The following is a 71,853-nucleotide window of genomic DNA, read 5'->3' as shown; positions in this document are numbered from 1 at the left end:
ACACGCCGCACCTAAACCTGGGAAGAGAGGAGGTGGTGTGATACGGAGGGGAAAGCAGCGACTTCTGCCCTAGCTGTCAAGCCCCTCTCATAATTAGAATCCCCCAGGGACCCGCTAGAACTGAGAACGGTACGACCTTGGGCAAGTAGCTTCTTTTCTCTGGACCTTAATTTTCTCACTGACGGGGGGGGGGGGAGCACAGAAATAAATCTCCCGCACGTGCACCTCCTTTCCCCAAAATACCTCTCCAGCTCCGCTGGGAAGGAGGAACTCTGGCCCCCGTGACGTAGCCTTTTTCCAAAAGGGCAGCTCTTGGATTTTCCAGGAGGCACCCAGGAGCGCCCCTCCATGCTGGAAGACGGAAGCATCTCTCTCCCAGCCAAGGCTGGAGGAGCCAGGAAAGCTCTCCTTCACGTTCCAGCTGGAGGAGATCTGAATCACACTCCATCTGCAGACCCTAGTCCCCCACACAGCCAGGACCCCCCTCCTAGCCTGCTGCTCCTTTGGGCAGTCCTGTCCCCACCGCTAGACGTCCCCTGTGTGTGGTGGTGGGGGTCACTAGGAAGCCCCCCCCCCGCCGCCGCACTCCAGAGCAGAGAAGTGGCCACAAGTGCCCCCAGCGAACTTCCCCCTGGAGAGGGAAGCGCCACACTCCCAGGCCTCCGCCCCAGTGAAGAGCCTCAGCCTGACCCGGTGGCACAGATCTCAGGCGAGCAAAGGGAGGCCAGGGGTGGACACGGGGCGCTGTCACCGCCGCACGGGTTGCACAGCCGAGTCTAGAACTGAGGTCTCTGGCTGTCTCTGGTTATAGCTCCCTAGCTTTGGAAGGACCTGGAGGTCCGCAGGGGGAGACATCCTGGGCAGCCCAAGGCAGCGCTCCCCCAGGCCCCTTCCCGCCCGCCCGCTGGGCTGGAGCTGTCTCCAGCTCCCGTCTGGATTTCTGGATTTCCGTCGGTCGGTGCGAACCACCCGCCCAGCCCCTCCCGCCCTGTCCCGTCCAGATCCATCCGCAAACATGCGCTCAGCGGGCAGGAATGCGCCAATGGCTCCCAGATGTGGACGCCGACGCTTAACCCCGTTCCCCCAGCCCCGCCCCCTAAGGGCCTTGCACCCTAAGCCCCGCCAGCAGCCCAGGCCTCTGCCCAAGCGAGGAACCAGCTGAGGAAGAGGCTGATCGCCAGCCCACCTCAAGCCCCACAGGCTCCTCCCAGCCTAGATCCTACCCGACGAGGCCAGAGGGGAAGGTTCACGGGCAGAAAAATGCAAGGGTGCATGCACACGGACACACTGCCTCCCACAAGTACATACACCTGCCAGCTCAGGGATTCGGGTACCCTTGTGCACACGGAGGTCGGTCGGGACACTTGCACACAAATGCATATCTAGCGCACATTCAGGGCACGAATGTGTACACCCCCAAGATGTGTGTATGCACGTGCGACACAAGGAAGCACACACATACAGCCGTGTGTGCACATTCAGGGCATGGAGCAGAGGGTGGGGCATACTTCTGACCGGGCATAGCAGTAGGCCACGTGCAGATAAGGGAAGAAATGCAGGCAGGCACAGACCCACCCCACGGGTCACTCACACAGATTGGCACCCATGCCTACCGCACACAGCCTGCGCCCCTTGGAGGCAGCACCTGCCCAGGGCACCCAATACCACCTGTCCAGGTCCAGCCTACCCAAGCTTGAGTCCAGGAGGCGAAAGTAGGGAGCAGGGATCTTCAATCCCCAGCAGCAGCTGAAGTCCAGCTGTGCTGGCCTCTCCCCAAGCAGGAGAGAAGTCGGGAAGAAGCAGGAGAACAGCAAAGGAAGACCCTGAGCCCACTTGTGCCTAAACTTCAGGAAACACACTCCTGGAGGCCTACCCTTCCCCTGCACACTGGAGATAGGCTGGCAGGGGACCTGAGCCACTGTTTTCCCAAGATAAGGATCCCTTTTCAGACTACACAAAGCCAGAGAGAGAGAGAGAATATGGATAGGTGCAAGGTCCACTGAGGCTCCCAGGTAGTGAAAGGAGATACAAAATAGCCCTAGGAAGGCCCACACTTTTAGCACAACAAGGCCTCCCTCTCACAGCCTGTGGGAAATCCTATGGAAAAATAGTCTCCAGTGGAGTCTGAAGCAGGGCTGGAGAATAGCCTTCTCTCTAAGACCACCTGGATGCAAGTGGGGTGGGAGACTTCCTCTGGAACCTGCATCTTCTCTTCCCCAGCCTCCCAGCTTACCCAAAAAGGTAGAATGCCCCTGGGTTCCATTCCCAGTACCACAATAAATAAATAAATAAATAAATAAATAAATAAATAAATAAAATAAGGCTGAGGGTGTAGCTCTGAGGTAGAATGCCCCTGGATTCAATGCCCCAGTAACACACACACACATACATACACACACACACACACACACGTATGTGCACACTCAGCCAGGCTTGTGGTACATGCCTATAATCCCAGTACTTGGGAGGCTGAGACAGGAAGAACACAGGGTTAAGGACAGTCTCAGGAGTATTGAGACTCTTAGCAATCTAGCAAGACCCAGTTTCCAAATAAACATAAAATAGGGCAGGAGGTTTAGCTCAGAGGTAGGATGCTCCTAGGTTCAATCCTCAGTGCCACACACACACAAAATAATAATAACAAATAAAAATAAGTAAATAAAATAGGGCTGGGGGTATAGCTCAGAAGTAGAATATCCCTGAGTTCAATCCCCAGTGTACACACACACACACACACACACACACACACACACACACACACACACGAGGAGCTCCTCTACAGTTACCTCTGTGGCCCCACCCCATCTGGTTCTCAGTCCCCAAGGGGCAGGGCTCTTGTTTCCAATGTACAGATGAGGAAACAAAATCAAACAGTAAATTGCCTTCCCAAGGTCATACAGCTTGTCCGCGGTAGAGCTGGGACTCAAACTCCCAGTCCTCTCCTCGGCCGTCCTCCCATCATTTGCTCCAAACCCAACATATTCCACTCTACTCCGTAGCTCGCCGCCACTGCTTCCTTTACCCCTTCAACAGAGCTCCTGGGAGAAGCGCCATCTTTGCCTGGCTCTGCAGGTTTACGGGTGGGGCCAGGACTTGCCAGAAGAAATCAGAGAAGGCACTGGGGGCTACACACATAACCCTCCACCCCCACCCCAAGCATGGTGCCCACCTGCCTCGCAGGCATGGCCGGGTGACTCAGCCGCATCCGGGGGAGATGCCAGGGCAGTGACTCACCTACCGAGAAGAGCTGCCTGGCCCTTTGCCAGCCTCAGGACAGAAGCGAATTAGTCACCACGGGGACTGCACTGCCCGACAGGAACGGCCCAGGGATCAGGGACAGGGGCAGGCGGGTACCCTCTGTGGTCACATGCGCCCCCTGGTGAAGACAGACCACAGCATCCTGGGCTAAGCTGCGCCTACCCCTGCCCTGGGGTACACTGGGGGTACGCCTGCCCTACCCACCCCATCTCGCCAGGCCCCGCTCCAGCACCCACAAGACAAGTTTTGTGAGACCCCTGGGCTGCTCTGCCCCCCTGCAGCCTGCCCCCTGCCCATCTCTCACCACCCACTCTCCTGCCTGCCCCACCTCCTCCTGCCACCCAAGTTGTACCCAGGCTGTGAGTCTCCTTTAACATGTCCTGGCAGCACCCCTGCCCCCACAGCCCCTCTCGCCCCCCCACGCACACTCGCACACACTCACACACACTTTTGCCAGTCCTGCCTCTGCCAACAGCTGCTGAAGTTGTTGAACAGGAGGGAAACCGGGAGGGTGGGGTGCAGGGATTGAGTTACCAGAGCTAATGGGGTGGGCTGTCACCCAATCCCTTTTCCAGCGAGCCCCCCCCATCTCCCTCACCCACCCACCTCCCTCCCCGCCTTCTCTGGTTGGCAGCCTCCTTCTCTTTGAGCCCCCTCCACCCAAACTAGGAAATAAAGGTTCACGGGAATATTTGTCATGCTAAGACCAGCCCAGGATATGAAAGAAAGGGAGGCAGAGACGAGACGGACACAAAGAAGGATTGCCGATTGCCCACTCAGCACCCTGGCTGCAACCACTAGGTGTGGATATCTACGCCTATGCTGAGCCAGAAGGGGACAGAGTAACTCTGGGAGTCCCAGAGGGGTTGGTGGGGCCCAAGGGGCGTCAACAGGCTGAACAGCCTCAATCTATCTGCACTATTGATTTCTCACACACTGCAGCAGGCCCGATGGGGGGGGGCATGATAAATCAGCCCCCCAGAGACAGAGAACCAGAGTGGAGAGGGGGGAGGGGCCCGTGCACCATAATTTGTAGCCCCCTGGGAGCTGGTGCACAGCTGGGGAACCAGAAAGGTTGAGCAGCAGCGGAGGTAGGTAGGTAGGGTGGGGACCAGGATGTTGGATTAAGGCCTGTCTGGAGCACCTCCTCCCAGCTGAGTCCGAAGCTAATTTGAAGAAGGAAGATAAGGAGACAGAGGTTCCACCCCTGACTACCTAGACAGGGCCCTGAGCAACTCCAAGGGGCGCTATTCATTCTGTAGTCTGTAGTCTGAGGACCAGATCTCTGCAGCCGTACCACATGGCGGCCTTCAGGGAGACAGAACACAGACTGAATTCTGAGGGACCACAGTTCTCCACGAATTTTCTCCTCAGGTACCCCAACTTTCCTCAAATGTCCACCAAGCGTGCGCCACCATGCCCAGCTAAGGGGGGGGGGCTTCTTTTAGACTAGCAGTCAGAAGTTGGTGCTAGCCAGGCGTGGTGGTGCACAGTTGTAATCCGAGAATTTGAGAGGCTGAGACAGAAGGATCAGGGTTCGGGGACAGCCTCAGCTACTTAGTGAGGCCCTCTGCAACTCAGTGAGACCCTGTTTCAAAATAAAGAATAAAAAATAGGGCAGGGGGTGTAGCTTGGAGGTCAAATGCCCCTGGGTTCCATCCCCAGACCTAAAAAAAAAAAAGGAATAAAATATAGGGCTGGTAGGCAGTATTCAGAAGGAGACCGGAGGATCAACAGTTTTAGGACAGCCTAAGCTACTTAGTGAGACCCTTTGCAACTCGGTGAGACCCTGTTTCAAAAATAAAAAGACTAAAGCTGGGCATGGTGGCGCACGCTCATAATCCCAGCATTTGGGAGGTTGAGACCGGAGGATCGCGGTTCGTGGACAATCTCAGCTACTTAGTGAGGCCCTCTGCAGCTCAGTGAGACCCTGTTTCAAAATAAAGAATAAAAAATAGGGCTGGGGGTGTAGCTCAGAGGTAGGATGCCCCTGGGTTCCATCCCCAGTACTGCAAAAGAAAGTGTTGGTGCTACTCTCCCCACTCCTCAGCCCTGCTCCCTTCCTTTGCTGGGGGGAAACTCATCCTGCAACTCTGGACAAATCCCTGCCCCTCTCGAAAATGAGGCAGCTGGACAGGATGTCCCTTCTGGAAGGTGTCTCCAAGCCCCAAGCTCGCCAGCCTGGGAGTGCGTTGGAAGCCGTCCAGTGCCTCTATTCACACCAGTGGCCACAGGCCACCCAAACAAACCCCAGCCCCGACCTCCTTCCAGCCTGGACACAGCTTTTCTCCATATGGTAAAGACTCATAAACAAACCAGGCTGGGGTTTACCAGAGACCCTGCACAAACAAGCAGAGAGGGAAAGAGGCCACGTGTGTGCCCGGCCTGAGGTCCTCCTTGCTGCAGTAGGGGAAGGAAGTACCAGGAGGCGCGGCGAGGGACAGTGACCAGGGAAGAGCAGCCCGAGGGACCTGGGTCCACACCTCAGAGCAGACAGTGACTGGTTAAGGGTCCTGGGGCAAACCCTATCCCCCGCTAGGCCCCAGTTTCCCCTTCTGTGAGGGAAGGTGGCCTCTAAAGCCCCTTATAGTTGAGTGCAGCTGGACATACAGATCCCTCAAGGGGACCCAGGATGACTCCTCCCAGCCTGGCCCATCTCCCTGGTCTGACCCTTCTCCCTGTGGTGGTCTCTGCCCCTCATGCCTCCTGGCTCTCTCTCTGCTGCCCCCCGCCCTTCCTCACCCCTCCGCCTGCCTGCTTACCCTCACCTTAGCCAGCCCCTCTGCCTGCCCCGTGCTTTTCTGCACGTCCCTCCTGCCAGGGGACAGACCAACTAAAAATAGTCCCCGCAGCCTTTCTCGCCCACAGCTGCCCAAAGAGCAGGAAACAGGGGGGGGGGCAGGGACGCTCGTGCCCTGCCCCCCACTCCCAGCCCAGAACCATGTCCAGCATGCCAGCCCGGGGCTGGTGCCAACTTGGCCATCTCAGGGGCATCCCACACCCCTTCTCTAGGGGGAGGCCTGCCCATAAGTGCCTACAACCATGGAGCTGCCCCTGCACTGTGGGAGGAGAAAGGACACCAGCAGTCCAGAAGGAAACCTTCCCAATTTCTGACAAATCAGTGCCAACCACATTGTGGGCACCCAGAAGGCAGGGCCTGGCTCCACTGGCTGGTTTTTTGGAGGCAGAGGGAATTGGTGTGGGGAAATTGGTGCCAATTTCCTTCATCCTGGCCCAGCTGGAAGGAAGACAAAATAGCGCCCCAGCCTCAATTATGCTAATCCTCTGCTCCCGAAAATATATGGGTGCGGACGTAGGGGTTTCCATAGCCACCCCCAGATACTATGGGGGGAATAAAAAGCAGAGCAGAAGATCTCAGCTATGCTGAGATAGAAGCCTGGAGGGGGAAGAGGCCATGGCTGCCAGGCTGGGTATGCGCTGCCCCCAAGCTGAGTCAGAGGCTGGGAGGGAGAAGCCTGGGTGCTATGCCAGGGGCTCCAGTGCCCTGGCCCCACCCCACCTGGGATTCCTGACGCCTCCCAGCCCTAGGGGAAGGCCCTCCTCGCACAGGCGGCAGGAAATCAGCTTAGTGACTCTCTGGAGGCCTGCAAGGGAGCCCAGTACCAAGAGGCAGGCGGGAAACCCAGGAGTCCTGGCACCTCGCCCGGAGAGTGAGTGAGAGAAATACTTGGGAGAGGAGGAAACCGCCCAGATAGAGGCAGACACATGGCGCCCCCAGCAGCAACTAGAAGTGACCTGTAAGGAGGTGCTGGCCAAAAGGGCTGGGTGGGGAAAATGAATGTGTTTCTAAGGCAAAGGAGAGAAGAAAGTGAGACCTTGGGAAGGGGAGTGGGGGGCCAGCCCAGCTCTCACCTGCTGTCCTCTCCTTGCCAGAGTCAGGGGTAGTGACATTGAAGTCATCAAATTATCAACCAGGTCCTCGGGTGCCCGCTGGTGTTTCCTCTGTCCTAATCTCCAGCCCCCCGCCCATCCATTCCTGGCCGTCCTCTGGCACCCCTTCCCTGGGGCCACGCCAAGCCAGAGTCAGCAGGCCTAAGGTGGTGCTCAGGAGGCGGGGCAGTGCCAGGGGCAGCCCTCACGCCATCCGCCCACTGGCTTCCCGCCCGCCTGCTCTCAGCCGCCGCACATATCTCAGCTGTCGAATCCGATTAGGGCTCCTGCCCAGTGAGCCAGACAAGGAGGCCACTGGGCAGGGGAGAGACAGAGACAAGGACACAAAGCAGGAATGGCAGAAGGAAGGTGGAGATGGGGCTCCGGGGAGAAGCCGTGGAGCCCCAGAGGAAGAGCCAGGTGGAGAGAGCTGTACTTTCTGACCACAAATGCTTTGGGCGACATCTCCAATCTGCATGAGGGGAATTCTGCCGTACCTGGGGCAACAGCTGTGCCTGGCTCCTCTGTCCTCCAGATGGACAAGGATGGGGGAAGAAACCTGAAGACAGAAAGACTGACCTAGATTTAGGAAGAGGATCCCATCCTAGAATCCTCCAGCCATAACTAACAACATTTGCACCAGGCTTTACATTACCTAATGGGCATAAATTATCTTGTGCGTGTGGGGGTCTCTGTGGCAGTGTCCCTGTCAGGCAAGCCCAAGTCGCTACTGATCTTTTTTTTTTTTTTTTTTTTTTTTTTTTTTTTTTTACAAATAAAGAAACTGAGGCTTAGGGAAAGGGAAGACTATTAAATGCAGTTATATGCAGTTATGTGACCTCAAGCTGAGTCTCAAATTCAGGCCTCTGATTCCAGGTCCAATGCTCACTTAGAATCTCCATTTTCCTTCTTGGATCAAGGGCAAAACTAAGCCTGAAGCCACTGTATTAGCTATCCTCTCCTCCAAAACCTACCCTCAGGGGACCTGGAGAGCCATGGAAAAACACAGAGAACACGCCACACCTAGACAGAGTTATCAGCTAGGTACATGCCACCCACCCCACCCACTACATTTGAAGGACCCAGAAGGGTGCCCTCAAAGTGTCTTCTATCACCCCCTCTACCCAGGCTACCACCTCCAGAGGGAAGATACACGCTCACACGTGGTTTCTCCAGAAAGTCATTCACTCCTGCTATAAACCCACCAAACCAGAATGAGATGCCCTAGATCTCCGGAAAGCAGCCCACCACAGGAGAGAAAAATAAACCCCTGTAAACAGTAGGGGCCACCCAGCCCTCTCCCAGAGAGCCTGCAGGAGAGCAGAAGTGGAGGACCTCCCAGTTCTAGGGTAACTCCAGGAGCCTGAGATTCTGAAAGCCAAGGAGCCCATGGAGCTGGCATAGCCGGTCAGCTTCCCCAGTCTGGTCCACACCCACTCCCCTGCCATCCGGGACTGAGCCTGTTATGGTTCAGGCCAAAACCTGGGATCCCCCCCCTCCCACCTTTGATGCATGCAAAAACCTCTCTCTGAAACGTATAGATCACCACATGGTCTACACACACACACACACACACACACACACACACACACACTACATACATACATACACACAAGGCAGGGGGCTTTTTGAAATAGGTGTTGAGGTGTTGGCAGGGATGGGGGCTCTAAGCTGAAAGAACTTTCCCTGGAGGAGCCCATCACCAAAAGGCACACCTCTGCCTCCACTCCCCTCCAGCAAAGCCCTTGGCCACCCAAGTGTGAGATGAACCTGGAGGGGGACATTGGCTCCTCGGCAAGGTGAGTAGGGAGTGGGGGCAGCTCCCGGGCTCCTTGGCCAGGAAGCCCAGAGGAAGAGAGAAATCCCTCAGAGAGGCTCAGCTCCCCTCTTTCTATCACCCCATTACTTGCCAATTCTCCCGGCTGGGTGAGGTGGGGGAAGGGGTATTAGGCAATACTGCAAAGGAGGGTGCAAAGGGTGCAGGGCCTGGGAGACCCCCCTTCCCTCCTTAGAGAATGCAGAATGCCTCCGGGAAAATGTGGGAAGGGCGTTGGAGGGTGCGAGGCTCCAGCTCCCAGACGCCCCACAGTCCCCAGGCTCCTACCTCCGAGCACTCTAGTGAGCAGTGGGGGAGGAGGGATGGGGGAAGCCTGAACTGAAGGGGCTAACGGCAAGATCAGAGGCCGAGGGGCCGGGGCGACCGGAAGCCGACGGAGCATTGGGAAGGGGTGTGAATGATCCTACCTGCTCAGGTGTGTGCTGGCAGGGGGCGACGGGATTCCCTGGAGAACCGGGGAAGCCCTCTCAGCTCGATTCAGGATTCCCCCCTGCTTCTGGGTTAGGCTGCTGCAAGAGGCACGGGTTTCCGTTGGGTCCTAAAGCCCACTCTCTGCATGTCAGGCTCTCTCCTGCCCGCCAGCCCTCTGCTTCCAGCCCTGACTGGGTCACGGGGTGCACAGCTGAGGACTGACCAGGGAGAGGTAACTCACCAGAAGAAAGGAGCCATAGGCTGGAGACAGGAGCAGTCCTGGTCCCAAACACACAGCACATGAATGGTTTTAGCTGAGGAAAGGATGACACAAGGGACAGAAGGAAAGAGATTCCTTCCTGCCTCTCCTCAGCAGATGGATTTGGGCTTTGGTGCTGGTGATGGGGTTTTTCTTCTGCTGGACCATTTAGCTATTGAGAATATGGGGGAAGGAACATTCATCTTGGATGGGGCCTGGCTTCTGTCCTCCTCCTGCCCCACTGTTCCTAAGGGCCTAGGAGGCTATCCCAAGGGGAAACCCTGATCGTCAGTAAGTAAAAAAGGCAGGATGGCTGAGCTGGTGGTGTATGCTTGTAATCCTGGCACTGGGAGGCTGAGATGGGAAATTGCAGATTTGAGGCCAGCCTCAGCAATGAAGGGGGACTCTCAGCAACCTAGCAAGAACCTGTTTCAAAACAAAATTTAAAAAAAATTTTTTGGGGGTGGTACTGGGGTTCGTGGAAGCCCTTCTACCTCCGGGCTACACTCCCAGACCTATTTTTACTTTTTTTTCTTTTTTTTTTTTAATTTGGAAACAGGGTCTCCTAAGCCAGCATGCGTGGCTGGCTTCGAACCTGCACGATCCTCCTGTCTCTGCCTCCCAAGCGCGGGGATTACAAGCGTGCGCCACCACGCCCGGCTAAACAAAATAAATTTTTAAAAAGTAAAAAGGGTTGGGAGTGTAACTCAGTGATAGAACATCCCTGGTTTTAATTCCCAGTACCAATCAATAGATAAATAAATAGGGGGCAGGATGATTTAGATGGTAGTTGGACACTGGCAGTTCTGTGCCTACAGACGGAGGTGTGCGTGTGTGTCTGGGAGTGTGTAAAGTATATATATGTGGGTGAGAGTCTGAGCCAGTGGGGCTGGGGGTAAAGGGAGAAAACCCCAAACAAGTCTTTGGAGTACACCTTTAACCAGAGACGCAATTGTCAGTGGATAAAAAGGATGCTGACCCTCGAGGTCAGCTAGTGTCTCCGCCCCTAACAGGTAGGCCCTAAATCTTTATCAGCAGAATGATCAAGTTAAAGATAGTATTTCTCAGGTATAATTGGTTAAACATAGGGGGCAGAGGGACCTCTCTTAACACAATAGACCAGCTTCAGGGTGGCTGACTCTGTGTAGGCTAGCCAGCTTTCTCTGTAGCTTAAAAGGGAGGCTTCAGGTCTGGTAGGCCAGGTGGGCAAGGGAAAGCCAGGCAAGAAGTCTACAGGGAGCTGGACTGAGAATATTTTGCAAGGAGAGTTGCACATTATCTCCTGCACCAGAGGAGGGAAAATGTCATGGGGTGAAGGGCCAGGGGAAGTCCAGACTTGAGGGAGAGGAGAAAGCATGCCTTCTTCCTAGACGGGGAGAGGGGGGGGCAGCAAGGCCTCCAAGCCTTCTCTGTCTTGCAGGGAGAACTGGGGGAAGGAGCTAGACAGTGAGGATGGAGGGCCCAGGGTGGAGGCCCTAGGGTGAGCTTAGGTCAAGCCTTTCACCCTAATGTGCCTCCGCTCTCTCCCAGCTGTTAAACAGGGCTCTCGGTTCTTCCCAGGCAGTTAATGAGTGTTTACAAAAGGGCTTGGAGATCCTCAGATCTCAGCTGGGCCACCACTACAGTTATAAAGCTCAATAAGGGCTGAGTGTTATTTGGGGAGGGGAGGAGCAAGAGAAGAGAGAAACAGACTGCTCTCTTACAAACTAAGGATGAAACCAAACTCAAGAGCAGCACAGGCCGGCTACCACAGGATATCCTTGTGCCATGGATGGAGGTCACCCTCCCCCCCCATCTCTAACCACCACCAAAGGCTGGCCTCCAGCTAGCTGTAGGCAGAACCCAGACAAGCAGCTGGTCTTCATTAACTTCAGCTTTTTCACCCCCCACTGCGAACCCACAGCTTCTCCAGGCCCCAGCTACAGGGGGCTGCCCTAGGCCGACCTTGCAGCTGACACTGGGGTGGGGGGCACTGCACCAAAGGCCAAGTTACCAGCCGAAAAGAAAGTCAAAGCAAGACTCCTTTTTTTCCCTTTGGGAGCCGGAGAGGAGAGAGAGGAGTGTGGGGGTGAGAGGGTGGAGGTGGGGGAATTTTTAGGGCAAACAGCAGGCAGTGAAGTCAGCTGGATTGAGGCCCAGAACCCCTCACACCCTGGGGCCAAGTCTTACACTAGCTTTGCTTTCAGCTAGAGTCTTGGCGCAGCCCCAAACTAGGGAAGGCCCTGGCTGCCCCTTCCCGCCTCCCTACCCCCACCCTTATTAAATACACATTTTATCTCTCAGCATCTTCATTATCTTAACCGAAGGAGACAAGCAGTGGATGGCGGCAGCAGAGAGCGTCAGGAGAGGGGGGCGGGTGCGGGGAGCAGGCGCACCCTTGTTATAAAGTGCTGATCTAGCTCTTTCAGGCAGTGTGGGAAACAGAGGCGGGATCAAAGGGAGTGAGGCTGATTCAGAACTCAATTAGAGCTTCTTAAAAAACGAAGCTGCCTCTCCTTTTGCCAGTCTTCAGCCTTTACCCAGGCCCCTTGCACCCAATTAGCTTCTACGGCTAGTGCCTTGGGGCTGGGGTTGGAAATCAAGGGGAGGCCAGAGGGGCACACCTTCTCCCCCTGTAGAGTAGACCTGCAGTGTTCACAGCTCGCAAGGTGTCTTTCCCCAAAAGTTAAAAAGTAGGACATCAAAGGTGGGTTCCTTCCTACTCCCTTGCCAACTGGGAGCACAGTTTCTGGCCAATCTCTAGGGATACTAGTTAGCAGACACCCTTCTTCCCAGCCTGTAGGTTAAGACACCCCATAGCCAAAGCTTCCCTTAAGCAACAATGGAAGTTGCCTCCAGCAAAATAGAGCTACATCAGAGGAGTGACTGGAATGCATTCGTGAGGCCAATAAATGCTCCACAACTACGCCAAGGTACGTTTTGTAAGATGAAGCAAAAGGGCGCTTCCTTCTTTCGCAGGAGCCTGCTCCACCTCAGTGCAAATACATCAACAGTGTTCATCTTTAGCTGAGAACTGTCATCAAGATGGGGAAAGGGAGGACCTTACTTGGTTCATTTATCCGTTCCTGGAACAATCGTTGAATACCTACCAGGTACCAGGTACTAAGTGCTGGGGACAGACAGATGTAAATAAAAATTTCAGTTGTAGCTGGGCGTGGTGGCGCACGCTTGTAATCCCCACGCTTGGGAGGCGGAGACAGGAGGATCACGAGGGTTCGAAGCCAGCTGTGCTGGCTTAAGAGACCCTGTTTCCAAATAAAAATATAAAAAATAGGTCTGGGAGTGTAGCCCGGAGGTAGAAGGGCTTCCCGGAACCCCAGTACCACACACACACACACACACACACACAAAAAAAAAAAAAAAATTCAGTGTAGCTCAATGGTATATCATGTTCCTAGCATGCATGAGCCTTTGGGTTCAATCCTCTGTACCAAAAAAACCAAAATTTCCATCTCTCTTTTTTCTCCCATAGTAGTCAAGATACCACTTCTAGCTGGGTGTGATGGTGCATAATTTTACTTTGGAGACAGACAGAGGGATTGCAGGTTCAAGGCCAGCCTCAGCAACTTGGCAAGACCCTGTTTCCAAATAAAACAATGAAGCTGGGCATGGTGATACATGCTTGTAATCCTAGTACTTGGGAGGCTCTGACAGGAGGATCACAGGTTCACAACCAGGCTCAGCTACTTAGTGAGGTCCTCTGAAACTTAGACCGTTTCAAAATAAAAAATAGGCGTTAGGTGTGGTGGCACATACTTGTAATCCCAGTACTTGGGAAGTCAAGACTGAAAGATCACAGTTCACGGCCAGCCTCAGGACTTAGTGAGGCAATCTGCAACCTAGTGAGACCCTGTTTCAAAATAAAGAATAAAAAATAGGGCTGGGATGTAGTAGCTCAGAGGTAAAATGACCTGGGTTCAATTCCCAGTACTGCAAAACAAAAAAGAAAAAGAAAAAAGGGCCAGAGAGATATAGCTCAGTAGAATGCCGTGCACCTAGGTTCAATCCCTAGCGCGCACGCGCACACACACACACACACACAAAGGCTGGTTGTGGTGGCACATGCTTGTAATCCTAGTACTTGGGAGGCTGAGGTAGTAGGATTGCAGGTTCAGAGCCAGCCTCAACAACTTAAGTGAGACCCTGTTTCCAAATAAAAATATAAAATAGGTCTGGGGGTGTAGTCCTGAGGTAGAAGGCCCCTGGGTTCCATCTTCAGTACCACAAAGAAAAACAACAAAAACCCTTTCAATGGATTTTTTTCTTTTTGGCATTGCTGAGGACTGAACCCAAGCCTCAAGCACGGGAGGCAAGTACTCTATCTGTGAGCTATATCCTCAGCCCTAGATTTTTTTAATTTTTGGTGGTACTGGGGGTGGAACCCGGAGGCTACCTTCGGGCTATACTCCCAGACCTATTTTCTATTTTATTTGGAAACGGGGTCTCACTGAGTTGCTGAGAGCCTCACTAAGTAGCTGAGGCTGGCTTTGAACCTGCGTGATCCTCCTGTCTCAGGCTCCCAAGCGCGGGGATTACAAGCGTGCACCACCACCACGCCCGGCAGCCCTAGATATTTTTTAAAATATGGTCTAAATCATATCTTGTTTCCACTTTCGGGTTCTCTTTTTTCCTTTTCTAGGACTGGGGATGAACCCAGGGCCTCACACATGGTATCATTGAGCTACATCTCCAGCCTTCTTTATTGTGTTACCGGAGATTGAACCCACAGGCATTCGATCCCTGAGCTACACCCCAGCCCAATTTTTAGTTCTTTATTTTGAAACAGGGTCTAAGTTGTTGAGAGCCTCACTAAGTTGCCAAGGCTGGCCTTGAGCCTATAATCTTCCCATTTCAGTCTCCGAAACACTGGGATTACAAATGTGTGCCACCACACTGGGCTCCAGCCCTTTTTAGACATGGTTTCAAACTCGTGATCAATCCTCCTGCCTGAGCCTCCCGAGTAATTGGAATTACAGATATGCAGCAATACATATGCCCAGCTCACGTCCGGTTCTTTTTTTTGAGGATTTAAAGTTTATTAGAAAGATAGAAATACAGAAAATAGAAATACAGCCCCATACCAGAGAGGCATGGAGGGGTGACTCGAATGAATACATCCCCGGTTCTTTTTAGTACATCTTAAAAAAGGCACATAATAAAGGTAGGGAGCAAAGGGGTGTGGTAGAAGAAAACAGGGCTCGGCCAATTCTGATGTCTGGGTAGCTTGGACCTCACACACTCTTACAGTTAGCCAGCCACAGGCGAGTCTTCATGGAGCCAGAAAAGTTAGTGGCAGCTCTGGAGTTGAAATTCGCACCAACTTATTATGTCTATGTTCTTTTCATGGCCATACCCAACACTCTATAGAAGTTTAATCTACGTTTAAAAAAATTTAAAAGATAAACCAGGATATAGACATACAATCTTCAAAAAGGAAGAATGTAGGTCAGCTTCTTTGCCACTACTCCATGTGAAGTGGCCAAAGATCTTGGCAAAAACTATTAACCACAGGCCCATCCCATCCCACTAAAACTCCTACCACCTTCCTGTAGTTCTCAGCTGCAGTGAGAAAAGCCAGCAAGGAAAGGACTTTCTTCCTCCTTTCTTCCCTGGCTGCCTAAATTACACTTAAGACTTTTACTGACAAATGTATATCAGCCTTTGCTCCCACAAGGGCAGCGGAAGCCAAACAGGGACTCTAGTCCGCTTCACGCATCACTGACAGAACCAACCCTGTTCCAATTGCTAAAGTCTTAAGAGCAGCAATGACCTAGAAATTGACAGTGGGGAGAGAACCGAAGGAAAGGAAACTAACAAACCAGTACACAGAAAGCCCTATTTCCAAATACCAGGGGAAGGAGAAAGGAGGTAGAGGGGAATAGAAACTTGGCCCCTTTGAATCTGCAAATATGATCTTGGCTGGAAGCCAGGGAGGAGACACTGCAGCCCCACTGCGAGTCAAGCCATGTTCCTGACTCAAGCCCTACAGTGAGGAGGACGGCGCCAAGCCTCAAACACAGTGAGGTGGGGAGGCCGCTCCTTTTTGGGCAGGATCCTACTGTGGACACAGAACAGACAGCTGCCCACAGTGTGGAAACAAACTGTAAAGCAGTCACGTCTCTTAAGGCTGCAGCATCCAATAAAATGTAATTTAAATCAAGCCTCGCATCTGTTCTCAATCCCATTCAGTCTCTGCTTTCCATCAGCCTTTGGACAATCTTTGCAATTATGCTTGTTAACCCTTATAGACCCAGACACTTTCCAACCTTCTCAGCGTAGAACTGTGTACCCCTCTTGCAAACTGCCCTCAGGGAGCAAATGTTCTAATAAAGTAGTGTAGAAAGCGAGAGCGGCATTCGGCCTCGTGTCTACAGACTCCTCTGCTACGCACACCAGCGGCAGCGTTCATTTCAGAGGGCTCTCTCTGCTTGCCCTCCGTCTATCTCATACCACCTGCTGCGGCACAGATCACCTTACAAGGATACAGTGGGCAGAATGAATGAAACAGTGGCCAACAGATCATTTGTACACCTATCGAGTTCCCAAACTAAAAGCCGCATCAGAAAGGCAGGAAGAGGTAACAGAAGAGCCTGGGGAAGCAGAGACGCAGTCACCGGCTCGTAAGACTGACTATTCGTAACACACACAGTTTCTATCAAGCATTTGCTCAAGTTGGCCGGGCGTGGTGGCATATGCTTGTAATCCCAGCCAGCATTTGGGAAGCTGAGACAGGAAGATTGGGGTTCGCGGCCAGCGCCAGCTACTTAGTGAGGCCCTGTTTCAAAATAAAGAATAAAAACTAAGGCTGGGGGTGTAGCTTGGAGGTAGAATGCCTGTAATAAAAATACAGCAATTTCCTGAACAAATCAAACGTAAATACTATTTGCCCCTTCCCTCCAAACTATCCCAACCAAGCTCAAGCCTATTCGTTCAAAGCGGTGTTATAACGGCGCCCTCTGGTGTCCCTGTCACAAATTGCTATTTAGTGTCAATGAAAACCAAACCCAGAAGAGTGGCCTTGAGTAACCCATATGGCTTAATTTGTCTAACAAGACTGGACGAATATGTGCTCGGATGAAAATCTCACCCTGAATGGAGGCATCTTGAACCAATGACCTCATCTGAGAGCAGCTAAGACTGTGGGGAAGTTGGAGAAGGAATTTTTACAGTGCTTTCTGAAAACTTAGATTCTCTTGAAATGTGACTGCTTAAAAAAGACAAAGAAGCCGGGCGTGGTAGTACCCTTGTAATTCCAGCATTCGGAAGGCTGAGACCTGAGGATCGCGGTTTGTGGCCAGCCTCAGCTACTTAGTGAGGCCCTCTGCAACTTAGTAAGACCCTGTTTCAAAATAGAGAATACAAAATAGGGCGGAGGGTGTAGCTCGGAGGTTGAATGCCCCTGGGTTCCATCTCCAGACACAGACACACAGGACAAGCCAGGCGTGGCACATGGTTGTAATCCCAGCATTTGGGAGGCTGAGACTGGAGGATCGCGGTTCATAGCCACCCTCAGCTACTTAGTGAGGCCCTGTCTTAAAATAAAGAATAAAAAATAAGGCAGGGGGTATAGCTTGGAGGTCGAATGCCCCTGGGTTCCATCCCCAGACCTGCAAAAAAAAAAAAAAAAAAAAAAAAAAAAGACAAAGACAAATACAACTCGAAAATAAATATATTCACAATCTATAGAGTTAATTACCAACCCCACAACATTGGGAGCACCCAAGCAATTCAGTTTTTGAAATGTCACAATGTGGTTTTATCTGCAACACTGAACATAGTACATCTTCCAAAAAGAAATAATCTGACCAAAGTATCCTTCAAACGTCCATATGGACTTGTCTATTTTTTAATCATTCTCTTTCAGTCTTCTTACTCTAAATCCAAAGTTCCTAACAACATATACTAATGCTTGAGCAAACTTAGAGGTGAATATACACACATTCCACAACACAAATCTGTACACTTGCCAGCATACTGGTTAGAGATAAACAAGAGGGAGGTAGTGAATATAATTTTAAAAGGGTCTATAGTCAATTGATTTACGGGTAAAAATAATAAGACCCAAAGACATTATTGTGCTAACATTAATAAACGTATAAACTAAAATGCACTGGCTTCAAGTAAAAAAGGTCATGTATGTTTTCAGATCTGAGTACACAAAATACTAAAATAAAGCCTGCAGCCCCCCAAGTGCCAGCTGAATTCTTTCAGGCGGGGTGTAAGAGGAGAATTTAAGTCGACCCAGTAGCCAAGATATTTCCAATCAAAGCTTTGTCTTTCAAAGCATGTTCTATTTCATTCTCGTCAATCTTCAAAGATACCTGCAAAGAGAAAAGAATTTTTCATGGTGAAGAACTCACAAAGCAAAGTTGTTATTACACTAACTCATATCATATTCCATATTAAACTTTTCTCTAAGAAGCAAACAAAATTTTTTGAGGAACTGGGGATGGAACCCAGGAGCATTCTACCTCCAAGTAACACCTCTTTCTTTTGAGACAGGGTCTCACTGAGTTGCAAAGGGCCTCACTAAGTAGTAGCTGAGGCTGCTCACAAACCGCAGTCCTCTTGTCTCAGCCTCCCAAATGCTGGGATTACAAGCACGCGCCACCACACCCGGCTAACACTACTTTTCTAAATGATCTAGAAACAAAACAACAGTACTAGGGAGGCTAAGACAGGAGGATTGAAAATTTGATGCCAGCCTCAACTACTTAGTGAGGCCTTGTTTCAAAATAAAGAACAAAGGAAAAAAAAAAAAAAAGCGCTGGGGGTAAGCTCAGAGGTAGAATGCCCTACCACACACACAAAATCCCTTATCACTCTGCTCCTCACAATACACCTTAAATCCACCTAACAAAATCCAAATTGTTTATCTAATTATAGTCATTTTTTCCCTTTCCTTTTTTTTTCTTTCTGGAATTACAAGTGTGCACCACCACGCCTGGCCTAATTGTGTTCATTTTTCATCTTTACTTTAGCAAAGAAAAATATCTCCAAATCAGGACAATTAAAAATATTGTCATAGCCGGGCATGGTGGCGCATGCTTGTAATCCCAGCATTCGGGAGGCTGAGACTGGAGGATTGCAGTTCGTGGACAGCCTCAGCTACTTAGGCACTCTGTAACTCAGTGAGACCCGGTTTCAAAATAAAGAATAAAGGCTGGGCGTGGTGGTGCACGCTTGTAATCCCAGCGCTTGGGAGGCAAGACAGGAAAATCGCGCAGGTGTGAAGCTGGCCTAAGAGACCCTGTTTCCAAATAAAAATATAAAAAAATAGGTCTGGGAAAGGCCCCTAGGTTCAATCATCCCAGTCCTACCACCACCACCACCACCAAAAAAAAAGTCATAAATTAGCCAGGCGTGGTGGCACACGCTTGTAATCCTAGCACTTGAGAGGCAGAGACAGGAGGATCGCACAGGCTTGAAGCCAGCCTCAGCTACTTAGTGAGGCTCTCAGCAGCTTAGTGAGACCCTGTTTCCAAATAAAGTATAAAAAGGTCTAGGAGTATAGCCCAGAGGTAGAAAAGCCCCTGGGTTCCACTCCCAGTACCACAAAAATAAAATAAATAAAAATATTGTCATAAGAAAGCAATCAGTTGTACCTTTGTGAAGCGGGTTTCCTTGTTTTTCTTTAATCCTAAAATGCCTCTAGATTCTAAGAGCCCTGAAAGTGACAAACACTCTGACTGGTCCACAGCTGCCACCTGCTGTTTGCGACAGACGTTATTGTAGGCTTCATGTAACTAGGAAGAAAAGAGAAGAAATGTTGCTTAAAAGTTATGTCTTAGCCGGGCAGTGGTGCATGCCTGTAATACCAGTACTTAGGAGGTTGAGACACAAGGATCGCATGTTCAAGACAAGCCTCAGCCATTTGGTGAGACCCCGTTTCAAAATAAAATAAAAAGGGCTGGGAGTGTAACTTGGAGGTTGAATGCCCTTGGGTTCAATCCCTAATACCAAACCAAACAAACAAAACAACAAAACAACACACACACACACACACACACACACACACACACACACACAAAAAAAAAAAAAAAAAAAAAAAAAAAGAAAGAAAAGAAAAGAAAAAAAGCCGGGCATGGTGGCGCACACTTGTAATCCCCGCGCTTGGGAGGCAGAGACAGGAGGATCACGCAGGTTCGAAGCCAGCCTTGCTGGCTTAAGAGACCCTGTTTCCAAATAAAAATATAAAATAGGTCTGGGAGTGTAGCCCGGAGGTAGAAGGGTTTCCAGGAACCCCTGTACCACCACCACAAAAAAAAAAGGCACATATCAGATGGGCATGGTGGTATATACCTGTAATCCATCACAAAACTTGAGAGGCAGAGGCAGGAGAATTGCAGGTTTGAAACCAGCCTAACAACTCAGTGAGACCCTGTTTCAGATTTGTGTGTGTGTGTGTGTGTGTGTGTGTTTGTGTGTGTGTGTGTGTGTGTATAGTACTGGGGGTGGAACCCAGGGCCTTTCTACCTCCAGGCTATACTCCCAGATCTATTTTTTATATTTTATTTGGAAACAGGGTCTCACTAAGTTGCTGAGAGCCTCACTAAGTAGCTGAGGCTGGCTTCGAACCTGTGCGATCCTCCTGTCTCAGCCTCCCAAGCACAGGGATTACAAGTGTGTGCCACCACACCCGGCCCTGACCCTGTTTCAAAATAAAAAACAACAGCAGGTGTGGTGGTACACACTTTTTTTTTTTTTTTTTTTTGTGGTACTGGGGACTGAACCCAAGGACATCTACGGCCAAGCTACACACCCAGTCCTACTTTAATTTTTTTGGTAGGGGCATTCTATCCCCAAGCTACACACCCAGCCCTATTTTTAATTCTTTATTTTGAAACAGGGCCTCAGTGAGTTGCAAAGGGTCTCACTAAGTAGCTGAGGCTGTCTATGAACTGCGATCTTCCTATCTCAGCCTCCCAGATGCTGGGATTACAAGCATGTGCCACTACACCTGGCTGGCACACACTTATAATTCAGTACTTGGGACGCTGAGATAGGAGAATCACAGGTTCATGGCCAGTCCCAGTAACTTAGTGAGACCCTGTTTCAAAATAAAAGAATAGCCGGGTGTGGTGGCGCACGCTTGTAATCCCCGCACTTGGGAGGCTGAGACAGGAGGATCGCACGGGTTCGAAGCCAGCCTCAGCTACTTAGTGAGGCTTTCAGCAACTTAGTGAGACCCTGTTTCCAAATAAAATATAAAAAAGGTCTGGGAGTATAGCCCGGAGGTAGAAAAGCCCCTGGGTTCCACTCCCAGTACCACCAAAATAAATAAATAAAAATATAAAAATAAAAGAATAAAATAGGGCTTGGGATATAGCTCAGAAATAGATGCTCCTGGGTTCCATCCCTAGTAACACTAACACACACACACACACACACACTCACACACAAATAAAATAAAGAAAAAACAACCCATAGCTCCTTAGCGCAGTTTTAGAGTGTTTGTCTAGCATGTATATTCAATTCTCAGTATTGCCAAAAAAAGAAAAAAAAATCATTTATCTTTTCTTGTTATTGTTGTGTGTGGTACTGGGGATGGAAACCAGGGGCATTCTACCTCCAAGCTACACCCCTAGTCCTATCTTTTTATTCTTTTATTTTGAAACAGAGCCTCATTAAGTAGCTGAGGCTGTCCATGAACCACGATCCTCCTGTTTTAGCTTTCCAAATGCTGGGATCACAAATGTCGCCACTTTGATTTGCCCAAAGTCACACAGTTAAGTTCACTGAAGAGCCAGAACCCAAGCTCCTAAACCTTTTAATCTGTTTGAACTAGAGTCTCCAAAGACATATATCTTATAACCTTACAATTTTTTTTTTTTTTTTTTTTTTTTGGGTACTGGGGTTCCTGGAAGCCCTTCTACCTCCGGGCTACACTCCTAGACCTATTTTTACATTTTTTTAAAATTTGGAAACAGGGTCTCCTAAGCCAGCACACACGGCTGGCTTTGAACCTGCGCGATTCTCCTGTCTCTGCCTCCCAAGTGCGGGGATTACAAGCGTGCGCCACCACGCCCGGCAAACCTTACAATTTTGGGGGGTAGTATCAAGGATTAAACCCAGGGACTTTCTATCTCTGAGCTATGTACCCACCCCTTTTTATTTTGAAACGGGATCTTCCTAAGTTAACTTCATGCTGGCCTTGCACCTGCAATCCTCCCATCTCAACCTCCCAGGTGCAAGGCCAGCATGCAGTTAACTTAGACCCTGTTTCAAAATAAAAAGGGGTGGGTATATAGCTCAGAGATAGAAAGCCCCTGGGTTTAATCCTAGATATTACCCCCCAAAATTGTAAGGTTATGGAACCCAGGGGCATTCGACTTCCAAGCTACACCCCCTGCCCTATTTTTTATTCTTTATTTTGAAACCGGGTGTAAGTTGTAGAGGGCCTAAGTAGCTGAGGCTGTCCACGAACTGCAATCCTCAGGTCTCAGCCTCCCAAATGCTGGAATTGTAAGCGTGCACCACGACGCCCATCTTATATTTTTATATCTATTATAGATATAAAACCACCAAGGGTGTTCTACCTCTGAGCTACACCCCAGTTCTATTTTATTCTTTAAAATAGGGTCTCACTAAGTAGTGAAAGCCCTCACTAAGTAGCTGAGGCTGGCCTCAAACCTGTGATTCTCCCGTCTTAGCCTCCTAAGTACTGAGATTACAGTGTGCGCCACCACGCCCAGCTTGAAATATATTTTTAATTCATATGAGCTGGAGCATGATAATCCTTTTGAAAAATATCTGCACTGCAAAGCATTCTCTTTACCTAAACATCTGCTGAGATCCCCAACTTACCTTTCCCAGAGTGACCTCTTTGACTTTCAGCTGCTTGGTCAAGAGCAACAAAGAGCAGACCAAGATCTTCTGCTGAAGAGGGAAAGAATCGTGTGCTCCTTCTTGTCCCAAAGTCATCCTGTTACCATCAACTTCTGAAATGACTTGGGAGATGTGAGTGAGACCAACACGCTTGGGAACCAGAGACTCAGAAGATGATTTACCTATGTAAAATAAATCAAATTTCATCAGATTCTTTTTTTTGTGTGTGTGTGTGTGTGGAACTGAACCCAGGGGCATTCTACCTCCAAGCTACACTCCCAGCCCTATTTTTAGATATAGGGTCTTGCCAAGTTGCTGAGGCTGGCTTCAAACCTGAAATCTTCCTGTCTCAGCCTGCCAAGTACTGGGATTAGAGGTATGGCACCATACTTGGCTCTTCATTAGATTTATAAAATACTATGAGCCAGGCATGGTGGTGCATGCTTGTAATCCCAGCATTTGGGAGGCTGAGACAAGAGGATCACAGTTCGAGGACAGCCCCAGCTACTTAGTGAGGCCCTTTGCAAATCAGCGAGACCCTGTTTCAAAATAAAGAATAAAAAATAGGGCTGGGGGTGTAGCTCGGAGGTAGAAGGCCCTTGGGTTGCATCCCCAGTACCACAAAATAAGTAAATAAAAAATACTATCTGTATGCGTGCTGAGACAGATGATATAAGATTCAGCTAAAGGAAGTACAAATATAGTCACAGGGTCACATGATAGCGAAGCACAGGTTCCAACTCTAAGGAGAAGCCAAAGGATGAAAGACAACACCATCCTCATAAAGACCCCAGTGTAATGTGGGATGATTTGAAAATAAGGTTATCCTTTCTCTGGGCAGAATGGCAAGCTATTTGTCCTGTAGAATGTAATTTAATGTTAGACAAAAATCTGCCTCAAGAAACAATGAGGACCAAAAAGAGCTATTATTTCCTGCCTTGGAAATCCTTAATGTCTCCGAGGTAAAGAACAGAACCTTGAGGCAAAAATGATAACCAAGTAAAAATAAAACACAACAAAGTCAGAAAAACAACCCAAATATTTTGAACCAAAACGGCCGATAAATGTAAAAACGTGGATAGTAAAGTGAATTCCTCATCAGTCCTCCAGATGGCCTTCCCAAATGACCTTGGAAGTCTGCTTCACTTGCCCAAGCTGATCTGCAGAACAACACTCAAGAAAATGTCACTGGATATCCTAGCAGATAGCACCCTCTCAAAAGCCGGAGGCTGGGAAACTGCCAACAAGCTGCATAGGACTATGGCCTCATTGTTAGGAGATGCACGACTGCTAAGACTGAGGAGGGATCTGCTCTGTAACAACCTTTGCCTGAAGTTACTTCCTGAGACCATGCAGTTGCCCCACAATTTGCCTGTTTCATTACTACAAATGGGATGCGGCAGAGGACTAATGGAGAAAGCAGAGCTACCAGATCAAGTAACAGAATCTTAAAGTTGAAAGGGATGCAGTGGTCTAGTCTTACTCCCTACTCAATGGCTGAATCCCCCCCGAAAACAATCCCAACATGTGGTCTTGTGTTCAGCTCTTGTCTGAGTTATCTTTAATGTGAGGGAACTCCTATGCTTAAAAAAAGCTAGTTCTATGTATTAGAAAGTTTTCTCTCATATTTATTGAAATCAGGATCCCTATAGATTTCTGGAGCCATTAAAAACCAATCTCACACCTATCAGAAGCCAAACGATAGGAATTAGCTGGGTGTGATGTAGCAATACCTGTATTCCCCGGTATTTGTGAGGCTAAGACAGGAGAATCTTAGGTTCAAGGCCAGCATCAACAACTCTGTGAGAAACTGTTCCAAAATAAAACATAAAAAGGGCTGAAGTGTAGCTCAGAGGCAGAATGCCCTGGATTTGATCACACACACACACACACACACACACACACACACACACACACACACACACAGATTAGTAATTTATGCCAGGAATTTACAACTTCTTTTATTTGTTTTTGGTACTCCCAATCAGTACAGAAATGAAGGAAGAAACAAAGTCAGACTGTTCTGTTTCTAAAGATTAACACTAGATATTAAACACTGACAAGATATGTCATTCACGGTCATTTTACATGAATGAGAAGAGAAGGGAAAGTTAATTTTGCCACTTGTGATAAGACTGTTCACTGCAGCCACGTGACCTTTGTACCTTCGCACTGAGATTTGTTTGAAGGTGTAAGATAGCCAGCTCTTTTACCCGGCTCCCCCTTATTTGCTTTCACCTATAGGCACTCAACCTAAGTACCCAGAGGGAAGCTGATTCCACCTTATTGGCTACAGTTTTCATTCCTAGATCTTAGAAAGAAAATTTGCTCTATCCTAGTCCTTTATGTAAGATCCTGGGTAATTCACTTCTAGTAACACAATGATTAAAACCAAATAGATGAAACTGACCAAACATGACAGCGAAATGGGTAAGTGTGCATGTAACTACATTTATTTCATCTTTCTATCACTTTCCTCAGAAAGTTAAGCTTCTGATTATAAAAAAAAAAGACAGGAAAAAGATAAACTACTTACATTCAGACAGTGGTTTGAGGATAGTCTGGCTTTTGACATCCGACTCTACAATTTCAATGGCTCTCCTATAAAAAATATTTCTAAAATTAATTTAGTCTGAGCCAAACCAAACACCACACCAAACCACCAAACTCAAAAGCAGGCACATTAACTAAAAACATGTTTCAAAAATTTAAAGCCCCCAAGCAAAACTAGATTTTATCTCAGCTAAAAGGAACTTAATTGCTTTGAAATAATTCATGGAACAGGGATTTGTAAAACTTCAACAGTACACATTCCTCTTATAGATGCCAAGTAAGTTATCATACACTGGACCAATAACACATTTTTCTTTTAGTACTGGAGTTTGAACCTAAGGGCATTCTACCTTCTAGCTACACGCCCAGCTCTTTTTATTTTGGAATAAGGTCTCCCTAAGGTGCTGAGTGGCTTGCTAAATTGCTGAAGCTGGCCTTCAACTTGCAATCTTATCTCAAACCCTGTTTTAAAACAATAACGACAAAAAGCCAGGCACGTAATGTATGCTTGCAATCCCAGATTTGGGAGCTGAGACAGGAAGATTGCCGGTTTGGTACCAGCCTTAGGAAAGGAACTCAGTGAGGCTTGCATTAACTGAGGGGGGGACCTCTTATTTCAGGTGGGCATAATGGCGCAGGCTTGTAATTCCAGTACTTCAGAGGTTGAGACAGGAATATCACAGGTTCACGGCCAGCCTCAGCAACCTAGTGAGGTCCTGAAAACAACTTAGTAAGTTCCTGTTTAAAAAAAAAAAAAAAAAAAAAGCCAGGTGACGTGGCACGTACTTGTAACTACAGCATTTTTTTTTTTTTTGGTGTGGTACTGGGGGTGGAACCCAGGGGCTTTCTACTTCTGGGCTATACTCCCAGACCTATTTTATTTGGAAACAGGGTCTCACTAAGTTACTGAGAGCCTCACTAAGTAGCTGAGGCTGGCTTCGAACCTGTGCGATCCTCCTGTCTCAGCTTCTCAAGCGCAGGGATTTCAAGCGTGTGTCACCATGCCCAGCATTTGAGAGCCTAAGAGGATCCTGGCTCGCAGACAGCCTCAGCTACTTAGTGAGGCACTCTGCAACTTAGTGAGATGTTGTTTCAAAATGCCCCTTGGTTCCATCCCCAGACCTGCAAAAAGAAAAAAAAAAAAAAAAAAAAAAACTGGGCGTGATGGCGCACACTTGTAATTCCAGCATTCAGGAGGCTGAGACCGGAGGTTCACAGTTCACCGACAGCCTCAACTACTTAGTGAAGCCCTCCACAACTTAGTGAGACCCTGTTTCCAAATAAATTAAAATAAAAAGAATAAAAATAGGGCTGGAGGTACAGCTCAGAGGTAGAGTGTCCCTGGGTTCAATCCCCAGCAACACACACACACACACACACACACACACACACGAGTGAGGGTGTAGCTCTGAGGTAGAATGTCCCAGGGCTCAATCCACAGTAGACAAAAAACAAATAAGCAACAAAAAATAAGGCTGGTAGTATAACTCAGATGTGGAATGACCCTGTGTTTCATCCCTAGTACAACATGCATACACACAGAGAATTGTATTTTATATTTATTTTTATTATTATTATTATTATTATTATTATTATTATTATTTGCAGGTCTGGGGATGGAACCCAGGTGCATTTGACCTCCAAGCTACACCCCTGCCCTATTTTTTATTCTTTATTTTGAAACCGGGTCTCACTGAGTTGCAGAGGGCCTCACTAAGTAGCTGAGGCTGTCCGCAAACCACGATCCTTCAGGTCTCAGCCTCCCGAATGCTGGGATTACAAGCGTGTGCCACCACGCCCGGCTAAGAATTTTTAATAAATAAATAAAATAGGGCTGGGACTGTAGTTCAAAGGCAGAGTGGCCCTGAGTTCAATTCCAGTACCTAAAAAAGAAAACTCCAAAAGACAACAAAGCAAAGTAAGAAAAAGCCATAGGTAGAAGAAAGATTAGTATGGGTGACTAATAAAACTAGGACCATCCACACACAGAAGACCTAAAAGGATCTTTTATATACACACATGTACATGTATATACACACAGCAGATATGTGTGTACATATATCTATAGGATATGTGTAGGCTCAACCATGCTAGCCTACATAGCTATTGCTTATAGTTACAGTCTTTACTCAAGTAGTTTGCTGACTAGCAGAAACTTTCAAATTCGGGATCATGCACTCTAGCAATGGGAAGAGCTTACTCTCCCACTGCTCTCTCCAATGTGCTTTGCCCACAGGAAGCCATAAGCCTAAGCTGGATCTTCTGCATGGCAGTAGGGGAGGTGGGACCAGCGGGCCAGCACAGCAAGGACCTTTTTAATGGGCCCAGTGTCCCTACTGGGAGGGAAGAAATTTCATCAGTCAGCACAGAGGCTTTCCCCAGCAGGAGGGGCCGGGGGATGGGAAGGGAGAAAGAGAGCTAGAGGAGGACTGTGGGGGACTACCAACTGGAGGAAAGAAGGGTGCCCACAAAAGGAAAGAGAAGGGAAGGGAAGGGAATCTAAAGGCAAAGATGGTTCAGGTCCATAAATAAACCTGCTTGAGACCAGCTAATGGAAAAGTAAACTGGAGTCTTTTTTAATACAAATGTAATTAACCAATCTATAATCACCACAGGGAGTGCCAGCAACATCTCATTTATTTCTCCCACTGTAGGTAATGGACTGATAATGTTTCAGACATTAACACGGTGGAAATCCAGAGCTCCCCACTGAGAAACAAGTCCTCCTTTCTGAGCATAAAAAGTACCAGAATGAAGCCTCTTAAGCCACATTCACTTGAGTTACATGAGACAATTAGCAGCCATTTCTATTTATTTTTAATAAAAGCAGCCAAGAGTGCCATAACTCACCTACAAACATCTAATGCTTTGCGAACATCTCCCGAAACAGCAGAGACTTTGCGGGCACAGAACTGAATTGCAGCACTGTCCAGAACCTGATCTTTAGATACCTTGAGAAAAACACAGAAGATGACAATTTGAACTGTAAGATTCTCTCCCTACAGTGCAGATTCTAGACATATTTTTCACAATTTGGTCTAAACCTGATTGGCCACCCCTTAGGAAATGCCTTTTCTGCTTGTAAATAAATGGAGATAATGTTTTCACGTATCTAAGGAAAAAAATAAATAAAACCAGGAGTGGTGGCACACACCTGTAATCCCTATACTTGAGAGACTGAGATGGAAGGATCTCAGGTTCAAAGGCAGCCTCAGAGACTTAAGGAGACCTTGTTTCAAAAATAAATAAAACAGGGCTGGAGTATATATAGCTCAGAGGTGGAATGCCCCTGGGGTATCACACACACATACAAATAAATGAATGAAAAAAAAAAAAAAAAAAAAAAAAAAAAAGCCTGGCATGATGGCGCTCACCTGTTATCCTAGTACTGGAGAAGCTGACACAGAAGAATTGCAGGTTCATGGCCAGCCTCAACAACTTAGTGAGGCTGTTAAAAAAAAAAAAAAAGTGTGTGTGTGTGCCTTCTCTTTTGAAAGTGACTAAATAGCATTTTGTTTTTGGCATTGGAGATTAAACCCAGGGACATTCTTCTTTGGAGCCACATTCTCACCCTATTTTATTATTTATTATTTTTATTTTATTATTTATTATTTTATTATATATATATATATATATATATATATATATATATATATATATATATATATATATATATATATATATATATATATGGTGTGGGGAGGTAGTGGGGGTGGAACCCAGGGGCTTTTCTACCTCCGGGCTATACTCCCATACCTATTTTTATACTTTATTTGGAAACAGGGTCTCACTAAGTTGCTGAAAGCCTAAGTAGCTGAGGCTGGCTTCGAACCTCCTGCGATCTTCCTGTCTCAGCCTCCCAAGCGCAGGGATTACAAGCATGCGCCACCATGCCTGGCCCTATTTTATTCTTTATTAAAACAGTCTCACAAAGTTGCTGGGGGCCTCATTGCAAACCATGATCCTCCTGTTTCAGACGCTCAAGTACTAGAATTACAGGCATGCACCACCAGGTATGGCTGTAGGCCCTATTTCTTTCCTTTTTTTGTGGTACTGGGGATGGAACCCAGGGGCTTTGATACCTCCAAGCTACACCTCCAGCCCTATTTTTTATTCTTTAATTTAAAACAGGGTCTCACTGAGCTGTAAAGGGTTTCACTAAGTAGTAGCTGAGGCTGTCTGCAAACTGCAATTTTCTTGTCTCAGCCCCCCAAATGCTGGGATTACAAATAGGCACCACCATGCCTGGCTTAGGCCCTATTTCTTAATGGCCATTAAAGAAAAATGTGAAAGCTGGGCATGCTTGTAATCCCAGTATTTGGGAGGCTGAGACAGGAGGAGAGGATCAGGGTGCCTCAGCTACTTAGTAGGCCCTCTGCAACTTAGTGAGACACTGTTTCAAAATAAAGAATAAAGCCCTACTTAGTGAGGCCCTCTGCAATTTAGTGAGACAACTGTAATCCCAGTACTTGAGAGGCTGAGACAGGAGTGTCGCAGGTTCAAGGTCCATTTTGGCAAGCAGTGAGACTCTCATCAAAATAGCAAGACCTTGTTTCAAAATAAAAATAAAACTGGGCCAGGCGGGGTGGTGCACCCTTGTAATCCCAGCATCTGGGAGCCTGAGACAGGAGGATTGTAGGTTCGAGGACAGCCTAAGCTCTTTAGTGAGACCCTCTGCAAATTAGTGAGATGCTGTTTCAAAATAAATAATAAGCCGGGTGTGGTGGCACACACTTGTAATCCCAGCACTTGGGAGGCTGAAACAGGAGGATCACACAGGTTTGAAGCCAGCCTCAACTACTTAGGCTCTCAGCAACTTAGTGAGATCCTTGTTTCCAAATAAAGTGTAATAGGTCTGGGAGAGCCAGGTGTGCAATCCCAGCATTCGGGAGGCTGAGACAAAATAATTGTGATTTGCAGGCAGCCTCAGCTACTACTTAGTGAGGACTATTGCAACTCAGTGAGACCTGTTTCAGAACAAAGAATAAAAAATTAGGGCTGGGGGGTATAGCTCAGAGGTAGAATTCCATTCCCAGTACTGGGGAAAAAAAAAAGGTCTGAGAGTATAGCCCAGAGGTAGAAAAGCCCCTGGGTTCCACCCCTACTACTAAATAAATAAATAAATAAATACAAAAATAGGGCTGGGAATGCAGCTCTGAAGTAGAATGCCTCTGGGTTCCATCCCCAGTACCACAAAAAAGAAAAAAGAAAATAAGGCGGGGCGTGGTGGCGCACCCTTTTAATCCCAGCATTTGGGAGGCAGAGAAGGGAAGATCGTGGTTCACAGACAGCCTCAGCTACTACTTAGTGAGGTCCTTTGAAACTCAGTGAGAGCCTGTTTCAAACATAAAAAATGTAGCTCGAAGGTAGAATGTCCATGGGTTCCATCCCCAGTACCGCAAAAATAAAAATAAAATAAAATGCCGGGCATGGTGGTGCACGCTTGTAATCCCCACGCTTGGGAGGTGGAGACAGGAGGATCACTCTGGTTCGAAGCCAGCCTTGCTGGCTTAAGAGACCCTGTTTCCAAATACAAGTATAAAATAGGTCTGGGAGTGTAGCCCGGAGGTAGAAGGGTTTCCAGGAGCCCCAGTACCACCAAAAACAAAATAAAATAAAATAAAATAAAATAAAATAAAAGCCAGGCGTGATGACGCATGCTTGTAATCCCAGTACTTGGGAGGCTGAGACAGGAGGATCACACAGGTTCAAAGCCAGCCTCAGCAACTTAGTGAGACCTTGTTTCCAAATAAAATATAAAATAGGCCTGGGAGTGTAGTCCAGAGGTAGAAGGCTCCTGGGTTCCACCCCAAGTACAAAAATAAAGAAAAATAAAATAATGGTTGGGTGGTATAGTTCAGAGGTAGATTGCTAGTGGATTCAATCCCCAGTACACAATCACCATCACAACCACCCAACCACCACCAAAAAAGAAAAAAAAAAAGGCATGAGTGATTGCTCTAATTCCTTTTATTTCAACACTGAGGCATTTAATAAATAGAGCCATATACAAAAACTTACAGAAATGTTCCCACTGTGGCTCATATACCATTAGTAAATCAATCAAAGCAAAATATTTTAGAACTGATGTTAGGTTTCCTTAACAAAGGTGACCCACAAAACAGATGTTGGCACTTACTTGATTCAGTCGGTCCTGTAAGATAGTGGCTATCTGATTTCTGGTATAAGGTGGGAAGTTCAATAGCTGTGGCTTACACTTTTCTCTAGCTTCAAGCCTTGGCAGAATTCTGTCTGTGAGGTCCAGAGTATTAGCAATACCTGAAATAACAGTAAGTCAAATCAACCTAAAAGGAAAACTAAACCCTCCAAAGATAAATACAAAATTCCAGTTGTAATCCAGTATTCCAATTGTTGCTTACCATATACCCTCCACCCACTACAAGAGGTAAAAGTGCATCTATGAGGTAAGATGTATATAATTGTAGAATATTCTTTTTAAGTCAGGTTTAGAATTGTTCACTGATAAGCACAACCCAAACCCCCCAAATCTACTGTTTCGGAAATACAGTTTTTTGTTTTTTTTTTGGTGGGTACTAGGGATTGAAACCAGGACCTCACACATATTAAGCACTTGCTCTACCAGAGTTATCCCTGCCAGCCTGCATGTCTTTTTTTTTTTTTTTTTAAATAAAAGGCAAGGTCTTGCTATGTTACCCAAGCTGGCTTTGAACTCACAATTCTCCCATTTCAACCCTCTGATTAGCTGGGACTACAGGCTCATGCTTTAGTACAACTAATATGTCATTTTTACTCAAACTAAAAATTGATTTTACCTTAAGCCGGGCGTGGTGGCGCATGCTTATAATCCCAGCATTTGGGAGGCTGAGACCTGGAGGATCACGGTTCGCAGACAGCCTCATCTACTTAGGCCTCTGCAACTCAGTGAGACCCGGTTTCAAAATAAAGAAAAAATAAATAGGGCAGGGGGTATAGCTAGGAGATCAATGCCCCTGGGTTCCACCCCCAGACCCGCGCAAAAAAAAAAAAAAAAAAAAAAAAAAAAAAAAAAAAAAAAAAAACCTTAAATTCAAATTATAGTTAGTTCCTTGCTTTGACAACAAAGCAGAAAGCTGCTTTAAGATAAAATAGGTGAGAAATAAGCTGAAACGACTTATTTACTTCCCAGTACTGGAGCACCCCGGGTCTCATGTGTGCCAGGCAAGTGCTCTACTTCTAAACTACATCTCCATTTCAAGCTGAACAAATTTTAAACCCAAAACTTCAGATCCATTAACAACTAAGAACCAACCTATCAGCACCAATCGAGAATTGCTTAGCCATGGCCATTCAAATAGTGTGTATAATACATCCTGTCCTTTGCTGTCCAGCTGATCCATCTCGTCCAGCACCAACACACTGTAGATAAATAGAAACAATTAGCACCATAGTCACCTTCTTGTGTGTAGTAATGGGAAGGGATCGAGGGGCCTTCTACCTCCAGGCTACACTCCCCGCCCTATTTTGTTTTTTCTTATTTGGAAATAGGGTCTAAGGTGCTGACAACCTAAGTATCTGAGGCTAGCTTCAAACCTACAATCCTCCTGTCTCAGCCTCCCAAGTACTGGGATTAAAAGCCTGCACCACTACACCCGGCTCCATAGTCACCTTAATTCTTCAATGTGTTTATCTGAAGTAACTTTCGGTCATATTCCTAAGGTAGAGTTTGAAGATTGTAACTGATACACAATCACTGTTAGAAAGATACTTCCATCATGAATGAGAAACATCTAATTGTTTTCTTTTTCTTTTTTTATTTTCTTTTTTATTTTTATTTATTTATTTTTGGTGGTACTGGGGTTCCTGGAAGCCCTTCTATCTCCGGGCTACACTCCCAGACCTATTTTTACATTTTTATTTGGAAACAGGGTCTCCTAAGCCAGCGCGCGGCTGGCTTCGAACCTGCGCGATCCTCCTGTCTCTGCCTCCCAAGCGCGGGGATTACAAGCGTGCGCCACCACGCCCGGCGTAAATAAAATTTTAAAAAAAGAAAAAGAGCCAGGCATGGTGGCGCACGCTTGTAATCCCCGCGCTTGGGAGGCAGAGACAGGAGGATCGCGCAGGTTCGAAGCCAGCCGCGCGCTGGCTTAGGAGACCCTGTTTCCAAATAAAAATGTAAAAATAGGTCTGGGAGTGTAGCCCCGAGGTAGAAGGGCTTCCAGGAACCCCAGTACCACCAAAAAATAAAAAAATAAAAAAATAAAAAATAAAAAATTACTTATTATTTATTTTTCTTTTCTAAACATTTTTTTAATTTTTTTCCCGATACTGGGGATGGAACCCAAGGGCATTCTACCTCCAAGCTATACTCCCAGCCCTATTTTTTAATTCTTTATTTTGAAACAGGGTCTCATTGAGCTACAAAGGGCCTAAGTAGTAGCTGAGGCTGTCTGCAAACCTCCTGTCCCAGCCTCCCAAATGCTGGGATTACAAGCATGCGCCACCACACCCAGCGGCTTTCTACCTCCAGGCTACACCCCAGCCCTATTTTATAATGTAATTGGAAACAGGATCTCACTAAGTTGCTGAGGCTGACTTGGAACCTGTGCAATCCTCCTGTTTCAGCCTCCCAAGTGCTGGGGTTACAAGCATGTGCCACCACGCCCAGCTAACACCTAGTTGTTTTTAAGCAAATAGTTTAATTTTCTCCAAGCTGGCTGTGTTAGTGCACACTTGTAATCCCAGTAGTTGGGAGGCTAAGATAGGAGGATCACAGTTTTGTGGCCAGCCTCAGCTACTCAGGCCATCCACAACACAGTGAGAACCTGTTTAAAAATAAAGAATAAAGCTGGGCGTGGTGGCACATGCTTGTAATCCCCGCACTTGGGAGGCGGAAACAGGAGGATGGCACAGGTTCCAAGCCAGCCACGCTGGCTTAAGAGACCCTGTTTCCAGCACCACAAAAATGAGTAAATAAATAAAATACTTTTTTTCCAAATTAAAGTTAGAAAGCCTATTTTTCATTCCTACAAGTTTATGTAACTACTTCTTATAAACCAAATATAGGAAATGTTCTTTTTGTGGGTAATAGACCTTGCAGATTTTCACAAAGCAATATGCAGCAGAGAAATACTTACATCATGGGGCTCTTCTCTGCAGTCATATGTTTTTCCAGTTTCTTCATCATGTCCTTCCCAGCTGGCCTGGATATTCCTTCCTGAAAAATCTCCTGAGCAATAGCTGGAAATACAGCCTGGGCACTCCTCAAGGACATGCAATTCAGCATGATAGTCTTAAAGCCTTTTATTTCCTTCTAGAGAAAAATGCAAACACAGGAATTATTTGGTCTCAGATAAAGATCTGAATGAAACCTGAAATATCTTTGCAAGCTAACAGTATAAAAGAAGCAGCTCTATTTTCATTTGGAAAGAGTTAAGACAAAACATTCACAAAAGTCTTATTTTGAGGAAACCTGAAATCTCCTAAATGTTTATTCTTCCTTAACCCTCAAAAGCTAAGTTGCATTTTTAGCAAGAGCATCATAATTCAGACTCTGTACCTTGAGATCTTGCAGAATTCGGCTTAAGCAGGCAGTTTTTCCAGTTCCAGGAGCACCAGAAAGGTAAAGACTTCCAGCTTTTTTCCCACAGATGTGTTCCCTTAGGAAATTCCTGATGACATCCATCTCCTTTTCTCTGGCAGGCAGCCGATCCGGGACAGCTGTATTCAGCAAAAGCTTTGCTTGCTGATAGCAAGTACCTGTGTCAGACATAAAAGGACAATGAGACACAACTGAAGGTGACTCAAAAGACCAACTGGCTTCCACTTTGAGTCATCAGGTCTGTTTATGATGGCTGCACTAATTAATAGCTGCTATGTAGGAACTTACCTTCTTGCTTGAATAGTCGCATACGTGCAGATTCTTTCTCCAAAGGACATTTCTGCTCACAATTTGTTGTGTTCTCTTGAACTTTTTGAACTGAGGAGAGTACTTTGTTTTGATTAACTCTGGCCTGTTCTCTTTTGCTGGGAGACTTAATTGTCGGCTGACTGTCAAATATCAATCTGCGTCCCTTATGTGTATGTGAACGAGGAGGGCCATTCTCCTTCTTGCCTTGCTTTGGTGGAGAACAGGAAGGTAAATGAGGGGTGTTGCATAGGTTGTCATCACCTGAAACATTAAAATTAGACGTGGTCACTCAAAGCAGTGGCCAGTATAAAAAAATCTATCTGAACCACAAAATAAAGCCTTCTCACCTAGAAGCAAACATTGACCACCAGATGGCAGCAGGGAGCCTTACTATTTGGTAAAAACCAAATGGGTTCCAGTGGGATGAAATTCTAAGATTGTTCTAAAATCCTAAAACTTGGGAGGCTGAGACAGTAGGATTATAGATTCCAAGACAGCCTCAGCAAGTAATGAGATTCATAAACCTAGTGAGATCTTGTTTCAAAATAAAAATAATAGGGCTGGAGGTATAGCTCAGAATACCTGGTGTTCAATCTTCAATCCCACCGAAAAAAGAAAAAACAAAAACAAAAACATTTTTTTAAAGTACTGAGATTGAATCTTAGAAGCACTCTATCTCTAAGCTACGCACCCAGCCCAATTTTATTTCTTTATTTGGATACGGTCTCATTAGGTTTCTGAGCCGCTCTACAATACCAAGGCTGGCTTTGAACCCGTGATCCTCCTGTCTCAGTATCCCAAATACTGGAATCACAAACGTGTGCCACCATGCCTGGCAAAAAAAAAGTTCTTAAAACAGAATTTCTCACTGACACCTTAAACCAAATCATTCTTTGTTGTAGAGGATGGCTTTTATCCATTATGCCAGTAGCAAGCACCTCCTCAGCCACTATAACTGAAAGTGTCTCCAGATACAGCCAAATATCACCCATCCCATAAAAACAAATGCTCTTGGTGGTGCACACCTGTAATCCCAGTATACAGGAGGCTAAGACAGGAGGATCACAGGTTTGAGGCCAGCCTCAACAACATAATGAGAACCTGTTTCAAAATTTAAAAAATTAAGTAGGCACGGAGGCACATGCCTATAATCTCAGTACTTGGGAGGCTGAGACAGGAGGATTGCACAGGTTCGAAGCCAGCCTCAGTTACTTAGTGAGGTTCTCGCAACATAGTGAGACCCTGTTTCCAAATAAAGTATAAAATGGGTCTGGGAGTATAGCCCGGAGGTAGAAAAGCCCCTGGGTTCCACCCCCAGTACCACACACACACAAAAAAAGTTGTACTCATACAATGGAAGGCTTACCCAGACGTTTTCTGGGGCTAAGAGGCAGAATTTTTGCAGGAGAGCAGGGTGTAACCTGGACATTTGCTGGTTCTAGTTTAGTGTCTCTAGAGGTTGTGTTCAATGTCCGAGATAGCTTCTTTTTTGGAAAACTGATTGTAGCCTGTGCCTGGGACCGGGTTTGAGGCATGATAGCAACACAGCTGGATACAGGGAAGCCTGTAAATAGATAAGTTAAGGAAAAATAACTAACTTGGAATCTCTTTCCTGATGAACACCCATTTTAGAAGTAAATATTTTAGGGCTGGGATGTAGCTCAGTGGCAAAGCACTTGCCTGCAAGTGTACCGCCCTGGGTCTGATCCCCAGTCCAAAAAGAAAAAGAAAAAAAAGAAGAAAGAACCCCTCCTCCAAAAAAAGTAAATATTTTAGCATTTAGTTCTGCTTCAAACCCAAATCTATGTAATAACATTTGTTGTCTACTAGTGTGTGCAAGATGCTGTTATAAGCATTTGACATATTAACTAATTTAAGTTTTACAACTATCTTAAAGATGAAATAACCGAGATGCACAGAAAGGCAGGGATAGAACCTGCTTCTGGCACCAGAGGCCAAGTTCTTAACCACTTAGGAAAGAAATAATCAATTTATCTTAATCGAGTTCTCCGATACTTCTACTTCCTCCACTCCGGGCAGGCAGAACGTCTCCGTCGTCAGTCCGGCCCACCACCGCCGCGCGGACGCCGCGCTCGGACCTCGCTGTCCTCCCTCGGCCCCGGCGCTCAACCCCACCCTGGGCACTCCCTCCCTGCGTGTCAGCTCCTGCACACACGCACCACTCGCTGCCGGCAGCCATTCGAGGCGCACGGCCCCGCGTCCCGCGGCGACCGCGGCTCTCCGCTCACCTGGCCCGGGGCCTCGTGGACTCCGCAGCCCGCGCAGCGGCCCTCCCCCGCCCGGTCCCGCCGTCCCCGGGCCTCCGCGGCAACCCCACCCTGCCCGGCCCTCAGGGTCGTCACCTCAGTGCAGGCGCCTCGTCGCGTCTCACACACCGCCTCGGAGACTCTCCACCGCCAGCGCCACACAGACACCACCCCGGGAGCTCCTAAGTCAGCTCGCGCCAAATCCGCACAGCCTCGGCGTTCCCGCCTCGCGCCAAAGCCCAGTCTCGCTCCGGATTGGCTGTCGCCGCCGCGCCGCGCGCCTTGGCCACCGCCCCTTTCTCCGCGTCCAATCCAGACCGAAAGCCCACAGCCAGTAAGACGGCCCCAGGACGCGGGGCCAAGCTGAAGCCACGCCCACTAGGTGGGGAGGGCGGAGATACATCCGGGGCCTCCGCGGGAAGGCGCGCGGTGGCGGTGAATGGCGCTGGTTCGTCGAGCCCGCCTTCCGCAAGGCTGGGCGGGAGATGTAGTCTTGTCCCTACGAGACTCTACTTCCGGTTTGGGTTTTTTTTTTTTTTAACTGGAGGTGTCAAGATTTCTTTGCCCCTTTTCACTACCAAACGTACCCAATTTTATTATCCTGATGGGCTACTTTCAGAGAGAGCTACTACATAATGCCATTTGGGTCCGGTTCTGTGTGCCAGGCATGATGCTGGGCGCTTTGCTCACCGTTCTAACTGCAAGGCATGATGCAAACGAGTGTGCAGGGTTTGAGGCCACAACATCTTGGTGGCAATGAAGGGTCTTGGATATTCTGGCACCCGAAGCAACGGTGTTTTGTTTTGCTGCACTAGGGAGCTGAAACAGGGGTGCTCTACCTCCTAGCTACAACCCCCACCCCCTACCCTCATTCATTTACCTAATGTAGCTCAGGGGTAGAATGGCCCAGGGTTCCATCCTCGGTACAAGAAAAAGAAAAGAAAAGAAAAGAAAAGAAAAGAAAAGAAAAGAAAAGAAAAGAAAAGAAAAGAAAAGAAAAGAAAAGGAGAAAGAGAGGAAGGAAGAAAGAAAGAAAGAGGGGAGGAAGGAAGGAAGGAGGGAAGGAAGAAAGGAAGGAAGGAAGGAAGAAACAGGGCCAAGAATTTACGTTTGCGTAAGAAATAGGGCCAATTTGGCCGGGTGTGGTGACTCACGCTTCTAATCCCAGCATTTGGGAGGCTGAGACCAGAGGATTGCGGTTCGAGGAGAGCCTCAGCTACTTAGTCAGGCCCTCTGCAACTTAGTGAGACCCTGTTTCAAAATAAAGAATAAAAAATAGGGCAAGGGGTGTAGCTCAGAGGTCGAATGCCCCTGGGTTCCATCCCTAAACACACACACACACACACACACACACAAAAAAAAAAGGCAAAATAAGGAATAAAAAATAGAGCCAGGCGTGGTCAAGGTGCACGCTTGTAATCCCAGCATTCGGGAGGCTAAGACTGGAGGATCGCCATTCACCGACAGCCTCAGCTTAGTGAGGCTCTTTGCAACTTAGTGAGAGCCTGTTTCAAAATAATAAAAAATAGGACTGGGAGTGTAGCTCGGAGGTTGAATGCCTCTGGGTTCCATCCCCAGTACCAAAAAAGAAAAGGGGGGGGGGACACCAATTCTTTATTTTTGTTCACTGTAAGAATATTATAGTCTGTCTACCTCCTTAACATTAATCCACACATTGTAGGGAGTAGAAAGAATTATAGCCCTTTAATTTAAAAATCTTTTATGGCCAAACACTAGGGTTTCAGGGTCAGGGAAGACTATTATAGAGGCAGCAAGCTGAGCTTTTAATGAAAAATATAAATTAGAAGACTTACTTTTGTGTGCGGCACCGGATCAAACCCAGGGGCATTCTACTTCCAAGCTACATCCACAGCCCAACTTTTTTGAAACAGTCTCAGGCGTGCATGGTGGCAGATGCTTGCAATTTCAGCATTTGGGAGGCTGAGACTGGAGGATCATAGTTTGCAGATAGTCTCAGCTACTTAATGAGGCCCTTTGCAACTCAGTGAGACCCTATTTCAACATAAAGAATAAAAAACAGCTGTACTGAAGTCTTCTACTAGTCTGTGGGCTTCTTGGAAACAAAGACCGAGTCTTAACCATTTGTAGATGCCTGTCTGGTACAGAATAAAATAAGTAATAAATGTTTGCCAATGACAGAATAAAAGGGACAAGTGGACATTCACGCTTTGCACGAACATTTTTTGTGGTTAGATAGCGTATCTGTAGTCTTTTATATGTGGTACTGGGAGTAGAGAGGGTCAGGGCTGCACTGAGCTACACCTCCAATTTTTCTTTAAGACTGGGCCTTGCCCAGGCTGACTTCCAACTTGTGATCGTCCTGCCTTAGCCTGAGTTGCTGGGATTTACAGGTTCAAGCCACTACATCCCGCCCAAACGTGTGGTCCTCACAGCCCTAAATCTAGAATGGATAATCTAATTTTTGTGTAAAGACAATCCAGACGGAGCTCCAGTGATGTCAAAGGTGAAGCCCTTCTCAGTTATCCTCTGGGGTGTCCAGGATCCCAACTGACATTTCCATTCCATTACCTCTGTCTGCAGAGTACTAGGAAGTCAAGAGAGGCATCTTCCTTCCAGTGGGCTGCACAGGTCAAGCCTAGAGTGGGTTAGGAAATACCTGAAAGGCACAATCACAGCAAGCAGCTGTGCCTTAATAGTAATTAGGGTGGACAGATGAGTGTTCTTATCACCTAACTCATTCACAGCGTCATGGAGGAATCAAACCACACTTGAAGGACCGGTCTGGCACTCTTTTGGGTGTGAGCACACACAGAGACCCAGACTAGCACTACCATCCCAGTGGGACAGAGAAGCTTGCAGGGTTAGGAAGTTGAGGGCCATTTAGGCAAGCTCCCTGTGCCAGCTACTTGAAAGTCAGGAAGAACAATTAAATCAATAAATAGGTAGTTTATTAATCATATTAATAACAAATATGGGTCAAATAATCAGAAATTCAGCCAATCTGGTAAATATGAATGAAAATGAAATGAGTTTTCCCCCCTCCTTTACTCTCATAGGTTTTTATATCTAAATTGAGTGATTCATCAACACACCCTTTATGAACTGAAATGAGAACTGATTTCCAGACCTTTGCTAGTGATGAAATGCAAGGTAAGCCCCTTAAACCTTAGTGGTGATTATGTCAGCTGACCACAGTAAACAAAGAATGCCTGGTTGAACTTTTCACACCTAAAGTCAAAGTTCAAGAAACCCACCTAGGATTTCAGTTTAAAAAGACAAACTGCCAGCACCCCCAGAAAAAGGAATACACACGAGCCTGGATGCCACGCTCCCCCCCTCTTCCAAGGTCAACTTGTGAATCAACCACGTGGCACAGGTAGAAAGAATCATAAGGAATACAAGGAACGGACACAAGACCAGGGGGCCTCCTGAGTCCCCTGAAACCACAGCTGAAGGGAGCTGAGTAGTAAATAGAACAATGACTGTCGGAATACCATGTCAGCACGGCTGATTAGAACTGTGACTTTCAAACACAGTAGAAGAGAAAACCCTCAAAAATTACTTCTGCTCAAGCCATACATGTACTTTCTCAGGGGACTTGGAATCAAAGCATCATGCTTACCCTAAGCCATCCTTGAGGCAGTATTCCAGACAAGAGTACACAGTTTTCTGTTTGTTTTGTTTTTGAGGTTTAATTAAACTGCACAGCATCCAGAAGAAAGAAATGTACCAAATAATCCAACCTGAGACCAGTTTATACATTTTAGAGGGGAGGGGGAAAATCAGTGCTATTTGGGAGAGGGAGTACTGAAATTAGAATATAACTCCAAAATAAATCATACAATAAATATTTAAAGAAATTGATCCACATGTAGACGGATGGACACACACACACACACACACACACACACACATGCGCGCAAACACATCATTCTAGTCTTTTATTCAGTGTTGACTGTGACTTCCATGCTGGTCACCGTGAGAAAGGACAAAGGTTAGACATTAAAAAAGGCTAGGCCCCTCTGGCCACCAGTGGAATGAGATTTAATGAGATTTAAGATGATTAGAGACAGAAACAACCAAGTTGTCAGAAACTATTGGAGAAAGAAAGAAACAGCAGTTATCAAGGAAGATTTTAATTACTTCAAAGAGGGAAGGAGGAAAGCACAGAAATCTAACACAAGTAAAGGCACAATGAACGTGGAGTTGAATGGAACCAAACCCTTCCTTCAGTTAAACAGTTATCCTTTCTTTTTTGCATGTGGTTTTGAAGGTTGTTATAGTTTTATTTCATTTTGTTTTTAAAAGATGAATCTTGAAGGCAGAGTCATAGTGGCCTTCCTCTCTTCCCTCCTATTCCCTAAATTAGGGTGACTTAACAGAAAGCCACCTTGACCATATAGCCAGGGACTGAAATTCAATAGGGAAAGATACAACTGGAACATGAAGAATCTGATTTGCAGTTGATTGCAGGTTGGGTTTCTAGGACAGACAGCTCAGTGTAGTGCCCTGTACTCCACCCCCAGAGCTTCACAGAAGGGAAGGACCCTGGAGTCACACTTCTCCCCCACTCCCATAAGCATTCAGCCTACAGATTATTTCAAGTGATCAGGAGAATTAAAACACACCCCAACCCTGAGTTGCTCTGTAGCAAATCTATTTACAATTTTTTTTCTCACCTCTCTTTGGAGGTAAATCTGGGTTTCAAGCTGAGAAGCCAAGAGTAAGGAAAGTCTCCCAGTGCAATGGCCAGTGATAAGTCTCCTTCCTTTGCCAGTTAAGAGGGCTGGGACAAATTCCTGGAGACAGCAGCCTTACGTACATCAGCGGGGATAATCCTAGGTTCTCACTTTGCTGGCCAGGCTGTGAAAATGGTGGGGCTCTCCCACGTCAGAGCAAAACCACACCTGGAATATCAAAGTGCTTTGGTCCAGGCTTGGTAACTGGGGGAGGGGGGATGGGCATCTAGCTCATTTAAAAACTTGGAGGTCACTACCCTGCTCACCAGACAGGGCAACAGGAAATATGTAGGCAATAGGAAACTAAACCAAACCCACACAAGGGCTTTAACCCAGCTTCTCAGATGCTTAGCTGGGCAATGTCTCTTCTGTTGAGGAGGGGACAAGGAGTTAGCGGGACTGGGCAGCAGCCTCAACATGAGGCCACGCAATCTTGCACTGAAGAGACGACATTCCCACGATCAGATAAAAAGAGTAGTTCTGAAGGTGAGAAGTTTTGGTGCTCTTGCAGCCGGCCCACCTTAAACCTCTATTACAAGCTTTATACAACATACAAAATAGACCAGTAATTATGAGGATCACATTCCCATTTTCAATAGCAAATATACATGATAAATCTGTTATTAACTGTGGGATCAAATAATGTATAAGGCAGACATTTAAGTAGGTGCTGTGTCATCAACACGCTCTGAAGGAGAAAGCCCATTTGATTAGATCTAGAGCCAGGCCTTTTGTTTTCCACAAGGCCAAGACAATGAAAATACCAACAATAAATGTGTGACACAGTCCAAAGGGCGGGGAATATGAAGGGCAGCAGGTCAGGAAGAGGAAGATAGCCCCAATGAAAAGCTGGGGTTTGGCTTTATTAATGATACTCATTTTTGATGCTCTATGTTTGAGTAAAGGAAAGGAAAGACATTTTGACAACATTGTACAAAAGGCATCAACTCCCATTTCAAAAATAAATGGGAAGACTTCACAGTCAAAGTTCAGTAACTTGTCAGCATCTACCCTGGAACTGTGCTGCAGTATCAGCTCTTGTACTCTCCCCTTTCTCAGCTCTATTCACTTCAGGGGGATACTCCTGGGAGGTAACTGCTAACAGATTTGAAAAGAGGAATGATAAATAAAAAGAATGCTTAGAAGCTTGGAGACAGATCTAATCATCATCTGTCTCCAGAGTCGACGAGGTCCAAGGGATCCAAAGGACAGCAGGCTCCACACAACCCAACTTGAGCCCTCCCTCACCTAACACTGGGAAGACTCGGGTTTCACCTGGCGCCATGCACAGACCCTCAGCTTGTGATCCAACAGATCAGAAAGGTCCTATGGCAGTTAGAGCCTGTGATGTGTCTGATGAACATTTCTGACTAGGTTTCCCCATTCATGTCAAAGAGCCTGGTCTCCTTGCCCTCATTTCTTTCTTTCTTTCTTTCTTTCTTTCTTTTTTTTTTTTTGGTGGTACTGGGGTTCCTCGAAACCCTTCTACCTCTGGGCTACACTCCCAGACCTGTTTTATATTTTTATTTGGAAACAGGGTCTCTTAAGCCAGCGAGGCTGGCTCCGAACCAGCGCGATCTTCCTGTTTCCGCCTCCCAAGCGCGGGGATTACAAGCGTGCGCCACCACGCCCGGCTCCTTGCTCTCATTTCAATCTCTGAGCAGTCTCTGAACATGGCAACAGCTGTAACAAACCAACCCATCTGATGTGTGGAGCCCAGGAACCTCATCCAGCTGCTGGAGAAGGGAAAGCCACTGTCCTATCATCCAACCTTAGTTGGAATCTCCATTTTCTCTGTGCTCTTTAACTAGGACCTGGAAGACAAAGAAACAATGTATTGCTGGCTGCCAAGGAAGACCTATTGGACCGAGGCATACCTCACTGGTCTTTTGTGCTTCTTGGCATAAAGGAATCTTTGAATATCCCCACAAGCATCTACTCATTCCTTCACCCTTTTATTCCCTGCTGTGTTAGCCCCTGCAGTCTTGGGAAGGTGATGATAGTGGAAAGGAATAGAAAGAGCTTAGGCAGATGGACTGTGGACTTCAATGTCAGCAGGCCATAATGACCTCTGTAGCCCTACACAACCAGCCCCTCCCACAAAGTGCTTCACCCTTCCCTTTTTAGTCATCCTGGAACACTCTTCAGGAGCTGAGCTCAAAGGACCATTTGCTACTTTAGGGCCAGTCAGAAAAGACTGAGGCAGACTTGAGGTTGAGGCTCAGGTCTTGTCTTCCTATCTCCTACCAGAGGTTTCTGGGGTTTGTAAATCAGGAATGACTGAGGCCTCTAATAAAAAGTGACTGTTCTCTTGAGGGAATGGGGCAGGACACCCTTCAGCCACGCACCCTGAGGAATGGGGCAGGGAGTCCCAGAGGACTCGAATGGCTCCTGGTCCCTTAGGTGTAGAAGAACTGACTGGCTCTAACATGATCCTTAGTTTATTTCACCTTCTCCTTTGATTAAACGTTTAACAGTTGATTAGTATTTAGTGTTTATATCCAACAAATCCCTGGAATGGGAGGAGGGGTTTGAGACAAAAAAAAAAAAAAAAAAGGAAAATATCCTTAAAAATAAGCAAGACTCATTTCCTTGTCCTTTCTCCAAATCTGACCTTTAAAACAGATCAATTCTCTGCAAACTCCTTTCCTGCTTCACTAAAATGCCCCCTCCCTGGAAGTCCTGGCCGTGCCAGCCTTCTAAATGATGAAATAGAATCTACCTAACCTTCCCCCCGAGTGGGTGAGGGCAGTTAGGGGTACCATTCTCCACTCTGCCCAACAACGAGTTCATTCACCACAAGGCACCTTTCCTCAGAGGAAAGCAGGAGACATGGAAGCTTTCTCCTCTTCTTGCTAGCAGGCCTTGCTAGAGAGGGATGGATGCAGGGTTTGAGACCCTACTGCTGATATAAAGCGTCCAATCACCAAGTCCAAAGACGAGATGCATAGATGGAGGTGAGCTGGGAGGATGCTTGGAGTCTAGGGTTGGTTGCACAGGAGAAACATATAGGAGCTCTCATGCAGGCTTCAGAGAATGGAGGGGACCATCTGAGAAGAGGAGGAGGTCCATCCTTTTCCTGAGGAACAGGACCAAGCCAGGCTTCACCTGAGAACGGGTGGCAGAGGTGGGGCTCCACGGGCAGCTGGAAAAAAAAGTATATTTATACAAGTCACACGCCACACCCTGAATGCCTTGAACATTCCTGAAATGAGACAGGCTCTTTAATCAAACTTTTAAAATCTGGGCATTAGTGTTATTGTGTTAAGGAAAACGAAGATGAGGAAAAGCAGACTTTGACCTGCTATATCCTATGCAATTTAAGAAAAATTTTCTTTACTATTCCTCTCACCTCGGTTTGTTTTGCTGGGATATATTCTCTGAAAATGTTTATATTCTTCTGGAGCAGGAAAGTCTTCTACTGGGTGGAAAGAATACTTTGACTCAAAATCATCTGTAAAAAGAATAGACTATTAATTCATATCACCCATCTCTGTGTTCCCACAGACCTCTGACCTCTTTTGACTCTCCCCTTACTGGTCTCTAGTGTATGGAGGGCTGCCTCACCCACCTAACCAAGCTTCCTAAGGATACTAATGGCACCACCCAAGGTGCCTCCTAAGCATAAAGGAAATGCTCAATCTTTATCTTCAGGAGTGAGTATTTGAGATGGCTCTTTAAACCTTTCCACCAAAAATCAGGCATGTAACAGAAAGAGCTCATCTGTTTGCATGGAAACAGAAAGAAGCAGAGTTCTGTGTTCCAATAATATGGCCATTTTAGAGACTGCCTACATGGGATACTAACTGAACCGAATCTACAGATTGGTAGCAATTAACCTCACATGGGCATATTTGTCTCCAGTTAATGAGAGATTTGGCCATCTAGTCCCCTTTCAGCCTAGGTTACGCTCACATGGCTGAGGTCATCTCCTGGCCCCCACTCCTACTTTCTTTGGTCCCTTCACAAAAAGGCTCATTTCTTGTAGGTACAGCTAAACCCCATTCCAAAAGTTTCTGCAGAATGATGTATGTTCAAAACAAAACCCTGGTACATCTAATAGGAACAGATGGGAACATGGGGAGTGGAGGGCGGGTGGGAAGTCATTTAGAGTGTTAGCTACAAGGGACCTTGAAGCTCAATTTCAGGGGTCTTCCACAGAGGATCCCTGGACAACCCTTACTTACATATCCATCCTAGGTGTTAAAAAAAATCAGAATCTCTAAGCAAGTGTCCTAACATTTCTTTTGTTTTCTTTTTGTGTGTGTGTTACTGGGGATGGAACCCAGGGGATTCTACCTCCAAGCCATACCCTTAGCTCTATTTTTTTTTTTCCCCCAGTACTGGGGATGGATCTCAGTGGCATTTTACCACCAAGCTACACCCCCGATCCTATATTTTAGTTTTTATATTTTTTTAAAACAGGGTCTCACTGAGCTGTGAAGGGCCTCATTAAGTAGCTGAGGCTGTCCACGAACTGCGATCCTCTGGTCTCCGCCCCCTGAATGCTAGGATTATAAGCGTGCGCCACCATGCCCAGCCCCTCAGCCCTATTTTTTTATTCTTTTGTTTTTGAAACAGGGTCTCAATGAGTTGCAAAGGGCCTCACTAGAAAGCTGAGGCTGCCTGTGAACTGCGATCCTCCTGTCTCAGATTCCAAGCGTGGGCCAACAAGCCCAGTTTCAACATTTCTAAACCTGGAAAAGTTGCACTGATTTGCTTCTGATCTAGTCAACTTCGATAATGAAAGTGAGGCCAAGAGAATGAGTAAACTCCTCCAAACAGCACAGCTGGTCAGGCAGTGCTCTCAGCTTACTAGATCAAAGTTGTGTGGTGTGGCATTTGGTTGGTTTTTCTTCACAAACCTCACATGGGAATATATTTGACTGGGATTAAACTTCAGTGCTGGGATTGAATCTCAGTACTCTACTGAGCTACATCCCAAGCCCTGACTGTTTCATTCTGAGGAATATTTTTGGTAGTGGGGATTGAACCCAGGGATATTCTACCTCTGAACCACACCCCAGCCCATCTTAATTTTTATTTTGAAACAGGGTTTCATTAGTTGCTAAGGCTGGACCCAAACCTGTGATCCTCCTGTCTCAGCCTCCCAAAAACCAGGATTACAGGCATACACCACCATGCCCAACTGCCTGCTTTAAAAATTTTTTTGGACTAGGGATTGAACCCAGGGGTGTTACTACCTCTAAGCTAGACCCTCAATTCTATTTCTTTCTTATTCTTTATTTTGAAACAGGGTCTCACTAAGTAGCTGAGGTTGGCCGCAAACCTGTGATCCTCCTATCTCAGCCTCTCAAGTACTGGGATTTAATCAAGCATGCATCACCACTCCCAGCTGCCCTCAGTTCTATTTCATTTTTGTTTTGAAACAGTGTTTCACTAAATTTGGAGTGCTTCAATAAGTTTCTGAGGCTGGCCTCCAAACCTGTGATCCTCCTGTCTCAGCCTCCCAAGAACTGGGATACAGGTATGTGGAACAATACCAGGCCAGTTTAGTGTTTTTTTGTTTTTGTTTTTGTTTTTTTTTAATGGCACTGGGAGTGGAACCCAGAGGCTTTCTACCTCCGGGCTATACTCCCAAACCTATTTTATATTTTATTTGAAACAGGGTCTCAGTAAGTTGCTGAGAGCCTCACTAAGTAGCTAAGGCTGGCTTCGAACCTGTGCGATCCTCCTGTCTCAGCCTCCCAAGCGCGGGGATTACAAGCGTGAGCCACCACGCCTGGCGCCAGTTTAGTTTTTTAAAACCAGAAAGAAGAGCCAGGTGTAGTGGCACACACTTGTAATTCCAGTACTTGGGAGGCTAAGACAGGAGGATCACAGATTCACCACTAGCCCCAGCTACTTAATGAGGCCCTCCGCAACTTAGCAAAGACTTTCAAAATAAAGTATAAAAAATAGGCCCAGGGGTGTAGTTTGGAGGTAGGATTCTCCGGGGTTTCATCCCCACTACCATAAACAAACAAACAAACAAACAAACAAATAAATAAATAAATAAAACGAAAATAAAAATAAAAATAAAAAATAACAGAGCTGGGGGTGGATCTTTGAGGTAGAATGCCCCTGGGTTCAATCCCCAGTATCGAAAAAACAAAAAACAAAAACCAGAAAGGAGCTCCTCCTAGGATAAATAATTCCTGTTTGAATAATCCTAAAGAAGATAATGTCCGATGTAAAAACTAATCATGAACAACAATCCTTGAGGACTTTTTTCTTTTCTTTTTTTTTTTTGGTACTGGAGTTAGAACCAAGAGGCATCCTACCTCTGAACTACACTCCCAGCCCTATTTTATTTTTTATTTTGAAACAGGATCTCACTAAGTTGCTGAGGCTGGTCTTAAACCTGGGATCCTCCTATCACAGCCCAGGTACTGAGATCACAAGTGTGTGCCACCACACCTGGCTTCTTGAGGGATCATTTAGAGTTAGCACTATACCTACTGATTTTATTTCAGTCTATTCCAAAGAAACTATGCCTAGAATTCCCATAAGGAAAGGGATGTCAATGGATGGGGCGCAGAAGTCTTAGGGTAAAAATTATAAGAAGAACTGCTGTGAACAAAATATTCTGTGTGGCCATTCCTACTGCATACTGGGCATCTGGCAGCTAAGGCACTGGAGTCCATGAAATCACCAGAGGAACCGTGAGACAAAGCAGCCAGCTACTTACCCAAGAAAGACCGGACGGTGGTGATGGAATCTCGGTGGCCATTCCTCAGAGGAGGGGGAGGAGGGGGGGGTGGCCCAGCGGGCGTCCTCGAGGGTGGAGGAGGGGGCTTTCCTCTGCTCAGGGGTTCGGACCCATGCATTCGGTATGGTGGTGGGGGAGGGGGCGCGTCCCTGGCACCATTTCGGATCATGGGTGGTGGAGGCGGAGGAGCTGCAATTAAAATCCAAAGCAGTTAGGCTGGGGTGTGGCGCCGGTGAGGGAAGAGCAGTTTGAGACACATGGACTAAAAGAGCGGACTGGTGCTTCCCCAAATGACCAGGCTCGCCAAGACTCTGGGTGACACGTTAAACATCATGTTTACCTTCCCCTTCAAGTTTATTTCTTGAACAGCATCCACATTTTCCCAAATACCAAGGTATAAAATAAATATATATACTTTTTTCATTTCTTACAAGTCAGTCAAGAACCCTATTTTTGATGACATTTCTCCTGTTTTTCCATGCCTTCCTCCACAATTCTAATTCAGATCTTTTCATATTTAGTCTGTTCTACAAAAGCCTTCCAACTCACGTCCAATCTCGATTTACCCTTCCGATTCATTCTGCAAACACCATCTCACACATGTCCCTAAAATACTTGCTTACATCTTTCCAAAGGCTTTCGCATTACCTACCAGACAGAGTCTCAAATCCTCTGCTTACTAGTAACCTACCACACTATTCAGCCTGATCTCACCTTCTCTTCTTCCTTCCTTAGTCCTAAGCTGGGTCAGTTACCCTCTATGCAGTACTACTCTACACTGTATTGTACCTATTCATTAAATATGCTTCTTCCTCGGTATACTGTATCTTTATTTTTTTTAATTTTTGCAGAACTGGGAATTGAACCCAGGGGCATTCTGCCACCTGAGCTACATCCCCAACTCTATTTTTTTTTTTTTTTTTTTTTTTGGTACTGGGGATGGAACTCAGGGGCATTCTACCTCCAAGCTACACCCCGGCCCTATTTTTAATTCTTTATTTTGAAACAAGGTCTGAGTTGCAAAGGGCCTCACTAAATGGCTGAGACTGTCCTTGAACCGCAATCCTCCTGTCTCAGACTCCCAATTGCTGGGATTACAAGCGTGGGTCACCATGCCCAGCTCCTGTGTATTCTTTAATGTTTGAGCAAATCTTTCCTTTGGCTAAATGCACAGCACATGGTAGGTACTCAAGGTATGTTTGCTGAATAAAATCAATTACCTCTATTTTGTTCTTGTCCCCCATAATACTCTGAAGACCCATTTACCTTACTGCCAAATCCTACCTGTCCTTGAAGCCTCAAGTCCTATCTTATCAAGGCTTTCCCTAAGCACTCTGCTCTAGTCAGAGAGTCTTTGATAGAACCCAGGGGCATTCTACTTCAAGCTATGCCTCCAGCCCTATGTTTCAGTTTTTATTTTGAAACAGGGTCTCACTGAGTTAGTTGCAAAGGGCCTCACAAAGTAGAAGTAGCTGAGGCTGTCCACAAACCACAATCCTCCTGTCTCAGCCTTCCAAATGCTGGGATTAAAAGCGTGTGTCACCATACCTGGCTCCTATTTTTTATTCTTTATTTTGAAACAGGGTCTCACTGAGTTGCAAAGGGCCTAAGTAGTAGCTGAGGCTGCTCTTGTCTAAGATCACAGATCTAATAAAAACAGACTCAGCACAGATCTGTTCTTCATTTACTGTGTGTGTGTGTGTGTGTGTGTGTGTGTGTGTGTGTGTGTGTGTGTGTTGTGCTAGGGACTGAACTCAGGGCCTTGCCCAAACTAGGCTACACCACCAGCACCCACACATGCCCTTTGCACTAACTTCATAACTACCTCAAGCATTATAATGTATCTTATACCCTAACTACATTTATAAATCAGTGGGTTGGAAGTAAGTTTTTGGTATATAAACCATCTTCAATAAATAAACGTTACATACATATAATTATTATTCTTTCTGAATTAATTAGAATTTCTAGAGTGATCATAGTTAAACATGTAACACTATAACAGGATGATGTATAGACACATGCATACTTAGTCTAACACAACAGATTCAATAAATGGTAGTGTTTGCTTCCCATAAGACCCACTCAGAATGTCGATTCACCATTGCTCTTTTCAAGGTCTGTTTAATGTACTTACAATGGCCACTAAATGCAATAATTATAGAGATACCTCCTAATCCTTCCTAGCAGATCTCTAAACCATGTTTTCATTCCAAATCTGCCAAAATCAAAGTTCTTTCAGGACACCCTCAAAATATTTCCTAAGCTAGGCATGGTAGCACATGCTTGTAATCCCAGCATTTGGGAGGCTGAGACAAAAGATAGCGGTTCGTGGCCAGCCTCAGCTACTACTTAATGAGGCCCTTTGCAACTCTGTGAGATCCTGTTTCAAAATAAAGAATAAAAAATGGGGCTGGGTGTGTAGCTCCAAGGAAGAATGCCCCTGGGTTCCATACCCAGAACCGCAAAAACAAACAAAAGAACCCGAAAACCTAGATTTCTCAGGGCTCTGAACATGTTTATGTGTTTCTAAGGTGAGCCCAGGTAAGTAAAGTGGCCAGTGTTAGCTAGGCTCACAGGGATATCAGTTAACTGCTGGGCAGGGGACCGTGAGGAGTCCAACCTGGACTGGACAAGAGAGCAAGACAAGGCCTTGCTTGGCGCCTCCAGTTCCCTCCTTCAGAGAGGCATCCCAACCAGTTTCTGCTATCCCCAGCTTTAAGACTTTCAAGTGACAGAGTAGAAACCCAAGAGCCCTAAAAGACAATTTTTTTTTTTTTACAAAAAAATTGGTACCTTCAGTAGTAGATAGCCTTTTATAATAAAAGCTAATAATCTTGTGGAAAGCATAATGGTATCAATTCTCTCTTTGTTCTTTGGTACTGGGGATTGAACCCAAGGAACTCCGAGCTATACCCCCAGCTCTCTTTTGTTTTTTATTTGGAAACAGGTTTTCACTAAATGGCTAAGGCCGGCCATGAACCTATGATCCTTCTATCTCCATCTCCAAAGTACTGAGATTATAAACATGCATCTACCACAAAATAAATAAATAAATAAATAAATAAATATTCCTAAGTTAGAACTAGACATGGTAGCACACACATGGAAACCCAGCTACTCAGAAAGCTGAGGCAGGGGAATTTCAAGTTCAAAGTCAGCTTCAGAAATTCAGTAAGACCATGTAACAAAATAAAATATAAAGGGCTAGAAATGTAGCTTCAGTGGTAGAATACTCAAGGGTTCAATCCCTAATAGTAGGGAAAAAAATAAATCAGAACCTTATAGAATCAAGGGCAACCTCAGAACTCTAGCCTGATGCTAAAGCCAGGGAAATAGGAGGTTAAGAATGTACCAGGTTGTAATCCCAGCATTCGGGAGGCTGAGACAGGAGGATCGCCGTTCACGGACAGCCTCAGCTACTTAGTGAGGCTCTCTGCAACTTAGTGAGACCCTGTTTAAAAATAAAGAATAAAAATTAGGGCAGAGGATATAGCTTGGAGGTCAAATGCCCCTGGGTTCTATCTCCAGACCCACAAAAAAAAAAAAGAAAAGAAAAGAAAAGAAAAGAAAAGAATGTACCAGGTACCAGGCATGGTTAGACACACCTGTAATCGTAGTACTTGAGAGGCTGAGATAGGAGGATTGCAGGTTTCAGGCCAGTCTCAACAACTTAGTGAAGCCCTATTTCAAACTAAAAAATAAAAGGCTGGAGATACAGCTTGGAGGTAGATGTCCCTGGGTTTGATCCCAAATGCCAAGGTGGGAGTAGGGGGGAAGAAAGGAAAGAAAATAAATATACCTGGCTAGCTAGGTGTGGTGGTGCATGCTTGTAACCCCAGCATTTGGGAGGCTGAGACAGGAGGATCATGGTACATGGACAGCCTCAGCTACTACTTAATTAAGCCGTCTGCAACTCAGACCCTGTTTCAAAATAAAAAAAATAAATATAGGGCTGAGCCGGGTGTGGTGGCGGACACTTATAATTCCCGCACTTGGGAGGCTGAGACAGGAGGATTGCACAGGTTCAAAGCCAGCCTCGGCTACTTAGTGAGGCTCTCAGAAACTTAGTGAGACCCTGTTTCCAAATAAAATATAAAATAGGTCTGGGAGTATAGCCTGGAGGTAGAAAGCCCCTAGGTTCCACTCCCAATACCACACACACACACACACACACACACACACACACACACACACACACACACAAATAGTGATGAAGGTGGAGCTCAGAAGTAGAATGCCTCTGAGTTCCATCCCCAGTACTGGCAAAAAAAAAAAAAAAAAAAAAAGTACCTGGCTACTGACAACGGAATCTAGGGGCATTCTACCTCTAAGCTATACCTTAAGCCCCCTTTTTGAAACAGAGTCTCTAGGTTGGTAAGAGTCTCACTACTTGCTGAGGCTGTCCTAGAGCCTGTGATCCTCCTGTCTCAGCCTTCCAAATATTAGGAGTACAGGTATATGTCACCATACTTGGAAGTAAGGGGCTTCTAAATACATGCTTCTTGAAGAAATAGCTTATTTGGGAAAGGGTCTCAATTATGTTGCTCAGGCTAGTTTCGAATTCTGAGCTCAAGCAACCCTCCGGCCTCAGCTTCCCAAGGAGCAAGGACGACAGGTTCAAGCTACCACTCCTGACAACTTCACTTCTTAGAAACCAATGTTCTACACTATAAAGATTAAGTTTAAAATAAGTCACTTACAAGGATATGAGAGCCAATTTTCCTGGGGCCAGTCAGGCCCTAGAGAGCTGTCATGGTCACCCTAACTCTTAAATTTCAGTCATGTAGCCTGGCGTGGTGGTGCACACCTGTTATTCCAGGACTTGGAAGGCTAAAACAGAAGATCAAAGATTCAGAGGCCAGCCTCAGTATTTAGGGAGACTGTTTCAAAATGAGAAATAAAATGGGCTGGAGATACAGCTCAGAGGTAGAACACTTCTGAATTTGATCCCTACTACCACATATACAATGTTTCAGTCATGTTAGGTTTTGTTTTTTTTGTAGTACAAGGTATTCCTGTTCTTTTTACTTTTTTTTGGGGGGGGAAGGCGTGTCTGGGGATGGAACCCAGGGGCATTTGACCTCCGAGCTATACCCCTGGCCCTATTTTTTTATTCTTTATTTTGAAACAGGGTCTCACTAAGTTACGGAGTGCCTCACTAAGTAAATGAGGCTGTCCATGAACCGTGATCCTCCGGGCTCAGCCTCCCAAATGCTGGGATTGCAAGCGTGTGCCACCACACCCAGTTCTTCTTTTTACTTTTTATTTTGAAACAGAATCTTGCTAAGTTACTGAGGATTTCGCTAAATTGTTGAATATGGCATCAAACCTGCAATTCCCCTCTCTCAACCTCCCAAGTGCTAGGATCACAGGAATGCACCACCATATCCTGCTTCAGTCATGCTATTTCTTTTTCTCTTTTTCTTTTTTTTCTTCTTGTGGTGGTACAGGGGATTGAACTCAGGAATATTCTACCTCCAAGCTATACCCCCAGTCTTATTTTTAAGATTTTGAAACAGGGTCTAAGTTGCAGAGGACCTCACTAAGTTGCTGAGGCTGGCCACAAACCTGCGATCCTCCTATCTTAGACTCCCAAGTATTGAGATTAAAGCGTGTACCGCCACACCCGGCCAGTCATGCTATTTCATAAAAAGATAACACAATCTCTTCTACCCTTGCTAGGGTTCCTTACTTTCTTCTTCCCAGCTTAGGCTCTATGGTCCATTATAACAATTAGTCCCTTATATACACCCTTTACTCCTCTGCCCCATTCTCCCTTATAGTCACACATGCCTAAAAGATGCCAATGCTGGATAAATACCACTCTGCCCTTATTCCCCATCTGCAAAAGCACAGCTGAACACATACCATGCTAATTACCCTTGCTTAAAACATACAGACCTAAGCTCAGGCCAGCCTTTCATGTGGCTGGCTATCCCAGCACATTTCCCTGGTCCATTCAACTCTCCCAAGCTCCAGATGACCATCTCATGCTTTTCCCCTCTCTCCTCAAACTGTCGTCTCCCAATTCACAGTTGGCATTTTTGCTTTCTATTTCACTGTGAAAACAGTGACCAAATGAGAAACTTTTCCAATGGTCCAACCACTGCACCACTTACCCACCTGTTTCTATGCCTATATGCTCGGCCTTCTCTTCTGATTACTATGGAAGAACTACCCCTACCCAGTCCAAGTGCTTACCCACAGATCTGGTTCTTTCTCCTCTCACCTCCTCAAAGACACTGCTCAGGTGTTTGTTCCCTCTCTATTGGCTTCATGCCTTTCATTCTATCAGCATACAAATAGATCTACCTGAAAAACCCAACCCTCTAACCCACAGCCCTGTTTTCATCTTCACAAGCATGGGCACACACCAGCCCTTATAGAAAACTCCTTAAAAGATGTCTATGTTGCTATCTCCACTTCTATGCCTTTTTTGGGGGGTGGGGGGTAGTCCTCACTATGTTGCCCTGAATGGGCTCAAACTCCTGGGCTGAAGCAATCCTCCTACCTGAGCATCCTGGTAGCTGGGATCCATTCCTGCATTATGTTCTTTTTTTTTTTTTGGGGGGGGGGTGGGGGGATTCTAGGGATTGAACCTAGGGGCAGTCTGTCTGAGCTATATACCACCAGCCCTATTTTGTATAGAAACAGGGTCTCACTAAGTTGCAGAGAGTCTTGCTAAGTTGCTGAGGCTGGCCTCAAACCTGTGACCCTCCTGTCTGAGCCTCCCAAGTATTGGGATCACAAGCATGCACCACCATGCCCAGCAGCATGTGGTTTCTGACACCATCCAAATTAACCTCTGTAGCTGGGCGTGGTGGCACACGCTTGTAATCCCAGCACTTGGGAGGCTGACAGGAGGATCGCGCAGGTTTGAAGCCAGCCTCAGCTATTTAGTGAGGCTCTCAGCAACTTAGTGAGAGGCTGTTTCCAAATAAAATAGAAAACGGGTCTGGGAGTGTAGCTCAAAGGTAGAAAGCCTCTCGGTTCCATCCTCAGCACCACAAAATAAAAAAAATAAAAATAAAAATAAATTAACCTCTGTAGCCCAGACCTCTTCTCTGAATTTTAGTCAGATGGCCAATCACCACTCATCTCATCTTGAATGTCTTTGAAGCATCTCAAACTAACATGTCCAAAACTGAACAGTAATCTTCCCTCAAACTTGCTGTCACCTTACCTATCTGCCAGCTTATTGCAACAGCCTTCTGCATGTTCTCCTTCTGCCACCTTTGTCCCCTCCTCAGTCTGTTCTCAACACAGAAGCTAGCACTCTTGTTAAAAGGTAAATCAAGTCATATTACTTTTCTGCCCCAAATCCCCCAGCAGCTTCCCATTTCATATGGAGTTCAGCCCACAGTCTTTACAAAGCCCTACGATGTCCTCCCAGGGAAATCGACCCTCCTCACCGCCACTCCTGCCCGCGTGCCCTCACTCATTCTTGTCCTATCGCAATGACTCATGACTTTGAGTTTGACGTCCCACTCCTGGCACAGCTAGACTTCCAGATGACTCCTTAGCTTACTCATCCCTTTCTTCAGGTCTTTGCCAAACTGTCACAGTATCAACAAGTCCTGGCTCTACCCACACCCCCAACTCACAGCATCATCAACCCACCCCCACCCCAGTACCTCTTTTTCTCTGCTTTGGATTTCTCCGAAGCATACTATAGCCAATGTATTTATATATTTTACTAGTTTGCCCAGAACAAGAATTTTTACTTATTTATTTTTGTGGTCCTGAGGAAGCATTTTATCTCTAAGCTATATCATCCCCCGCTCTTTTTATTTTTTGTTTTGAAATAGGGTCTTGCTAGGTTGCGAGAGTCTCACTAAGTTGCTGAGGCTGCCCTTGAACCTGTGGTCCTCCTATCTCAGCCTCCCATGTATTGGGATTCCAGTGTGCATCACCATGCCCAGCTTCAGAACAAGAATTTTTTAATTTTTCTGTTTTCTGCTATATCCCTAGCAGCAGAGTTTAACACAGGAAAAGGCTCTCAATAAACCAGATAAATAAATACATGAATTCTTATTCTTTCCAACCACTGAAGGGACACTGAAGAAAAAAGTGAAGAGAAAAATAAACTCAGGAGAAAAAGGTGCTTCCAAACACTTACCTGCTCCCCTACTGGGAGGCTCTCGAGCTGGGGGAGGTGGCCTATTACTCAGTAAAGAGGGGGAGGATGAGGTGGGTGGAGGAGGTGCTAGGCCTCTGACAGGCCCCGGTGTCTTCCTATGCAAAGAATTGTGTCTCTGTGGCAGCTCAGGGGCTGATTCATTAGTGGGACTAGAGGGTCCATTGGGAACCCCAGGAGGCTGGCGATAAGGCGGCGGAGGAGGAGCCAGAGACTGGCCACTTGGTCCTGTTCTGATATTCACAGGAGAAGGAGGTGGCTTGACTGGGGGTGGAGCAGGAGGTCCCTCTCGACCAGGGTGGAGCCTCTGTCCAGGCGTTGGTGGCAGGGGTTTCTCTCTGTTGTAGGCAGGGGCTTTGTTGCTGTGCATAGGCAGAGGCGTAGGGGGTGCGTTGGCACGCCGCCCTGGTGGTGGCGGGGGAGGGGCAGAGGAGCTGTGCTTCATGCCGGTAGTGCTGGTGCTATTGGGCCGAGACAGGTCCGGTAAAGAGGGTCTCTGCATCCGGGGCAGTTCTGGGAGGGAGGCTCGACTGCTGTCTGTATCGTCTTGAGGACGCCCGCTGGCTGTAGACACTGGAGGCCTGGGGGCAGCAGCTCGAGAACTGGGGACTTGCAGGGATGGCTTACCAGCTAGGTTCTCTATAAAAACACCAAACAACACTGGGTCAACAGAACTAGGGATTTATTAGTTGGTATCTCCACTTGATCCAGCTCCTTAGGACAATCAGCACAGCAACAGAGAAAGTACCTGTGTGATTCTGGTGTTTGTCTTGGGTGCTAGAGACTGAACCTTGAGCATGCAAAGCACTTACTCTACTGCTGAGCTGAATCCCCAGCCTTACTCTGTTTTTTTGGTTTTTGTTTTGTTTTCAGTACTAGGGATGGAACCCAGGGGCATTCTACCTATGAACTATACCTCCAGTCCTATTTTTTATTCTTTATTTTGAAACAGGGTCTCACTGAATTGCAAAGGGTCTTACTAAGTAGCTGAGGCTGGCTGCGAACCATGATCCTCCTGTCTCAGGCCTCCCAAATGCTGGAATTACAAGTGTGCACCACCATGCCCAAGCTTAGTACTCTGGGTTTTAATCTGGCTTCAGGCTCAGGACCCATTAACAAATACTGTTGATGAGCACTTTTTTTTTTTTTTTTTGGTGGTACTAGTGGAAGCCAGAGGCTTTCTACCTCCGGGCTATACTCCCAGATCTATTTTAAATTTTATTTGGAAACAGGGTCTCACCAAGTTGCTGAGAGCCTCACTAAGTAGCTGAGGCTGGCTTCGAACCTGTGCGATCCTCCTGTCTCTGCCTCCCAAGCGCTGGGATTACAAGCGTGCGCCACCATGCCCGGCTTACATTCAGCTGTTTTAGATCCCAAATATATGAGAGGTAATATATTGGCCTTTCTGTGTCTTGCTTATTTCACTTTAACATAATGCCTTCTAGGTTTTTATCCATGTTTAAAGGCTAAATAAGAATTCTATTTTACATATATACCACATTTTCTTTATATAAGTTAAATCCATTTTTATTTAGTTCCTCAGCTTTTGCATTATTCTACTCCTAACTCCTCCTCTGGTCCTATTCCTATTCCTCCTTCCTCCCACCTCTACCATAGACCTCAAATCCAGATGGCTGACCTGGGACAAGTTAGAACTTAATGCACTTTAGACACAGACTAAGAAAGTATTTATCAGATACCTGAAACGTCCTTGGCTGCCACAGGTCGGAGCTTCGGCACTCCTCCTTGGAAGAGCCCTCCCTTGGGCTGTAGGGCAGCAGCTCCTGGGCCATAACCACCACTGCTTCCCCTGGGCTCTGGAAAATATACCATCAGGTTTCACTTCATAGGCTCTGGCTGACAACCAACTCAATCCTGAAGAGAAACCCCTTCCTATAACTGGACTTCAATTTGCAAACACACCAATTTTGCTTTTCCCTTTCCACTAAAAAAAAAAAAAAAAAGAAAAAAAAAAAAAAGACAAGACTAGGCTTCTCTGCTCCACAGCCTCAAACAGGAATGAAACGTCACAGTGATAAAAGAGAAAGAACTAGAGGAACAAGGAGCCAATCTTCCCTTATTAGGGCAAAGGGATAACAACTGGGACAAAGAAATGTTTAGTAGAGTCCTCAAGGCTCTCCTCTCAAACTCCCAGAAGATAATGGCTCAGGGACACAGGTCTGAGCAAACTCTCTAAAGCACTACAGAAATGGATGCTTGCAGCAATTATAAAGCCACCCTTGATTTCAGTCAAGAGAGTTCTAGAAACATGGTGGTCTCTTCAGATACCAACCAAGGATGTGTCTCAACAAGCACAGGAGGAGGTAGGGAGTCTTAACACGAAGAATACTTCTGGGCATGGTGGCACACACTTGTAATCTCAGTACTTGGGAGACTGAGATAAGAGGATCAAAGGTTTGTGGTCAGCCTTAGCAAGTTAGTGAGGCCCTCTGCAATTTAGTAAGACCCTGTTTCAAAATAAAGAATAAAAGCCAGGCATGGTGGCGCACGTTTGTAATCTCAGCATTCAGGAGGCTGAGACTGGAGGATGGAGGTTCCCAGACAGCCTCAGCTTAGTGAGGCCCTCTGTAACTCATTGAGACCCAGTTTCAAAATAAAGAATAAAAGCCAGGCATGGTGGCGCACGTTTGTAATCTCAGCATTCAGGAGGCTGAGACTGGAGGATGGAGGTTCCCAGACAGCCTCAGCTTAGTGAGGCCCTCTGTAACTCATTGAGACCCAGTTTCAAAATAAAGAATAAAAGCCAGGCATGGTGGCGCACGCTTGTAATCCCCACGCTTGGGAGGCTGAGACAGGAGGATCATGCAGGTTCGAAGCCAGCCTCAGCTACTTAGTGAGGCTCTCAGCAAACTTACTGAGACCCTGTTTCCAAATAAAATATAAAATAGGTCTGGGAGTATAGCCCGGAGGTAGAAAGCCTCTGGGTTCCACCCCCAGTACCACCCAAGAAAGAAAGAAAGAAAGAAAGAAAGAAAGAAAGAAAGAAAGAAAGAAAGAAAGAAAGAAAGAAAGAAAGAAAGAAAAGCTGGGCGTGATGGTGCACGCTTGTAATCCCCACGCTTGGGAGGCAGAGACAGGAGGATTGCGCAGGTTCGAAGCCAGCCATGCTGGCTTAGGAGACCCTGTTTCCAAATAAAAATATAAAGATAGGTCTGGGAGTACAGCCCGGAGGTAGAAGGGTTTCCAGGAACCCCAGTACCACAAAAAAAAAAAAAAAAAAAAGAATAAAAAATAGGGCAGGGGGTGTAGCTCAGAGGTTGAATGCCACTGCATTCCATCCCCAGACCCGCAAAAAAATAAAAAAAAAAAAGAATAAAAGCTGGGCGTGGTGGCACACACTTGTAATCCAAGCATTTAGGAGGCTGAGACAGGAGAATTCCAATTCATAGCCAGCCTCAGCTACTTAGTGAGGGCCCCTCTGCAACTCAGTGAGACCCTGTTTCAAAATAAAAAATAAAAAATAGGGTGAGAGGATGTAGCTCAAAGGTAGAATTCCCCTGGGTTCCATTCCCAGTACTGAAAAAAAAAGAAAGGAAAAGAAAAGAAATAAAGAATAAAATTGGGAGGTTGAGACAAGAGGGTCACTGTTCATGGACAGCCTGAGCTACTACTTAGTGAGGCCCTTTGCAACTCAGTGAGACCCTATTTCAAAATAAAAAATAAAGCCAGGCATGGTGGTGCACACTTGTAATCCCAGCATTTGGGAAGCTGAGACAGAAGGATCACAGTTTGCAACCAGCCTCAGCTACTTAGTAAAGCCCTTTACAACTCAGTGAGACCCTGTTTCAGAATAAAGAATAAAAAATAGGGCTGGTGTAGCTCGGAGGTAGAATGCCCATGGGTTCCATTCCCAGTATCAGAAAAAAAAAAAAAAAAAAAAAGAATGAAAAACAGGGCTGGGGATGTAGCTCAGAAGTAGACTGCCTCTGGGTCCATCCCTAGTACCACACACACACACAAAAAGAATACTTTGCAAGGGTAAGGGAAAAAAAAGACCAAGGTATTAAAATAAGGATCTAAAAGACAGGACATCCCAGGACTCAGGACTCAACAATGTAAAAAATGACAGCCCATCGAAGTCTCTAAATCAATTCCGGGATTCCTAAACTAGGGAAAGAGGTTTAGACTCACTCTCAAGAACCGGAGCACTGCGATCATTAATGTTGGTCACCTTCTTCAGCTTGGTCCCTTTGCAAATGTCCTGTAAGAGGGCACCTCGTCCCCGCTGCTCATCTCTACTCAGCTTGGGCGGTTCTGTGTTTGCCTGGAAGAAGAGAGAAATGAAAGTTTACCCTAAAGAGTTCCCTTCATCATGAGATCAGGATAAATAACTTAAACCAAACTGGATTCTATACGATGCCCATGTAATCCCACAGATATATGAGCAAACGAGCCTTATCACTGTGTACCATCATTCTCCTGTTTTAACTTCTGGGAAGGGTAGAGATCATCCTATTCCTTAGTTTCTGACAGGCATGCACAATACTGAGTGTCTACACGCTAAGCTTCATGTGTTAGTCACTTTATACATACCACCATCATCAAGGAAAATATTTATTGAGACACTGCTATGTCTCAGGCATTGTGCTAAGCCTATTATTTATATCACCTCTTAAATCTTGAACTATTCCTATGACAATAGTATTACCATCATTATCTTCATTTGGAAAGTGTGGACCAGAAGCTGAATAGCTTCCTAAGGTCATGCAACTAGTAAATGGTAAAAAAAAAAAAAAAAAAAAAAAAAAAAGGCTTCAACCCCAACAATGACTGTTTTATTTCAAGTAACATACTCTGTTATATCTGTTGTTCATGTTTTTTTTTTTTTTTTTTTTTTGCAGTAGTGGGGATGGAACCCAGAGGCAGTTGACCTCCGAGCTACACCCCCTACCCTATTTTTTATTCTTTATTTTGAAACAGGGTCTCACTAAGTTGCAGAGGGCTCCACTAAGTAGCTGAGGCTGTCTGCGAACCGCGATCCTCGGTCCTCCAGTATCAGCCTCTCAAATGCTGGGATTACAAGCATGTGCCACCATGCCAGGCTTAGTACTTTCTTTCTTTCTTTTTTTTTTTTTTAAGGTACTGGAGATGGAACCCAGGGGCATTCTACCTCCGAGCAACACCCCCACCCCAGCCCTATTTTTTATTCTTTATTTTGAAACAAGGTCTCACTGAGTTACAAAGAGCCTCACTAAGTAGCTGAGGCTATCCATGAACTGAGATCCTCCTGTCTCAGCCTCCCAAATGTTGGGATTACAAGCGTGCGTCACCACACCCGGCAGTCTTTTTATTTTTTTAAACAGGGTCTCACAGAGTTTTGAAGGGCCTTGCTAAGTAGCTGAGGCTGTCAGCGAACTGCAATCCTCCAGTCTCCACCTCCTGAATGGTGGGATTACAAGTGTGAGGCACCATGCCTGGCCTGCTCATGTTTTATTTCAAGTAACATACTCTGTTATATCTGTTACTTCACTTTATACTCTAAACAATGTTATAGAGTAGATCAAAGATGTGTGGTACTAGCCTGGCGTGGTGGCGCATGCTTGTAATCCCTGTGCTTGGGAGGCTGAGACAGGAGGATCACACAGGTTCGAAGCCAGCCTCGGCTATTTAGTGAGACCCTGTTTCCAAATAAAATATAAAATAGGCCTGGGAGTGTAGCCCGGAGGTAGAAAGCCTCTGGGTTCCACCCCTAGTACCAAAAAAAAAAAAAAAAAAAAAAAAAGATGTGTGGTACTGGGAATTGAAACCACAGGGGCATTCTACCTCTGAGCTATACCCAGAGCCCTATTCCTCCTTCTTTATTTTCAAACAGAATCTCACTAAGTTGTAGAGAGCCTCACCAGGTAGCTGAGGCTGGCCAGGAACCTATGATCCTCCTGTCTAAGCCTCCCAAGTACTGGGATTACAAGCACAGGCCACCATGCGCAGCTTGAAACCATGGGAATTCTACCTTCAAACTACAACTCAAACTTATTTTTTTATTTGGAAACAGGGTCTCCCTAAGTTGCTGACAGCCTCACCAAGTTGCTGAGGCTGGCTTCAAATCTATAATCCTCCTGTTTTAGCCTCCTACTGGGATTATGGGCACAGGCCACCATGCCCAGCATTATTTAACACCTTTAAAGACCTTAGCACAGTGCCTAGTATAGTAAGAGCTCAATAAATAGTATATATTTCAGAAGGGAAAAAGGTACAGAAATTTTCTAGAAGGACATATCATACACTGCAATACTACTACTTTTTTTTTTTTTTTTTTTTTTTGCGGTACTGGGAATGGAACCCAGGGGCATTCTACCTCCGAGCTACACCCCCAGACCTATGTTTTTATTCTTTACTTTGAAACAAGTCTCACTGAGTTGCAAAGGGCCTCACTAAGTAACTGAGGCTGCCCCTGAACAGCGATCCTCCTGTCCCAGCCTCCCAAATGCTGGGATTACAAGCATGTGCCACCACACCCGACTACACTGTAATACTACTGATTTATTTATTTATTTTTGATACTGGGAGATGGACCCTGGTGCATTCTACCTCCAAACTACACTATCATACCTATTTTATTTTTACTTGGAAACAGGGTCTCTCTCTAGGTTGATGAGAGTCTCACTACCTGCTGAGACTATCCTTGAACCTGCAAATTTCCCGTCTCAGCCTCCCAGGTACTGGGATTAAATATGTGTGCCATCACACTCAACTTAAAGGTTGATATTATTTACTAATTTTTTATGGTACTAAGGACTGAATTCAGTGGTATTCTACAACAAATCTATACCTTCCAGCTCTTTTTTTTTTTTTTTCTTTTTTTTTGGTGATACTGGGGATGGAACCCTTCTACCTCCGGGCTACACTCCCAGACCTATTTTTACATTTTTATTTGGAAACAGGGTCTTCTAAGCCAGCATGCGCGGCTGGCTTCGAACCTGCGCGATCCTCCTCTCTCTGCCTCCCAAGCGTGGGGATTACAAGCGTGCGCCACCACGCCCGGCAATGTATATATTTTTTTATGTTTATATTTTCTTTTCTTTTTTTTTTTTTTTTTTGGTGGTACTGGGGTTCCTGGAAGCCCTTCTACATCCGGGCTACACTCCCGGACCTATTTTTTTTTTTTTTTTTTGGAAACAGGGTCTCTTACGCCAGCGCGGCTGGCTTCGAACCTGCACGATCCTCCTGTCTCCGCCTCCCAAGCGCGCGGATTACAAGCGTGCGCCACCACACCCGGCTTATGTTTATATTTTCTAATTTTCTGACAAATATATAAAACATACAATGCTAACAAAGGTTAATAGTTTAACATTTTCTTTTTTTATCGTATTTGGGATTGAACAAACACACACACACACACACACAATTAAGGAGCAGGCTCAGAATAACTGTGATATGAATAAGAAAATCTGGAATTTTTTTTGGTTTTTTTTTTTGGTGGTACTGGGGGTAAATCCCAGGAGTTTTCTACCTCTGGGCTATACTCCCAGACCTATTTTTATATTTTATTTGGAAACAAGATCTCACTAACTTGCTGAGCGCCTCACTCAGTAGCTGTGGCTGGATTTGAACCTGTGCAATTCTCCTGTCTCAGCCTCCCAACCACAGGGATTACAAGCGTATGCCACCACACCCAGCTCAAAAATCTAGAAATTTTAACCAAAACATGTAAAAAGAAATCAGTATGTAAGGGCCACTGATCAGTTTAATCAAAAGTTTGGTGATGGACTGGTAGAAGGACTACCAACCTGGTTAAAAGTAGGAGGTGGAGGAGGACCGGGAGGAGGTGGAGGAGGAGGGATTGGCATCCTTGCCCTGTTCCCAGTTGGCACTGCTTTCTCTCCGTCTTTATTTGTAGCTTTAGGTCACTCATATACCTGTAAACAAAAGAGAAATTCACAAGAACTTTACCATTAAAGACATGGAGCACTGAAGGAGTAGGCCTGGCACCAGAGACTAAGCACCTCATCTCCTAGATCTGCCAACGTACAGCCCAGGGCTTGGTGTGCTTTCTCTGTAAAAGGCCAGATAATAAATATATTAGGTCTTATGGGCAACATAGGGTCTCTTTCCCATATTATGCATTCTTTGTTTTCTTTCTTTCTTTCCTTTCTTTCTTTTTTTTTTTTTTGCCATACTGGGGATGGAACCCAGGGGCATTCCACCTCCAAACTATACCCCCAGCCCGATTTATTTATTTTTGGATTGGTGCATTGTAATCATACATCTTAATAGAGTACAAAATGGTAAAGGCATACATGCACTTATCACCCAATTAGCCCTTCCCCAATTCCCACCCAATTCCCTGCCCCCGGTTTTTTATTCTTTATTTATTTTTTGTTTGTTTTGTTTTGGTGGTACTGGGTGTGGAACCCAGAGGCTTTCTACCTCCGGGCTATACTCCCAGACCCATTTTATATTTTATTTGGAAACAGGGTCTCACTAAGTTTGCTAAGAGCCTCACTAAGTAGCTGAGGCTGGCTTCGAACCTGTGCGATCCTCCTGTCTCAGCCTCCCAAGTGCAGGGATTACAAGCGTGTGCCACCACGCCCGGCTTTATTCTTTATTTTGAAACAGGGCCTCACTAAGTTACAGAGAACCTAAGTATCTGAGGCTGGCTGCAAATCTGTGATCCTCCTGTCTCAGCCTCCCAAGAACTATGATTACAAGTGTACGCCACCACGCCCGGCTCCTTTTCATTTTTTCCCATCATTTTCTTTTTTGGTAGTGCTGAGAATCTAACCCAGGGTCTCATGCATGTAAGGCATGCACTATACCACTGAGCTATTCCCCAGCCCATCCTATCTTTTTGTCAAATGAACAAACTTTTACTTTTAGGTTCAAAACAAAACTAAGCAGAGTAGAGAGAATTTCCATGTACTCAAGCCCGATCCCACATACGCACACCATCCCAGTCACCGTGGTACATTTACTACAGTAGATGGACCTACAGTGACACATCGTTAGCACCCAGAGTCCGTAATTTACACAGGGTTTACTCTTGCTCTGGCATAGTCTATGGGTTTTGAGAACTACATGAGTGGCGTCTTCCATTCAGTAATACACAGAAGAGTATAACTACTCTGTAAATTCTCCGTGCTCTGCCCATTCGGCCCTCTCTCCCCTCAATTTTATGGCAACCGCTGAACTTTATACTGTCTTCATGGTTTTTCCTTTATAGTTCAAATCCTATACTACACAGCATTTTCAGACTGTTTTCCTTCACTTAGTAATACACATTTAAGTTTCCTCCATGTTTTTTTCATGAGCCCAGGCTGGTCTCTAATTCCTGGGATCAATGATTGCTCCAGCTGAGAATGGGGCACACACCCATAACCCCAGAACATGTGAGGCTGAGACAGGGTGTTCACAGGTTTGAAGTCAGCCTCAGCAACTAAGAAAGGCTCTCAGTAACTTAGTGAGACTATGTTTTTCAAACTAAGAAATAAGAGCTGGGCATGATGGCACATGCTTATAATCCCAGTACTTGGGAGGCTGAGACAGGAGGATCAAGGTTCAAAGCCAGCCTCAGCTACTTAGTGAGACCCTGTTCTAAAATAAAGAGTTAAAAATAGAGCTAGGGGGCTCACAGGTAGCATGCTCTTGGGTTCAATTCCTGGTACTGCAAAAACAAAACAAAATAAATAAATAAAACTAAGAAATAAAACAGGGCTAGAGATATAACTCAGGTAGACTACCCCTGGTTTCAATCCCCAGTAACAACAAGAACAACAACAACAAAAAAGATTGTCCTACCTCAGCCTCCCAAGTAGCTGGAACTACAGCCACATACCACTACACCCTACTTACAGCTGAGACAAGAGGATTGCAGGTTCAAGGACAGCCTCAGCTAATTAGTGAGCCCCTCCGTAATTTAGTGAGACCCTGTTTCAAAACAAATAATAAGCCGGGCATGGTGGCGCACGCTTGTAATCCCTGCCCTTGGGAGGCCGAGACAGGAGAATGGCACAGGTTCAAAGCCAGCCTCAGCTACTTAGAGAGGCTCTCAGCAACTTAGTGAGACCCTGTTTCCAAATAAAATAGAAAATAGGTCTGGGAGTGTAGCCCGGAGGTAGAAAACCCCTGGGTTCCACCCCCAGTACCACAAAAAAAAAAAAATAATAATAATAATAATAAAATAAAATAATAAGCCAGGCATGGTGATGCATGCTTATAATCCCAGTACTTGGGAGGCTGAGACAGGAGGATCCTGTAGGTTCGAAGCCAGCCTCTGCTACTTAGTGAGGCTCTCAGCAACTAGGTGAGACTGTTTCCAAATAAAATATAAAATTGATCTGGAAGTACAGCCCAAAGATAGAAGTCCCCTGGGTTCCATCCCCAGTACCACAAATAACAATAATAACAATAATAATAATAAGGCTAGGGATATAGCGCAGAGATAGAATGTCCCTGGGTTCAATCTCTAGTACCACACACACAAAAAAGTAGTAAAATAAAGCTGGGCAAGTAGCTCAGAGGTAGAATGTCCTTAGATTCAGCCCCTAGCACCCATCCATCTATACTACATGAGAAATTAGCCACCCTCCAGGTCACAAAATACTTAAAAACACTCAAAAAATATATAGCTATCCCCCTACTATAGTTTGTAAGTAATCTTCAGTGCACAGACAATGCTAAATCTAGGGAAGTGAATTACCCTAAAACATTAAGGTAGAGGGCCAAAGATAAAACCAGAACTCAAGAACAACAGTAAGTGCTTCCGAAAACCTTGGTACCAAAGAAATCCCATTTTTTCTTTCCCTCCTTCCCTGGATTCTTCCTTTTTTTTTTTTTTTTTTCCCTTTTCCCTGCCTCCAAGGTATACCCCAGCCCTATTTTTTTTATATTCTTTATTTTGAAACAAGGTCTCACTAAGTAGCTTAGGCTGCCCACGAACCCACGATCCTATATCAGCCTCCCAAGTACTGGGACTCCAAGCCTGCGTCACCATGCATGATGGCCCTGGGTCCTTCCTTCTTTTTTGGTCTTGCTATATTGTCCAGGCTGTTCTCAAGCTCCTGTGTTCAAGTGATCCTCCTGCTTCCAACTCCCAAATAGCTAAGATGACAGGCAACCACCACTGTACCATACCTAGTTTAGAAATTCCATTTCTTGCCAGGCGTGGTAGCGGACACTAGTAATCCCAGCATTTGGGAGGCTGAGACAGGAGGATTGCAGTTCACAGGCAGCCTCAGCTACTTAGCCTTTGCAATTCGGTGAGACCCTGTTTCAAAAATAAAGAATAAAAAATAGGCTAGCTCAGAGGAAGCCCCAGAGGTAGAATGCCCCTGAATTCCATCCCCAATACCACAAAAAAAAAAAAAAAAAGACCATTTCTTTCTTACTTTAGTGGTCCTGGGTACTGGGTTTAGGTTCTACCTCTGAACTACTCCCCCAGCCTTTCTTTTTACAGGTCTGGCGATGGAACCCAGAGGCATTTGATCTCCAAGCTACACCCCATGCCCTATTTTTTATTCTTTATTTTGAAACTGGGTCTCACTGAGTTGCAGAGGGCCTCACTAAGTAGCTGAGGCTGTCCGCGAACCGCGATCCTCTGGTCTCAGCCTCCCAAATGTCCCAGCCCTTTTCTGTTTTTGTTTTGAAACAGGGTCTTACTAGGTTGCTGAGAGTCTCGCTTCACTGCTGACACTGTCCTTGAACCTGCGATCCTCCTGTCTCAGCCTCCAAAGTACTGGGATTACAGGCATGTACCAACATACCTGGTGAAAATCTCATTTCTTGATCCCCCAAAATGTAAACCAAAATAACGTGACCACCATGAGTACAACTTACAGATGACAAGAAAGGTTTAAGATAAGGCAATCAACCTCATCAATCAATCCTTGAAGAACTTTTTTTCCCCCTGAAGTACTAGGAATTGAATACAGGGTTCCTCACACATGCCAGGATAGTGTTCTATTCTCCACTGAGCCACAACTCTATTTTATTCTGTCCTATTCTATTCTCAAACAGAGACTTACTAAATCACTCAGGTTTGCCAGGTATGGTGACACCTGCCTGTAATCCCAGCATACTTGGGAGGCTCAGACAGGAGGACCGCAGGCTTGAGAACAGCTTCAGCAACTTCGTGAGATCTTGTTTCAAAATAAAAATTAAAAAGTGCTGGGGTTTGGCTCAGAGGTAAAACAACCTAAGTTGTATAGGTTGACCTCAAACTTGCGATCCTCCTGCCTCCATTTCCCGTATCACTGGGATTACAGGTATGCACCAACACACCCAGAAGAATTGCTTCTACACAAGGTAATTTTTTTTTTTTTTTTTAAGGTACTGGGGATAGAACCCAGGGGCATTCTACCTCCAAGTCCCCCCCAAGCAAAGGGCCTAAGTAGCTGAGGCTGTCTGTGAATGGCGATCCTCCTGTTTCAGTCTCCCAAATGCTGGGATTAGAAGCATGCACCACCACACCGGGCTCTACACAAGATGATTAATGGGTTAGGACAGAAAAATTCAGAAAGTCCCGAGCACAGATCAGAGGCCACATATACCAAGCCAAGCCCACTGGGAGGCCTGGTTCTGAACTCCTTACAGTGGTAACCAAAATCTCTGTGAATAACAAAATAACTTAAACACTTCTCTCAATACCCTAGGAATGATGAAAGAAAATGAAAAATAATCCCAACATGCTATCAAACCAGAAACTTTTTCAGGAGAGCAGGACTTATCAGAAATATAACTGTGAAAAACTTCAAACCCCAACTCCTGCCATTTTAACACTGTAGGCTGGCAGTCCAACAGAGCTTTTAACTCCAATGCAAAAAAAAAGAACTGGATAGTACTTTCACTAGGTGGTTTCCATAGGGACTGGTGTGTGAACCAACTTCAAAACTCCCCTCGAGAGAAACACTTCTCATTTCTGCTTTCAAAGCTAAGTGTAGTCTCTGTTTACTAGGAATATAATATTAAGACACTAGGCTTTAAAAAATTATCAAAATATGCTGGAACCAGTGGCATGTACCTGTAATCCCAGCTACCTCAGAGGAGGCTGAGGTGTATCTCTGGAGACTATCTAGGGTAACACAGTGAGATCCTATGCCAGCCACCAAAAGATACTCAGCTTCTCAAAAAGACTAAACAAAATCATAATTCTCATAAGCAGAACATCACAAGGAGGCAAATTTAAACTTAAATACAGGAAGAGCCTGGTGTGGTGGCACATGCTTGTAATCCTAGCATTTGGGAGGCTGAGACAGGAGGACCATGGCTGGTGGACAGTCTCAGCTACTTAGTAAGGCCCTTTGCCAACTCAGTGAGACTGTTTCGAAATAAAGAACTAAAAAAAAAAAAAAAAAAAAGGGCTGGGCGGGGGGCGGAGGGGTACAGCTTGGAAATAGAATGTGCCTGGGTTCTACTCCCAACACCACATTTTTTGTGTGCGTGTGGTACCAGGGATGGAACCCAGGGGCATTCTACCTTTGATCAACACCCCCAGCCCTATTTTTATTCTTTATTTTGAAACAGGGTCTCACTGAGTTGCAAAGGGCCTTACTAAGTAGCTGAGGCTGTCCGTGAACCACAATCCTCCTGTCTCAGTCTCCCAAATGCTGGGATTACAAGCATGCACCATCACATCTCGCCAAAAAAAATTTTTTTCCAAATTCTTTAGAAATTCTTAGAAACTCTTTTCTAAATTACTTAGGTTCAGCTAGGCATGGCGGGGATTACGAGCATGCCTCACCACGCCTGGCTTGACTCCTAATTTTAAGAAATATTTCGAGATGGCTTCTAGCTCAGCATCACAGTAATTCTCTTATTCTCTTTTTTTTTTTTTTTTTTTTTACTGAGGATTGAATCCAAGGGCATTCTACCTCTTGAGCTATACTCTCAGCCGTTTTTATTTTTTATTTTGAAACAAGGTCTCGCTAAATTGTTGAGGCTGGCCTCAAACCTATGATCCTCCTGTCTCAGCGTCCCAAGTACTGGGATTACATGCAAGTACCCCCACCTGGCTTCTTTGTTCATTTTGAAATAGGATTTCCTAGCTGTGTGTGATGGCACACGCTTGTAATCCCTAACCAGAGGTTCAAAGCAAGCCTTGGCAGTTCAGCGAGGCTCTCAGCAACCTGGTGAGACCCTGTTTCCAAATAAGAAATAAAGTCAGGCTGGGGGCATAACTTGGAGGTAGAATCCCTCTGGGTTCAATTTTTCAGTCCCCCCCCAAAAAAAAACAGGATCTCTCTAAATTACCACAAGCTAGTCTTGAACCTGCAATCGTGTCCCAGCCTCTCAAATACTGGGATTACAGCAGAGTGAGCTGCCACCTCCTGCTCCCATCATATTTATTTATTTATTTATTTATTTATTTATTTATGCGGTACTGGGGATGAAACCCAGGGACATTCTATCTCCGAGATACGCCCCCAGCCCTATTTTTTATTCTTTATTTTGAAACAGGGTCTTACTAAATTGCAGAGGGCCTAAGTAGCTGAGGCTGCCCACAAATGGCGATCCTCTGGTCTCAGCCTCCCGAATGCTGGGATGACAAGCGTGCGCCACCACTCACTTTTTATTTTCTATGACACATGACTCACTAAGCTGCCCAGGCTAATCTCAAACACACAATTCTCTTGCTTTAGCCTCCCAAGTAGATGGGGATTATAGGTGTGCATCACTATATCCAGCTACCAATGTAAAATTTATCACAGAATTCAGAAATCAGGCTTCATAAAACTCAAGTAATGCACTTTTTTTGGAGTGTGTAGTACTGAAGAATGAACCCTGGGAATTCTACCTCAGAGCTACTCCCCCAGCCTTTGTGTGTGTGTGTGTGTGTGTGTGTGTGTGTGTGTGTGTTACTGGAGATAGAACCCAGAGGCATTCTACCTCCAAACGACAACCCCATTCCTATTTTATTCTTTATTTTGAAATAGAGTGTCACTAAGTTGCAGAGGGCCTTACAAGTTGTTGAGGCTGGCTGAACCTGTTCTGTCTCTGCCTCCCAAATTCTGGGGATTACAAGTGTGCATCACCATGCCCAGGGCTCTTTTTATGATTTTTTTTTGTGTGTGTGGTACTGGGGGTGGAACCCAGAGGTTTTCTACCTCCGGGCTATACTCCCAGACCTATTTTTGGAAACAAGGTTTCACTAAG

General features: G+C 46.0%; 2 protein-coding genes across 2 annotated transcripts; both read right to left on the bottom strand.

The window, feature by feature from the left end:
• Nucleotides 1–17,887: 17,887 nt before the first annotated feature.
• Nucleotides 17,888–44,943, bottom strand: CDC6 (cell division cycle 6; the record flags this gene model as incomplete). Its single annotated transcript, XM_080714052.1, has 12 exons — nucleotides 44,701–44,943; nucleotides 36,272–36,453; nucleotides 34,885–35,166; nucleotides 34,555–34,754; nucleotides 34,133–34,308; nucleotides 32,308–32,414; nucleotides 31,177–31,316; nucleotides 27,888–27,988; nucleotides 25,021–25,085; nucleotides 22,464–22,666; nucleotides 19,262–19,402; nucleotides 17,888–17,977 (listed from the first exon to the last, which is right to left on the bottom strand). The coding sequence occupies exons 2-12, from the start codon at nucleotides 36,438–36,440 to the stop codon at nucleotides 17,888–17,890; spliced, it is 1,674 nt and encodes a 557-aa protein (XP_080570178.1). The 5' UTR covers nucleotides 36,441–36,453; nucleotides 44,701–44,943.
• Nucleotides 44,944–44,997: 54 nt separating this feature from the next.
• WIPF2 (WAS/WASL interacting protein family member 2) lies at nucleotides 44,998–64,553 on the bottom strand (the record flags this gene model as incomplete). The annotated part of the gene is made up of 7 exons (XM_080712403.1): nucleotides 44,998–45,038; nucleotides 45,246–45,347; nucleotides 48,585–48,794; nucleotides 56,728–57,384; nucleotides 58,446–58,562; nucleotides 60,898–61,030; nucleotides 64,494–64,553. The coding sequence occupies 7 exons, from the start codon at nucleotides 64,551–64,553 to the stop codon at nucleotides 44,998–45,000; spliced, it is 1,320 nt and encodes a 439-aa protein (XP_080568529.1).
• Nucleotides 64,554–71,853: the final 7,300 nt, after the last annotated feature.

This window comes from Muscardinus avellanarius, assembly GCF_963383645.1.
Source record: "Muscardinus avellanarius genome assembly, chromosome: 16".
NCBI classification, from domain to species: Eukaryota; Metazoa; Chordata; class Mammalia; order Rodentia; family Gliridae; genus Muscardinus; species Muscardinus avellanarius.
The sequence above is the reverse complement of the archived record's forward strand: the minus strand, read 5'-3'. Positions and strand labels throughout refer to the sequence as shown.